At 59.1% G+C, this 68,717-nt stretch overlaps 2 protein-coding genes and 1 long non-coding RNA gene across 3 annotated transcripts; 1 reads left to right on the forward strand and 2 right to left on the reverse strand.

Moving 5' to 3' along the window:
• Nucleotides 1-15,182: 15,182 nt before the first annotated feature.
• On the reverse strand, nt 15,183-18,960 carry PPM1N (protein phosphatase, Mg2+/Mn2+ dependent 1N (putative)). Its single transcript, XM_084612222.1, has 5 exons — nt 17,934-18,960; nt 16,987-17,104; nt 16,581-16,692; nt 16,299-16,359; nt 15,183-15,285 (listed from the first exon to the last, which is right to left on the reverse strand). Exons 1-5 carry the CDS (start codon nt 18,837-18,839, stop codon nt 15,256-15,258), a joined length of 1,227 nt encoding a protein of 408 aa, XP_084468348.1. The 5' UTR covers nt 18,840-18,960; the 3' UTR covers nt 15,183-15,255.
• A 1,442-nt stretch (nt 18,961-20,402) lies between these two features.
• LOC311511593 lies at nt 20,403-21,908 on the reverse strand. The gene is made up of 2 exons (XR_014709306.1): nt 21,274-21,908; nt 20,403-20,946 (listed from the first exon to the last, which is right to left on the reverse strand). It is a non-coding gene; the product is annotated as an uncharacterized lncRNA (long non-coding RNA).
• Nucleotides 21,909-22,415: 507 nt separating this feature from the next.
• On the forward strand, nt 22,416-45,191 carry RTN2 (reticulon 2). The gene is made up of 10 exons (XM_084612305.1): nt 22,416-22,626; nt 26,920-26,964; nt 28,376-28,864; nt 32,255-32,509; nt 38,080-38,287; nt 39,321-39,459; nt 42,643-42,712; nt 42,879-42,925; nt 43,538-43,596; nt 44,415-45,191. The coding sequence occupies exons 1-10, from the start codon at nt 22,596-22,598 to the stop codon at nt 44,455-44,457; spliced, it is 1,386 nt and encodes a 461-aa protein (XP_084468431.1). The 5' UTR covers nt 22,416-22,595; the 3' UTR covers nt 44,458-45,191.
• The last annotated feature ends 23,526 nt before the right edge of the window (nt 45,192-68,717 follow it).

The following is a 68,717-nucleotide window of genomic DNA, read 5'->3' on the forward strand; positions in this document are numbered from 1 at the left end:
GGAACATTGATTAGGGGGCAAGGGGTTGATTGTGGGCCGCCGTTCAAGGGGATGTTAATTGGGGGACAGGGGTTGATGGGGGCTGGGGTTTAGGGGAACGTTGATTGGGGATGTGACGATGTGACTCAGCAGGGAGGGGGAAGTGTTGACCTGGGAATGTGCCCTGGGGATGGGAGACCTGAGAGCCTGTCACCTGAGCCGGGAGGGGGAGGTGACACCTCTGCCAGGAATGTGGACGGAGGCTGCAGCAGGGAACCTGCTGGGTGGGTTTAGTTTCAGTTTGGGGCTGGGTGGAGGAACACAGGGAACCCCAGGGCTGGGGTCTAAGCTCCCTGCTCCCCCAGAAGGACTTGACTGAGGGGTCCTGGGTGTACCCACAAGCTCTGTTTTGGACTGTGTTCCTGTTGTCCAATAAACCTTCTGTTTTACTGGCTGGCTGAGAGTCTCAGTGAATCCCAGGAAGAGGGGTGCAGGGCCTGGACTCCCCCACACTCCAAGACAGGGGAGCAGGGAGCTGATGGCTGGTTGGAGTTCCTGGGGACATTGTTTGCGGGGTAGGGAGTTGATGGGGGCTGGGATTCATGTGGATGTTAATTAGGGGGTAGAGGGTTAATGGGGGTGGGGTTCAGGGGAATGTGGATTGGGGGCCATTGGGCAGTTTGGGGGGGCAGAGTTCATGTGGATGATAATTGGGGGGTAGGGTGTTGATGGGGTCTGGGTTTCAGGGGACTGTTAATTGGGGGTCAGGGAGTTGATGAGTGGGTGGGGTTCAGGGGAACATTGACTGGGGGAGCAGAGAACAATGTGTTCCAGAGGAGAGCCCAGAGAAGGGGTTGGGGACCTCAGAAACCACTAAGGTGGGTGAGGATTCCTGTGACTCTGTAACAGAGGGAAGCAGGGTGTTTCCCAGCATGGAAGGGGGCAAGACTAGCTCCTTTCTGGCAGAAGGCAACATGCCCTCGGGCCAGGGGCAGGAGAGGTGTTGTCAGTGGTTAAGGAAACTGTCCTAATTGTTAGCTGGGAGATTATTGCAGCTGAACAAGAGATAGAGCCCTTCCTCGGGAGCACAGAGAAATGTGTCTCAGGAGGGGGCCCAGGGGCATAAACTGGGGAAGGAATAGTGGGTGTACAGGAATGTCTCCTCACTGGTCACTTGGGGCGGGATGCCCAGGACTCTAGGAGGATGGCTGGGTCAGCCTCTATGCACCCAGGCACTCAGCCTGTGACCCAGGTTTTGAGAGGGAATTGTGTAACCGGCCTCCTGGAGGGGAGCAGCTGACTTCTCGGGGATAGAGAAAGGGGTGGCGGAGGGTACCCCAATCCAGGTCCTAGTTTTTCAGGATGCTATTTCTGATAAGATTTTGGAAGGTAACTGTGTCTCTTTACATCAAGATGCAGCTCCAACGCTTGTGACGGAAGAGGAGTTGAGACCAGGACGTTGCCAGGTGGTGGTTTGTGAGAACACAAATGACTCAACTGACAGAGAGGGGGGTGTTTCCCCCCAGGCTGGTGAGAGGCAGGGAGCAGTTATGGGAAAGCTGCCGGGAAAAGGTGAATCTGATCGAAGGGTAAACACCTAGCCCAGAGAGCACCGATCACAGCCCTCTAGGGGGCAGGGGAGGACTCAGTGCTGGGAGGGAGAACTACAGGATAACCCCAAAAGGGGAGCTGGATTTTCTACATATGTACAGTCCTGGGGTTGGGAGACTGCTCCCCAAAGGGCCAACCAATGTGCAGGATCCCCCTGGACCCTTATCTTGCCAGCCCCTGAGATATCAAAATGCCAGAAACATGATTAAATTAACAGCCCATACAAAGGGAAACACTGGAGGGAAAGAGAAGTGAGTATTCCCCCCTATTCGGCACTGGTGTGGCCACACCTGGAGTATTGCATCCAGTTTTGGTCCCCCCACTACAGAAGAGATGTGGACAAATTGGAGAGAGTCCAGCGGAGGGCAACAAAAATTATCAGGGGGCTGGGGCACATGACTTATGAGGAGAGGCAGAGGGAACTGGGGTTATTTAGTCTGCAGAAGAGAAGAGTGAGGGGGGATTTGATAGCAGCCTTCAACTACCTGAAGGGGGGTTCTAAAGAGGATGGAGCTCGGCTGTTCTCAGTGGTGGCAGATGACAGAACAAGGAGCAATGGTCTCAAGTTGCAGTGGGGGGGTTCTAGGTTGGATATTAGGAAACACTATTTCACTAGGAGGGTGGTGAAGCACTGGAATGGGTTACCTAAGGAGGTGGGGGAATCTCCATCCTTAGAGGGTTTTAAGGCCCGGCTTGACAAAGCCCTGGCTGGGACGATTTAGTTGGGGGATTGGTCCTGCTTTGACCAGGGGGTTGAATTAGATGACCTCCTGAGGTCTCTTCCAACCCTAATCTTCTATGATTCTATGATTCTAAGCCAGTGACTGATTACATGGGAGAGAGTCAAAGGACACCATGAGTAATGAACAAAGTAACCTCAAACTACACTAACTGAACAGAGAGTGTGGTATCATAAAGATACTTGTAAACGCACAACTGGGATAAAAATTTTGGTGTTAATGTTAAGTTGGGGTAAGTATTTTGACACAGATGTTAAACCTTATGATAATACTACTTCTCAATTAGTACCTGTAAACAGGTCTAAAGCTTATCACGGTAGAGAAACCATAAAAACCTGTTTTACTGTGTGTGAATGGGGAATCTGAGGCATGCTGCCTCATGGCCTTAATGGCTGGATGCCAAGAGAACTGTAACAACAAACTGCCTTCAAGATCGTCAGTGACTAACCCTCTTGCAGTAAACTAAGAGGGGAGGTGTGATGCTCTGTGCCTCGGGGTAACACCCTACACCCCATGTCCATCTTCATAAAGTGATTGTGTGGTATCCAATGCAAAGTTAGTCATGTTGGGTGTCTTCGGAAGGTTCATGATGCCCGGAGCATGGATGTTATAGTGATGTTATAGTAATTGTTACAGTTATGTTATAGTGAAGTTATAGGTTATAATTTCACATATATAGTTATAAGACTGAAAATGTATCCTCATGGCCTAAAGCGAGCCCAGACAAAACTCTCCAAGAACAGAGAGGCAGTTCACACCTCATCAGGGCATGGATGGGACAAACCCAGCCCAGCCTCACAGGAACAATGGACACTGGCTTAGGCAGCAACAAAAGAATCTGTTAGACCCTTGAGCAAGTCACCCCCTTCCTTTGGGCAGTTTGAGACTGCAATGAGGTAATGGTCACCTGACTCTGGAAGGGGTGGGGGGCAAAGCCAAGAGGAAAGAAAGGGCATGATAAAAGGGAGAGACGTTTGCCATGCTCTCTCTTCCACCTACATCTACAGACACCACCACCACCAAGTGACTGAAGCGCTGATCAAAGGGGAGAGCCTGACTGAAGAGCAACCAGCCAGCCTGTGGTGAGAAGCATCTAAGTTTTTAAGGACATTGAAAGTGTTGAGATCAGCTTAGAATGCGTTTTGTTTTTATTTCATTTGGCCAAATCTGACTTGTTATGCTTTCATAGATTCATAGATATTAAGGTCAGAAGGGATCATTATGATCATCTAATCTGACCTCCTGCACAATGCAGGCCACAGAATCTCACCCACCCACTCCTGCAATAAACCTCTCACCTGTGTCCGAGTTATTGAAGTCCTCAAATCATGGTTTAAAGATGTCAAGGTGCAGAGAATCCTCCAGCAAGTGACCCATGTCCCATGCTACAGAGGAAGGCGAAAAAACCCGAGGGCCTCTTCCAATCTGCCCTGGAGGAAAATTCCTTCCCGACACCAAAAATGGTGATCAGATGAACCCTGAGCATGTGGGCAAGATTCACCAGCCAGATACCCAGGAAAGAATTCTCTGTAGTAACTCAGATCCCACCCTATCTAGTGTCCCATCACAGGCCATTGGGCCTATTTACCATGAATAGTTAAAGATCAATTAATTGCCAAAAACGCTTTGACTCATAATCACTTAAAATCTACCTTTATAGTTAATAAATTGGTCTGTTTATTCTACCTGAAGCAATGTGTTTGGTTTGCAGTGTGTCAGAGGCCCCCCTTCGGAGAACAGGCCTGGTACACATCCATTTCTTGGTTAAATTGATGAACTTATATAAACTTCCAGCGGGTATAACTGGACCCTGCAAGATGGCGGTTCCCAGGGTTGTGTCTGGGACCAGAGATATTGGCTAGTGTCATTCGGATGCAAGCAGCTGGGAACAGCTTACATGCCAGGGGCTGTGCGTGAACAGCCCAGGAGTGGGGGTTCTCACAGCAGAGCAGGGTCAGGCTGGCTCCCAGAGTCAAGGACTGGAGTGACCTAGCAGATCACCAGGTCCAGATAACCCCAGAGGGGAACGTCAGAGCGGTGCAGTGAGCAGGGTGTATGTGTGGCTTGTTACTCCAAGTGAAGTTCCCCTTTAAGCACTGATATTTGTGACTCTAAGTGAGTCTTAAGTACAGTGGCTAAGAGCAGTCAGGAGGAGGTCACAGATTTGTTATTTGCTGTTTGTTTATTTCGGGAAGGGGAAGTAGGAAGAGAAAAGCAGGAAAATGACAACCAGAGAGGAAGCTACAAACCTAGAGCTGGCCAGACTGGAGGTGGAAGAGAAGGCAAAGGACCGGGAGTATCAAATGTGGCAGGCAGAAACGAGGCTCAAAGAAGAGGAAGCTGCATGCAGAAGGGCCATGGAAGAAAATGAGAGAAAGCAGGAAGAGAGAGAGAGTGAAAACACCAACTGGACCTGCTAGAGAAGCAGAACCAGAACCCCTCAACCCTCTCCAAAAATTCGCAAATGGGAACACTTATGCCCCACATAGAGTGAGGATGATGATATTGCTGAATGGGGGGCAGAGATTTGATGGGAGGGCCAGGGTCAAAGGGAACGTTGATGGGGGGAAAGTGGGTTGATGGGGGCCAGGCTTCTGGGGAATGTTGATTGGGGGCAGGGGGTTGATGGGGGACTGCGATTCTGGGGAGTGTTGATGGGGGGGCCAGGAATTGATGGGACAGGGTTCATGGGGACGTTGATTGGGGGGGCAGGAAGTTGATGGGGGGCCGGGGTTTATGGGAAAATTGATTGGGGAGCAGAGGTTTGATGGGATCAGGGTTCAGGGTAACAGTGATTGGGGGTTAGGAGTTGATGGTGCCCAGGGTTCAGGGGGACGTTGATTGGGAGGCAGGGAGTTGATGACAGGCCGGGGCTCAGGGGAATGTTGACTGGGGGGCAGGGAGTTGATGGGAGGCCAGGGCTCAGGGGGACATTCATTGTGAGGCAGGGAGTTGGTGGGGGGCCGGGGTTCAGGGGAATGTTAATTGGGGGACCGGGGGTTGATGGGGGTCAGGGTTCATGGGGACATTGATTGAGGCACCTGAGCCCCTTCTGTGATACCCCCTCCCCCTGCCCCCCAGACTCTGCTGGCTCCGGGCCTGGCCTCCCTCAGCCCCCCTAACCTGGCGGGTCCCTCCTGTTGATTTCTAACACAGCGAGCAGTAGAGAGCAGCCGCGGGCCGACCCCTGCCTACTGCCCCAGGCCCCCCTCCCCGCCAGCTGCACCTGACTCCCCCGCTCACCCTGGCTCTCTGGGGCATGAGGAACTGCCTCCCCGCTTCATCTACCGTTTGGGGGCCCCCACCCTGATTCTCACCCCTCCTAGAAGGCAGCTCCTAGGGTCCCCCAGGCCCCACCACCACCTGGCCCCACAACTGTGATTGGGGCTTCCCACCTCCCCCCCAGTCCAAGAGGGTCCTGCCACTGTGGGCTGGGGCATTAGGGGGGATGTCTGCGCCCTTGCTGCTTCCCAATTCCTTAGTGGGATCAGTGCTGGGACATTGGTCACCCTGACCACCCACCCTCTGCTCTGGGGCCATGTGGGTCCCTGTCTCCCCCCCCGCCCCGGCAGGCCCACACTCACCCCCCCAGCTCCCCGCAACCCTCACCACCCAAGTCAGGGGAGATGGGGGTGTGGAAGGCTGGGGGGAGGGATAGCTCAGTGGTTTGAGGGTTGGCCTGCTAAACCCAGGGTTGTGAGTTCAGTCCTTGAGGGGGCCTTTAGGGATCTGGGGCAAAATTTGGGGATTGGTCCTGCTTTGAGCAGGGGGTTGGACTAGATGCCTCCTGAGGTCCCTTCCAACCCTGATATTCTGTGATTCTGTGACTCCTGACAGCAGGGGGGGCAGGGCAGATGGGTGAAGAGGATGGTGCCCAGCAGGAGGTGGATGAAGGCCCCTACTGGTTCCCCACCCCCGAGACAGAGTTCTGTCCTGCGAAGACCAGCCTGACCCTCCCCCTGATCCCTGCTCAGCTGGTGGGGCCCTGTGGCACCTGGCCCAGGGGCACCTGCTCCAGCCACACTCCGGCCTGGCTCAGAGGGGGCTGAATCCTCCAGCCCCCAGCCCCCAGCACAGGGCTCGGCCCACGGACGTGGCCAGAAGAGTGCCCCTCCCCAGACACAGCTCTGCCGATGCCTTTCACTCCCCACCCACAGCCCCCTGCCAGCCCAGCCCTGGGCTCCCCCCAGCTCTGCCAGTGCCCCTCACTCTTGACCCACAGCCCCCTGCCAGCCCAGCCCTGGAGTCCCCCACTCAGATCTGCCACTGCCCCTCACTCCCGACCCGCAGCCCCCTGCCAGCCCAGCCCTGGGCTCCCCCCAGCTCTGCCAGTGCCCCTCACTCTTGACCCACAGCCCCCTGCCAGCCCAGCCCTGGAGTCCCCCACTCAGATCTGCCACTGCCCCTCACTCCCGACCCGCAGCCCCCTGCCAGCCCAGCCCTGGGCTCCCCCCAGCTCTGCCAGTGCCCCTCACTCTTGACCCACAGCCCCCTGCCAGCCCAGCCCTGGAGTCCCCCACTCAGATCTGCCACTGCCCCTCACTCCCCACCCACAGTCCCCTGCCAGCCCAGCCCTGGGCTCCCCCCAGCTCTGCCAGTGCCCCTCACTCTTGACCCACAGCCCCCTGCCAGCCCAGCCCTGGAGTCCCCCACTCAGATCTGCCACTGCCCCTCACTCCCGACCCGCAGCCCCCTGCCAGCCCAGCCCTGGGCTCCCCTCCTCCAGCTCTGTCGGTGCCCCTGTGACAAAGTGGATTTTTCCTCCTTATTATGTTGTATGGGAGCCTATGTGAGTCTTACTGTTTTGCATGAATACTGTGGGTGCCTCAGTTTCCCTGTGTGCCGCACCAATGCCTCGGTGGTGGGCATAAGTGTGGGTGACTTTTGCTAAGACCCTCGGCGCCAGGCGAAGAGGCTCCAGCTGTTGCTGGCTGTTATGGCCCCACAGCGGCCTCTGGTGGGCAAAGGCGGTTTCCCCGTGCGCTGCATAAGGTGGTGGCGGAGGGTTTGTTGTTGCAGGGGACCAGGTGTGACCTCGCCTGCAGCCGGGACCCCGGACAAACGGCCTGGAGACTGGGGACCCCAGCGACGGGTGACTGGGAGGCCCAGCCCAGACCCGCTTGGGAGCCAGCCAGTTCTGGCCAGTGGGAGGACAAAGGGCTGAGGAGAGAGGGCCCCAGCGCCCTGTTTACCTGGGACGGAGGACAAAGGACAGGGGAGGAGCTGTTGGGGGAGATTATATAGGATGGTCGGCTGGAAGGAGGGGGCTGCTGGACTGGGAGAGAGCAGCCAGAGCCCCCTTGGAGGCTGGACGAACCTAGATGTATGGTGCTGAGGGAGGCCCTGAGAGTTTCCTGTGCTGGGTTCAGATGCTCAATAGACCCTCCTGTTTTACACTGGCTGAGAGTCGCTCCGGTCTAGAGAACAGGGGGGCATTATTCCCTCTGGGAGTGGAGGCCCCGGGGGTCCAAAGCAAATGGACTCCCTATGGGGGTCCACGGCGAGAGACAGGCGCACTGAAGGCTCAGAGAGGTGCGGTTCCAGGAGGCGGAGGGGCTTAATCCCCGAGGGAGAGTGGACCCCCGAGAAGGGCTGTCGCACTGAAGGGGGTTCCCCCCAGGGACCACATGGAGCTGAAAGAGCACGAGGGCCTGTGAGTCCGTGACAGCCAGTTCGTCAAAGGAAATTCCCCGAGCACGTCAACCGAAAGCACACTGGTCTAGGTAAAATATAAAACAGATTTATTAACTCCAGAAAGACAGATTTTAAATGATTATAGGTAACAAGTGAGAGATCCAAGTTGGTTACATAAGAAAAAACTAATTTGCAGTGTAAATTCTACAGACTAAGCAAGATTTGAATTAAGCAGTGTCTTGCCCTCATAGACGTTAAAGGCAGCTCACAGGTCTCAATACACAGGCTGGGTTCCCTGCCAGCCTGGGACCAATCTCCCCAGTTCAAAGTCTCTGTCTTCCAGGTGTTGAGATGGGGGAGGAGAGAGGCCAAGAGGTGATGTCATCGATCCTAACACCAGCGAAGTGTCTCGACCAGTTGATGACCCACGGGCTCCCAGCACCTTCACAAAACTGTCTCTCCAACGAACACCCCGAAGCTGGTCCAATTCCTAGAGCTGGTCATGCCTTGAATATTGCTGCAGATATAGGTTCCCTGTCCCGGTGCTGCGAGTCACAGCCTCTGGGGAAGGCCCTTTGGTGCCGAGCCGGAGTACACACCCCAGGTGTGCACCCCAAAACTTTAGAATGCGCAGAACATATCGACCCTCCTGTGTTCCTGTCGCTTTGTCTCTGGCCTCCCGGGCTCAAGTGGACCCCAATTTGCCCCACTAACCCTCCCCTTGGCCCTGGTGCGGCCCAGCAATTTGCAAAACTGTCTGCATCAGCGGGTGAATGTTAGAGCAACATGAAGCATGGGTTCGTACCCTAAGGCTGGTGCGGTGAGGGCCAGCCCACAAGTTCTCTGCTCAGGTACCTCAGGGAGCTCAAGGTCAGTTGGTTCACCGGGACACCCCCCCCCCCACACACACACACTTCCAGAGTCGCTACTCCTGAGGGGGTGATCCCCATCCCGGCCGCGTGACCGACAGCCCCGGCTCCTAGACGTGACCTGCCATTTGGCGGTGAAAACGCAGCTTGGCCCCATGTGATGCCATCATTTACTTCCCCGGCTACTGTGGCATCTGCAGCTTCCCCCAGCTACGGGTTGATATTTTCCTCCTGATCATTGATAAAGACACTAACATGCGTCCGGCTGACACCCAGTCCCCTAGTAGACGTGCCCCACAGGGGACAATTCCCCCTTTCCCGTGTCTTTTTGAGCGCTAGCCAACATATAATCTGGACTCTGTGGCTCCCGGAGCGTGGAAATTTTCCATCATATGGAGTCAAGTGCCTGACACAGGCTGACCCTCTTCTGCCAACACAGTCACTTTTAGCTTTTAGCACATTTATAAGCTCATCAAAAAGCCATAGAAGCGTTTGCCAAGCCCTATGTCCCGTGTGCTCCCTGTTCATTACACTGACGCCCTTCAGTGCAGTACTGATCGTCTCCTGGATCAGCCTTCCCAGGATTTTGCCCAGGATCAATGTCCCACTGTGACATAATGGGACTGTTCTTAATGCTTCCTCTGAATACTGTAGGGGTGCCTCAGTTTCCCCTACGCAGTTCTTAAGTCTCTAGGGGGTGGGGTAAGGGTGTATGATCATTGCAGAGCCCTAGAGGGCAGGTGTGTGCAGGGGTCTGGACACAGAGAATGGCCGACACCCTGTTTCCTGGCAACTGATGACCTGGCCCTTCCCCCCTGCAAGGTGAGAGCTAAAGGGATGGAGAACAAAGGAATCGGGTGACATCCTGGCCCGGGAAAGGGACAAAGCCCAGAGGAGGAGGGGCTGGAGAGAGTTTGGAGCCTGCTGGGGACATGGAGTGAAGTGCAGACGTGGTTGTCTGGCTCACTGCCCCCCAAAATGGACCTAGCGGAGGGGTCCTGTTCTCTGCACCTACAAGCTCTGTGTTAGACCATGTTCCTGTCGTCTAATAAACCTTCTGTTTTACTGACTGGCTGAGAGTCACGTCTGACTGCGAAGTTGGGATGCAGGACCCTCTGGCTTCCCCAGGACCCCTCCTGGGCTGACTCGCTGTGGGAAGCACACGGAGGGGCAGACCCAGGAAGGTGGAAGCCGTGTGAGCTGTGTGTCCTGCAGACAGGCTGCGCACAGAAAGGAGACTTCCCCAGAGTCCTGACTGGCTTCGTAGGGAGCAGTTCCAGAGCATCGCCCGGGGACTCCGTGACACCCACTAACCGGCCTATTAGGCAAATCATCCCATTTATAACCATGGCATTTCCCCAGATCCCTGGACCTTCCCCAAAAGGTCAAAGATCTGTTAGAAAACCCCACTAATGGTTCTGAGAGCTCCTCAGCCAATGCTTTGAATACTCTTGGGTGCAAGTTATCTGGTCCTGCCAACTGAAACAGATGTTTGACTTCAGTTCTCGCTGGAATAGGATGGTCTCATCATTGTAAGATAGGGAAGCCCCATACTGATTCTTCCCAAACCACAAAATATGTACGAAACACAACTGTTTTTCTGTGTCAGGGCTGAGAATGTCAGTCCCCAGGACCCCTTCGGTTCCAGGTCTAAGCTCCCAGATGGAGCAGGAATCCACCCACTCCCTGCCCCCAGACAGGCAAAGTCCCAGAGCCCCCACCCCGACCCCCATGGCATGAGCCCATCTCTCTCCAGTCTTGTATCCATCCCAGAGACCCCTGGTGCCCCACGCCCCCTGTCTATTGCACTGTGGGGAGCTTTGGGCTGGGTGACAGCCACCCATGGCTGGGAACTCTGGGTTGGCACATCAGGAGCCATGGATTCAGCGCCCGAGTCCAAACAGGTCCTGTACCTCATGCCCCAGCACCAGCTGCATGGCCCAGCTGCCCAGACCTTCCCCTCTCACAGGGCAGGGAAAGGACCCACCACCCTGGGCTGCTGCCAGCTGGCCTGGACCCTCCTAGGAGACAGCGCCGGCCCCTGGCAAAGGGAAGGGTACGTGGGATGGCCGAGCCAGGTGAGCTCAGCCCTGCGGCCCCAGGGCCCCACCCCACGGCCTCCCCAGGCCACGAGGTGGGTGGGTGGGTGACCCCAGCGTACGCTTCGGAGCACAGGACTATATGTTACAACCCCCCCATCACACAGCCCTCCTTCACGCACACATGCCCAGCCCCCCCCATGCACACGCTGCCCCCCATGGGCCCATACACACACACATCCAATCCCCCACCATGCACGCGCTGCCCCCCACGACCCCCATACACACACGTCCAATCCCCCCATGCACGCGCTGCCCCCCATGACCCCCATACACACACGTCCAATCCCCCCATGCACGTGCTGCCCCCCATGACCCTCACACACACACACACCAAGCTCCCCCATGCACGCGCTGCCCCCCACGGCCCCCATATACACACACACGTCCAGCCCCCCCCATGCACGCGCTGCCCCCCATGACCCTCACACACACACACACCAAGCTCCCCCATGCACGTGCTGCCCCCCACGGCCCCATACACACACACGTCCAGTCCCCCCATGCACACACTGCCCCCCCACAGCTCTCCACTCACACCCAGCCCCCCCCACATGCCCCCCACAGCCCCATACACACACACAGCCCCCCATGCACTCCCTACCCCCATTACCCCCCCACACACACGCCCGTCTCCTGACATACACACACTCCCTCACATGCCCCCAATACACACACATCCAACCTCCTCGTGTACCCTGTGTCCCCTCCCACAGGCCTCCCCACACAGACACCCAACCGCCCCCCCCCCGCATGCTCAGACATGCTCCCCCACAGGCACCCTCCCCCGGTGTCACAGACGTCCGTCAGTGGGTCGTACCACACCTCGTGCTCGGCTGTCCTGATTGTTACTCAAAGGGCAGCATGTAACATAGCACTGGGAAACTCACCACATACCAATGCTTCGGGGGGGGGGAGGTATAGGATTTAGACGTGTGTGTGTGTGTGTGTGTGTGTGTGTGTGTGTGCAGGGTGTGTCTGTAGGTGTGTATGGTGTATGCATGTATATGGTGTAGGGGTGTGTGTACATGTGTGTATTTGGGGTGTGTACAAGTGTACGTATAGCATGCTTGTGTACAGGCTGCCTGTGTATTGTGTGTGCGTGTGTGTGCATACAGGGTGTGTACGTGTGTGTGTGGGGGGGTGTGAGTGTGTATGGGGTATGTATGTGTTTGTGTGTATGTGTATGTATAGCGTGTGTATACAGTGTGTGTACAGGGTTCATGTGTATTGTCTGTGTGTGAACGGGGTGTGTGTGTGTGGGGGTGTACGTGTGTGTGTGTGTACAGAGGGTGTATGTATACAGTGTGTAGGAGTGTGTGTGTGTGGGGTGTGTGTGTGTACAGTGGGTGTATGTATAGCGTGTGTGTGTGTGTACAGTGTGTGTACAGGGTTCATGTGTATTGTCTGTGTGTGAACGGGGTGTGTGTGTGGGTGTGTGTGTGTGTACAGAGGGTGTATGTATCCAGTGTGTCGGAGTGTGTGTGTGTGTGTACGTGTGTGTGTGTACAGTGGGTGTATGTATACAGTGTGTAGGAGTGTGTGTGTGGGGGTGTGTGTGTGTGTACAGTGGGTGTATGTATACAGTGTGTAGGGGTGTGTGTGTGTGTGTGTACAGTGGGTGTATGTATACAGTGTGTAGGGGGTGTGTGTGTGTGGGGGGGTGTGTACAGTGGGTGTATGTATACAGTGTGTAGGGGTGTGTGGGGGGTGTGTGTGTACATGTGTGTGTGTACAGTGGGTGTATGTATACAGTGTGTAGGGGTGTGTGTGTGTGGGGTGTACGTGTGTGTGTGTACAGAGGGTGTATGTATACAGTGTGTAGGAGTGTGTGGGGGTGTGTACGTGTGTGTGTGTACAGAGGGTGTATGTATACAGTGTGTAGGGGGGTGTGTGTGTGTACAGGGGGGTGCATGTACAGCCTGTGTAGAAAGAGTTCTGTATATGGGCTACAATCATATGCTTCAAATGTGTTTGGCAACCAGTGCGCAAGCCCAGGCTGCCCGAGCCCCAGGAACCTCAATTTGCTTCTCTGACCAACCCGCTTGTCAAGCAGAGCTGCCAAAGGCCTATTCTACCGCTGAGGGAAATCTGAGCCACTGCGTGTGCGCAGAATTCATGTCCCCCGCAGATTTCTTTGCTTCCCCACGGAATAATGACTTACCCCCCTGCACTCAGAAACCCCCCTGACGAGCCCCACTCCCTCTACGGCTGGATGACGAGCCACCTGCACCCAGATTCCCAACTTCACTGAGCCCCGACCAGCTACACCTGGATCCCCACCCCACTGAGCCCCACTCCCCCAGCATCTGGACCCCCCACTAAGTCCCCCACACCCAGACCCACTTACCAAGCTCTATCCCCCCACTCTAAGCCCCTCCACACTTCGATCCTGCCGGGCTGAGCCTGCCTGCTCACACCTGGTGCACCTGGCACAGAGGGGCAGGGCCCTGGGGTGTTTCTGGGGCAGGCCCGGTCCTTGCGCTGTGTCAGGATTGGGTACAGCAGAGTGATCTCCCACCTCTGTGCAGGCAATGGCCTGTGCTCCCCAATGCCATGCTGGAGCTGCCATATTTGACAAATAAAATTTGCAGAATCTTGCAGCATTTTAAAATATCGTGCGCAGAATTTTTATTTTTATGGTGCAGAAGGCCCTCAGGAGGACCATTTACACAGCAGGTAACCAGAGCTCTCGAGCCGGGGAGGAGCCAGCTGGACATCGACCCAGCCAGAGAGAACAGCTTGGTCTGCATTTTCCTTTCCAAAGAATCCACTGCAAAGGGTCACTGGGCTATAAAGCCAGGGACTGACCCTCGAGCGACCAGCCGTTGCAGCAGCTGGCTGCGTGCAGAGTTACTGGGCTATAAACCTGGGGGCGGTGTTACCGGGCCGTCAAGCTGGGGGCGATCCTGGCTGGGGCGGGGGCGGCGTTACCGGGCTGTCAAGCTGGGGGCGATCCTGGCTGGGGGCGGCGTTACCGGGCTGTCGAGCTGGGGGCGATCCTGGCTGGGGGCGGCGTTACCGGGCTGTCGAGCTGGGGGCGATCCTGGCTGGGGGGCGGCGTTACCGGGCTGTCGAGCTGGGGGCGATCCTGGCTGGGGGGCGGTGTTACTGGGCTGTCAATCGCAGCGAGTGCGGTCGGTTCCAAAAGCCGGGGCAGCTGGTGAGGAATATCCCTGTGCCAGGGCTGTATTCCCGCTGCACGGGGAGCTATGGACACTCACCGACACTCTGCTTGGACGGCTGTGGCCGAGCCCAGGGAGGACCAGGCAGGAGGGACGGGCGTGGCTGGCGACCTGTCCCCAGTGAAACTGAGCAGCATGGGATCAAAGGAAGCCCCTGTCTCCATATGATTCAGCATGGGATGGGAAGGCCACAGCCAGGAAGAGGAGGCCTCCTGGGCTCTCCAAACAGAGACAATCCACTCTGGGGTACCAGGTGGGGGGCACAAAGCCGCTGGAGCCGTCCATCATGGAGGGGGGATTCGAGGGACCAGAGTCCCTGAAACCACAGAACTTTGGGGCCCCTCAGCCAAAGGGGGCTGGCGTCTCGAGGAGCTGAGTACGGGGGAGAAACGGGTTCATGCTTCGCTCCTCGGGCTGGGGATCCCGGGGGGCCGGGACTTTCTGTTGGGCTTTCCCTGCACACCAGGGCTGGGCTGGGCTTGAGCTCAGAGCGTGTGTCAAGCCCTCATTACAGCGATGAGCTCTAGGTGCAGCGACCTGATTCACTCCCGGGAGCGTCCGGGTGAGGGCTGGGCATGGCCAGGAGCTGGTCTGGGGGGATTCGGGACAGGGGGACACTGGGGTCACTGCAAACAGCGACGGGACGGCGGAAGCCAGCAGGTGACGTGTCTGTTGCTCCACTTGTGAGCGGCACCAGACGGGGAGTGAGTGGCACTTTGGGGGCACCAGACGGGGAGAGGTCTCTAGCTGCCCTGGAGGGAGGCTGCGGCAGGATCCGAGCGCCTGTCAACGAGCATCAGTCTTTGCTGGGGGGGAGGAGTCCTTTGCTCTCAGTCCTGCCCCTGCCTTTGAGCCCCGGGCTGCCCCCTAACCTCCAACGCCCCCTCCCTGTGCCACGCACTCCCGTGCGGTGATGGGGGGACCCACGCAGGCCCCGGCAGCATCCGTCCCCTTGTGCTGCGGCCTTTCCTCTGGCACCAGAGCAGAGCCAGGCAGGGAGCCCTGGGCCTGGCAGAGCCGTCGGGGCTGGGGAAGGTCAGGGGGCCTGTCAGAGCCATCGGGCGGGGGGGCACGTGGAGCTGTCAGGGAAAGGGGTGGTCCAGTATCCTCTTCCCATCCTCTGCCCCAGGAGGTCTGCTCAGCAGGGGACACCACTCTCACAGCGTCCCTGCAATGGAGCAGACAGCAACAGGGATGTCACATGGGCCCAGGCCCAGGTGGGGGCTACAGGTCGGGGTTTACAGGGAACGCTGGGAGTGCGGTGGAGGGGGAGAGAACAGGATGGGGGACAAGGTAGCTGGGGTGGGGAGCGGAGGGGCTGGGTTGGAGGCTGTGGGGTGGAGAGAGAAGGGTATCATGGGGTGAGCAGAAGGGGGCTTGGCTGGGGGCTGGGAGCCCTGGGGCAGAGAGGGCAGGGAGCTGGGCTGGGGGCCCTAGGGAGGAGGGAGCAGGAACTGGGAGATGTAGGGCGGAGGGAGCAGGGGCTGGGGGTGACAGGGCGAAGGAGGCAGGGGCTGAGGGCCATGGGGTGGAGGAGATAGGGGCTGGGGGAGGTAGGGGCTGGGGGCTTCAGGGTGGAGGATGTAGGGGCTGGGGGAGGTAGGGGCTGGGGGCCATGGGGTGGAGGAGGCAGGGCTGGGGGCCGCAGGGCTGAAGAGGCAGGGCTGGGGGCTATGAGGCGGAGGAGGTAAGGGCTGGGGAGGTAGGGGCTGGGGGCTGCAGGGTGGAGGAGGCAGGGCTGGGGACCGTGGGGCAGAGGGAGCGGGGGCTGGAAGCTGCGGGGCGCAGGAAGTAGGGGCTGGGGGCTGCAGGGCGGAGGAGGTAGGGGCTGGGGGAGGCAAGGGCTGGGGCAGGAGGCGGAAGGAGCGGGAGTTGGCGGCTGCGATGTGGAGGAGGTAGGGGCTGGGGGAAGTAGGGTGGAGGAGGCACGGCTGGGGGCCATGGGGCAGAGGGAGCGGGGGCTGGGGGCCGTGCAGTGGAGGAGATAGTGGCTGGGGGAGGTAGAGGCTGGGGGCTGCAAGGCAGAGGAGATAGGGGCTGGGGGAGGTAGGAGCTGGGGGCGATGAGGCAGAGGAGGCAGGGCTGGGGGCTGTGGGGCAGAGGGAGCAGGGGCTGGGCTGGGGGCCGTGGGGTGGAGGGAGTGGGGGCTGAGGTGGGGGCCGCAGATTGCTCAGTCCTTACTGGCAGCTGGGCCTCATAGCTCCGACGCAGGCGCTCGTAGGCCTCCATGATCACGGCTCTTCTGCAAGGGGATAGCAGGGGTCAGCCCTGAGGCAGTGCCTGGCCCCTCACTACCCCACCCCCTCGGGGTCCCCTAAGGGCCCGGGGCTTCTCACCCCCTCCCCTCCCATGGAGCCACATGGGACTGTGAGCCAGACCCCAGCCTGGGGCAGAGGCACTGTGTGCCAGGGGCTCCATGTAGTGGGGGTGCTCGCTGTGGGGGGGGGGGGGATCTGTACTCACTTGCTGGCAAGACCCCCGCCGGGGGGCAGGCTGGGGTTCACCTCGGACGCCAGGCACCGGAAGATGGCCACGAGGCTGGCAGCCCCCTGCTCCTGCAGCTCCCCATACAGCTCTGTGGGGAGAGGGGCTGGCTCATGACTGGCTCTGCCCAGGCACTCAAAGCCCCGCTCTGCCCCTACACTGCACCTGGTTACCGCCTCCCCACTGCCCCTGCCCCCCCGTCCCGTTCTCACCCCATTTGCCCCTGCCCTCCCCCTACTCCCCTCCCTGTTGTCTCTGCTCCCGCCCATGACCTGACGGGCAGTAGCTGGCACAGGCAGGCGTGGGTGCCTCCCGCTCTGGGTCCCTTGGTCTAGCTGCCCTGTAGCCAAGGGCCTGGTGCTGCCCAGGGCTCGACCTCACCCACCTGCCACCCGGCTCTCCAGGTGGGCGTCCAGCTCCCGCTCCTTCTGCAGGGCGGCCTGGGAAGTGCCGGGGGCCCCCCGGAAGCACACCACCATGCAGGTCATGTTGTCGCGGCTTCCCTGGGCAGGGGAGAACCAATCAGGTCAGGGGGCAGCGAGCGTGGGGACAGGCGGCTGTAGGGGGCCCTGATGGGTCATTAGAATGGTGGGAGCCCAAGGGGGCATTATGCCCGGATACAGCCCAGCATGGAGCCCAAGGGCCCATACAACAGCCAGACAAGGAGAGCAGCTGGATCTGTACCACCCCAGCCCAGAGCAGGAAATCCATCGAACCAGACAGTGTTGGGCAGGGGGGTCCCTCATCTCCCCCCAACCCCTCTGCCCCAAACATCTGGCCAGGCAGAGATAACAGAACCACTGTCTGCTGGAGGGGAAAGGCCCTGTGTCCCATTCCCTGCCCCCTGAGCCAGCCAGTCCCTGCCTTGGGGTCATATGGGAGCCGGCACCCCCTACAGGAGACAGGCCCCATGTCTCAGTCCCTCCCCTCCACCTCCTTGCACCAGCCAGTCCCTGCCCTGGGGCCGGATGGGAGTCAGCGCCTTCTAGAGGGAACAGGCCCCATGTGCCATTCCCCCCGCGCCCCCATGCTGTGGCTGGCTGGCTGGGAGCAAGCACCTCCTAGAGTGGAAAATAACCACGTCCTATTCCCCACCCCACCTCCCCACACTAGCCAGTGCCCTGCCCTGGGGTCAGTGCCCCATAGACAGTAAAGGTCCTGTGCCTCATTCCCCGCCCCCCTGAGCCAGCCAGTCCCTGCCCTAGGGCCGGATGGGAACCGGTGCCCCCTAGGAGAAAGGTCCTATGTCCCGTTCCCTGCCCCACCCCACCCTGCAGCTGGAAACCAGCGACCGCTAGAGGCCAATGGCCCTGCCCCCCATCCCTGCCTCACCTTGTAGAGCCCGGCCTCCAGGACCTCCTCGCACACGGCCTGCGGGTCCCTGCCGAGCTGCAGGCGGGAGCGGACGAAGGCGCAGAGCCCCTCGGTGTCAAAGGCGTCCCAGACGCCGTCGCAGGCCAGCACCAGGAACTCGTCCTCGCCCGGGCAGCGCGCCAGCTCGTACACCTCGGGCTCGGGGGACACCAGCTGCTCCGTCTGGCCCCGCCAGGCCACGGCCTTGTAGTCAAAGTCGCCCAGGGCGCGGGAGACGGCCAGGGAGCCGTTGACGCGCTGCAGCAGGACGGTGCCGCCGGCGTTCTCGATGCGCTCCCGCTCCCGCGGCCGGCTGGGCTTGTGGTCCTCCGTGTAGAAGGTGAGGCGGCCGGCCCGGCACAGCAGGGCCCGCGAGTCGCCCAGGTTGATGAAGTAGAGGTGGCGCGGTGAGACCAGCACGGCCACGGCGGTGGAGCCGGCGTGCTCCCAACCCTCGGCACACGCCAGAGCCTGCATGCGGCTGTCAATGTGCAGGAAGCCCTCCCGCACCGCCCTCTTCACCGCCTCTGGCGACTCCACGCCCCCCGTGAAGGCCTCGCCCACCACCAGCTCCCCCAGCAGGTGGTGGGCGCAGAACTGCGCCACCGTGCTTCCCGCATGCCCGTCGTATACGGCAAAGAAGGCCCAGGTGGCCAGGCTGCCCGGCAGCTGGGGTTGAGCCGTGTGCGCGTCCTCCATGTGGGCCCGCCAGCCCTGCATGGCGCCCAGCCCGTAGCGCAGCCCGCCCCCCTCGCCCTGCTCCAGCAGCTTCTCCGTCCGCGGAGCCTCCAGGAAGGAGCCGGGCCCCTCGCCACGCTCCGCCTTGAAGAGACGCGAGACCATCCGCTCTGCCTGTGACACCAGCAGTCGCACAAAGGTCGCCATCCTGTGCCCCGGGTACTCACCCTATTGCCAAGCCTGGTGCCCCCGACCAAGTGCCCTGGGGAATCGCCCGGTCACCGCTTGGCACCAGCCCTCTGATCTCCGGTAGGTTTCAGTGGCTCAGCTGCAGGGGCTGCACCCTGCCCCTGCCGACTCCCCGGGGCCTTCCTGGCGCCCCCATGATGCTGTGCGGCTGGCTCGCCCCCTGGCAGCCCCAGGGACACATGCACTGCGGGGGCTGTGGCGGCTCTGTCCTCCCTGGCACCATAATTCCTCATCCTGCAGCTAAATATGGAATGTTAAATCTCCTAATCCCTGCCCGGTCATGGCCCAGCACGCAGCATGGGCCATGCAAAGCTGGGGTGTGGGTAGCGGGACCCAGGGCCAGCCCCGCCCTAGCCACTGTGGGTATTCTGCAGAGTGCAGCCAGACTGGCAAGCGGGACCAGGCCCACGGTGCCATCACGAAAGTGTCCATTTGGGGCCCATTGGCTGAGTTGTCTGGGGGTTGTTCCTTTCTGGGCAGGGGGAGCAGCATAGCCCAGCTGGGGGTGGGGGGAGCTGCAGGGCGCCGCTGGGGTTGTGCGCTGGGGGCAGCAGCAGGGCCCAGCTGGGGTTGGGGGGTTGGGGGGAACAGCAGAGCCCAGCTGGGGTTGTGTGTGGGGGAGTAGCAGGGCCCAGCTGGGGTTGTGGGGGGAGGGAGCAGCAGGGCCCAGCTGGGCTTTTGCGGGGGAGCAGCAGGGCCCAGCTGGGGAGGGGGGAGCAGAAGGGCCCAGCTGGCATATGCTGCTTTTCTCCCAGGTTGAATTCAGGGCTTCTCCCCACACAGCTTCACACAGAAACTTGACTTGTTTTCACTTCCTGTCCCAAATTGCTGGGCAGCGTTGCCGGTCGACTGTATTTCTATATCCTACCTCCCCCCAGAGGTGGCTGCATCTCAGCACCAGCCGACGGATCTCTGTATAAACAGTCCCACGCCCTACCCCAGAGGTGGCTGCATGGCATGCTGGGGGTATCCGTGGGGAGAGGCGCTAGAGAAGCATTGGGTCATTACTAATATAGTGACTCTGTTATGCCCAGAAGGGAGCGGTGCTGTCCCCTGGTGGTCCCAAGGTGGGGGGCGGGGGCAGCACAGGGTCCGTGCCCCCCGCTCAGCTCAGTGAGGGGCAGCGCTGAGTCCTGGGCTGGGCTGCACCTGTGACGGACGCTCAGCTCTGGCCTCACCCTCAACCCACCGTGGGGAAGTGATGCCTGGGGTCCCACTGTCTCCATGGAGATGCCCCATCCCCACAGGCCCTACTGTCACGGACTCACAGGTCGTGCCCACTCTTGGCCCTGTGCGGTCCATAGGGGGTGCCCCTTTCAGTGCAACAGCCCTTCTCGGGGGTCCACTCTCCCTCAGGGGTTAAGCCCCTCCGCCTCCTGGAGCCGCACCTCTCTGAGCCTTAGCACACCTGTCTCTCGCCGTGGGCCCCCTCAGGGAGTCCACTCGCTCTGGACCCCTGGGGCCTCCACCCCCCGAAGGGGATGATGCCCCTCTGTTCTCTAGACTGGAGAGACTCTCAGCCAGCGTAACACAGGAGGGTTTATTGAACATCTGAACCCAGCACAGGAAACTCTCAGGGCCTCAGGCCTGGCCTCCCTCAGCACAGCACATCCAAGTCTCCCCTGCATCCAGGTGAGCTCTGCCTGCTCCCTGCCTCCAGCCCTGAGCCCCCCTGCTTCCCAGCTGGGCATCTGCTATCACCAGCCCCAACCCTGGCCTCTGTCCTTTGTCTTCTCTCCAGGTGAACAGGGTCGCCTGAGCCTCCTCTCCTCTCTCCACAGCCTATTGTTCTCCCACGGGCCAGAACCGGCTGGTCAGGACACCGGGGTCCTCTCTCCACAGCCCATTGTCCTCTCACTGGCCAGAACCGGCTGCAACTGCTGAGCTGGGCCTCCGGGTCACCAGGTCACCGGTCGCTGGGGTATCCATTCTCCAGGCTAGTGGTTGGGGTCCCAAGTTCCCTCGCCGGTCCTTGAGCTGGGCCTCCGGGTCACCAGGTCACCGGTCTCTGGGGTATCCATTCTCCAGGCTAGTGGTTGGGGTCCCAAGTTCCCTCGCCGGTCCTCTGTAACAACAAACTCCCTCTCCCATCACCTTGTTAAACCTGTAGCACCTAGGGAAACTGAGTCCCACCCCCTCTGCATGCAAACTATAGGAAAACCAAGAAAATTCCACCTAGGCAACAAGGAAAAACAAGAAACTCCCCCACTTCATCACAGTTGCTGGATGACTGTATTTATGCATCCTACCTCCCCCAGAGGTGGCTGCATCTCAGCACCAGCCGACGGATCCCTGTATAAACAGCCCCACGCCCCACCCCAGAGGTGGCTGCATAGCATGCTGGGGGTATCCATAGGGAGAGGCACTAGAGAAGTGTTGGGTCATTACTAACGTGCTGACTCTGTTACGCCCAGAAGGGGGCGGTGCTGTCCCCTGTGGTCCCCAGGCTGTATACCCCCAGGCAGGAGGTGGGGAAGCGCAGGGTAGGGTGATCAGATGTCTTGATTTTATAGAGACGGTCCTGATTTTTGGGTCTTTTTCTTATATAGGCTCCTATTACCCCCCACCCCTGTCCCGAATTTTCACATTTGCTGTCTGGTCACCCCAGAGCAGGGTCCGTGCCACCCCACGCAGCCTGGCGAGGAGTCCCAGGCTGGGCTGCACCTCTGGTGGGGGCTCAGCTCTGGCCCCGCCCTCAACCCACCGGGGGGAAGTGATGCCCGGGGTCCCACCATCTCCATGGAGATGCCCCGTCCCCACAGGCCCTACCAGCTGCACCCCGGGTGGTGAGCCAGGCACTCCGGCCCCCATGCCCAGGAGCTGCAGATCTGGGTGCTTGGGGTGGCATGAGAGTGAGTGAGAAGGGGCTCAGAGTGCCAGGGGGGCATGGCATGGGCTGGGGGGTAGCGGTTTGGGATGACCAGGTGGAGGAGGGGCTCCTACCCTCGCCCAGCATGGCCCCTGCGACTACCCCCCCACCACTCCCATCCCATCACGCCGTTAACGCCTCTTTCCCCAGAGTGCTCTCAGACACGTCCTACCCCCATCCCTCCCTCTGCACCCACCCCAGGACCTACCCCCACCCCTCCCTCTCCACCCACCCCAGGACCTACCCCCACCCCTCCCTCTGCCCCCACCCCAAGGCCATACCCCCATCCCTCCCTCTGCACCCACCCCAGGACCTACCCCCACCTCTCCCTCTCCACCCACCCCAGGACCTACCCCCACCCCTCCCTCTCCATCCCTCCAGGATCTGCCCCCACTCCTCCCTCTGCCCCCACCCCAGGACCTACGCCCACCTCTCCCTCTCCACCCCTCCAGGACCTACCCCCACCCCTCCCTCTCCACCCCTCCAGGACCTACCCCCACCCCTCCCTCTCCATCCCCACCAGGATCTGCCCCCCACGTTCTCTCCCTTCCCCTGCGCCTTTGTCTCAGTCCCCCTTTGTCTGCGTCTCTCCCCCCCGCACACACACACTCCCCGCCCCTCGCCTTTGTGAGCCGCCGCCCTCCCTCCTCCGCAGCCCCCCCCACTCCCCCCCCCGCAATCGCTCGCAGGCCGGCGCGGAGGGGGCAGCGAGCTGCAGAGCCGCGGCTTCCCCATCAGGCCGGCCGGCGGCAGCAGCATGGGGCCGGGGAGATGAGAGCCGGGGGGAGCCGGGGGGCAGCGCCGCCGCAGCGCACCGCGAGCCCCATGAAGGGAACTGCGGGGCGATGGGGCAGGTCCTGGGGTTCGCCCACTGCAGTACGTAGAGGGCGGGGCGGGGCGCGGGGCTCGGGCCCGGGCGGGGGGGGGAGGAACCAGAGTCAGGCCGGGGGATCGGGCCCGCGGGGGGGAGGATCGGGACAGGGAGGTGGGATGGGGCCTGAGCGGGGGGCGACCAAGGGCAGGCTGGGCAGGCTGGGGGAGCGGGCCCCGAGCCGGGAGGGTGGATCGGGACTGGGTGGGGGCATCGGCCCGGCCCGGCGGGCGGGACCAGGGTCAGGCTGGAGGATCGGGCCCGGGCGGGGCGGGGGGGGGCGTGGGGAGGATCGGGCCCGTGCGTGGAGGGATCTTGTCCGGTGCCCCCGTGCGCCCCCCGCCCGGCCTAGCGGCTCCAGCTGCGGTGCTCGCGGGGTCCCCGGACGGAGCCGGGCCGCTGGGGACCCGACGCGGGGGAATCTCTCTCCGGCTCCGCGGGCAGCTGCTCTGCGCCCCGGGGCCTGGCCGTGGCCCGGGCGCGGCGGCAGGCGGCTTCCCGGGGGCTGCAGGGCCCCTGGGCGGGGCGCGTCGCGGGCTCCGGGCCGGTTCAGCACCTGGGCTGGGCGGAGAGCGGCAGCCGAGGGCCTGGGGCGGAGTCTGGCCCCTGCCGCAGCTGGTGCCCCCAGGGGCGCTGCTCCATCCGCATCCCCAGGCTGGGGCCGCTCCCCGCCGTTGCTCTGGGGGGTCGGGGGGACAGTGCTGAAATCCGACGGCGGGGCCGGTGGGTGACCCAGCCACCCCCCACTCCGGCCCAGGACGCAGGGCCGGGGGTGGTCGGGGCTCCACGGGAGCTGGGGGGACTCCCAGGCCTGAGGCTGCTAAGGATCAAGCGGCAGGGTACAAGAGGTGCTGGCAGGAATGATTATTGTTTATTAGGTGTATTAGGGTACCATCCACGAGCCCCAGCCATGGGGCAGGCCCCCATTGTGTCAGGTGCTGTACATTTGTATTGCTATTGGGTGTGTTACTGTAGCAGCTGGGAACTCCAGCCATGGGGCAGGCCCCCATTGTGTCAGGTGCTGTACATTTGAATTGCTATTAGGTGTATTACGGTAGTGCCTAGGGACCCCCCCCCCAGCCATGGGGAAGGCCCCATTGTGCCAGGTGCTGTACATTTTACAGCTATTAGGTGTGTTATGGTAGGGCCTAAGACCTTACAGCCATGGGGCAGGCCCCATTGTGCCAGGCCCTGCACACACACAGAGCTGAATGTCCCTGTCGGGAATTTACTACTGGGAATTTACTACTTTCTGCAACATTGAACATTTCTCAGGAAAATTTCAGTTTTGCTCTAAAATTTCCCTTTTCTGTCAGAAAATCGTTCCCAGCCCCCAGGCTTCTCTGGCCCTGGGTGGCCGAGACATCATGTGCTCTGTTCTGGGCAGCTCCCTAGATGCGCCTCGGGGAGCCGACCTCATTCCGGCTTCAGGAACATGCAGGAGGGGTTTGGTCCCAGTCAGAGATTAAAAACAAAGTTCCAAAAACTCTTTAAGTATTTGGTAAAACAGGAATTTCATTTCCCTGCCATTATTCACCGGGACTGGATGGGCGGAGTGGTCAGGGCTAACTCCATCCTGCAGTTTGCAGTAGGGGGCGCTGTGCTATTGGCACCGGCAGGGCTGACCCATTCCCGCAATCACACTAGGGGGCGCTGTGCTGTGGGGCACATTTGCAGGCAGGGCTGACCCCAGGCACCAGCGTTACTGGCTGTTCCCCAAGTGAGAGGCTGGCCAGTGCCCTGGGGTCGGGGCTCAGCCCTTTGCGGAAGAGCCTGGGGAACTGGAAGGTGAAGGAGTCAGGGCCTTAACATCAGTGATTCAAAGGACAACAATCTCCCACCAGCAGCACAGCGCCCCCTGCTGAGCCTTGCCCCTGACCACAGGGCTGAGCCGTGCCTCGATTGCACAGCGCCCCCTGCTGAGCCCTGACCTCACTGCACCCCCTGCTGAGCCCTGACCTCACGGCACCCCCTGCTGAGCCTTGCCCCTGACCACAGGGCTGAGCCCTGCCTCGATCGCACAGCGCCCCCTGCTGAGCCCTGACCTCACTGCACCCCCTGCTGAGCCCAGACCTCACGGCACCCCCTGCTGAGCCTTGCCCCTGACCACAGGGCTGAGCCCTGCCTCAATCACACAGCGCCCCCTGCTGAGCCCCACCCTGACCGCATGGCGCCCCCTACTGAGCCCTGCCCCTGACCACAGGGCTGAGCCCTGCCTCAATCACACAGCGCCCCCTGCTGAGCCCCACCCTGACCGCATGGCGCCCCCTACTGAGCCCTGCCCCTGACCACAGGGCTGAGCCCTGCCTCAATCACACAGCGCCCCCTGCTGAGCCCCACCCTGACCGCATGGCGCCCCCTACTGAGCCCTGCCCTGACTGCACAGCGCCCCCTCCCGAACCCTGCAGCACAGTGCCCCTCCCTTCACCCCTAGCCCTTTCCTCTCAGCAGCTGGGCTTTGCCTTAAGCCCCCCTGTCCTGACCAGACCTGCCAGGAAACCGGACAGTTTGGGGCAGGAGGAGGCTCCTTCACCTGCCAGGGCCCTGGCACCGGCCCAGCTCCTGCATTAACCCCCTGGCCTCAACATGGCGGGGCTCTGAGCAGCCGTGGGGAGGGGATGAGGTCAGTTCCCGGAACAGACTGTGGTGGGAGGTGGCAGCACCTGCCCGACCGTCTGTGGGGAGAGACCTGCCTCAGCCAGTGGGGCTCGCACGTGGTGCCCCCTGTTGGGCAGCCTGAAATAGGCCCCCTGGGTCTGGCTAGGGCAGGGGTGGGCAAACTATGGCCCGGGGGCCGGATCCGGCCCACCAGGGCTTTGGATCTGACCCGCGGGATTGCCAGCCCCGTGGCGCAGCGGGGCTAAGGCAGGTTTCCTGCCTGCCCTGGCCCCATACTGCTGCTGGAAGTGGCTGGCACCATGTCCCTGCGGCCCCTGGGGGAGAAGGGGGCAGATGGCTCCGTGTGCGGCCCTTGCCTCCAGGCACTGCCCCCCGCAGCTCCCATTGGCCAGGAACAGGGAACCGTGGCCAATGGGAACCGTGGCCAGTGGGTACCCACAGGGGAGGGCAGTGCGCAGAGCCCTCTGCCCCCCGCTCACCCAGGGGCCGCAGGGACGTGGTGCTGGCCGCTTCCTGGAGCGGCGCAGGGCCAGGGCAGGAAGGGAGCCCGCCTTAGCCCCGCTGCATGCTGCTGCCATCCTGGAGCCACTCCAGGTAAGTGGCGCCAGGCCAGAGGCTGCACCCTGAACCCCTCCTGCACCCCGCACCCGAACTCCCTGCCCTAAGCTCCCTGCTGGCACGCCAACCCCCTGCCGCACCCTGAACCCCTCCTGCACCCTGTACCCCAACCCCCTGCCCTGAGCCCCCTTGTAGCCCTCACACCCCTCCTCCGCCCCAATCCCCTGCCCTGAGCCCCCTGCCGTACCCCTCCTGAACCCTGCACCCCAACTCCCTGCCCTGAGACCCTTCCTGCATACCGCACCTCCTCCCACACCCCACACTCCCTCCCGCACCCCAACTCCCTGCCCCAGCCCTACATTCTTGGCCCTGCATGCAATATCCCCATCCAGATGTGGCCCTCCAACCAAGAAGTTTGCCCCAAGGGGCTGCCCCAAGAGTCAGTGTCCCAATAGGGGGGGTTGCAGGGTAAAGCCATCCCAAGGACCCCAGCTCAGATCAGCCTGTCTCTGAGTCTCCCCAGCAAACTGCCCCTGCATATATTGGGGGGCAGTTAGAGCAAGGGGGGTGGTGATGGTTGGGAGGGGCTGGGGGAAGGAAGGGGAACAGAGTGGGAGACAGCATGTGGGGGAAGGATGCAGCTTGGGTGCTGGAGAGATCCCCTGGGTCTTTGCATACAGGTACTTATATCCTGCAGCTGAACGGGGCATTCTCCCCTGGGGTTAGTGAGGACGCTGGTCAGCAGGGCCGGGAATAGGAGAGAGTTTGTTGCAATGGATGTTCTAGTTGGCACCTGCCCGCAGCCTGGGCATCGGGTGAGGCAGTGGGTTAGATTGCGCTGCTTGGAATCACTACTCAGGGTTTGGTCTGGTAGTAAAAGATGCAAAATGGTTGAGCCCCCAGGAATGCTCAGTGCCTGGCAGGGAGTGGGTTGAGGTGCTCAGTAGAGGGTGCTCTCCCCTGGCAGTCAGTGCTGGCCCCGATGCGCCAGTGTGGCGCTAGGGGGCGCTGGGCTGCAGGGAGTGGGGTGGAGGGGTTGGGGGCTCAGGGGTGTGTGGACTCATTGCTGGTCTGGGGCTTTGGAGTAGACTGACCCTCGTGCCTCCCTCTGTCTCTTGCAGAAGAATCTCCTTCTACTGTCTCCACCACACCTGACTCCACAGACGGTGAGTCTCTGCCCCCCATGCCCTGTCCCCAGAGCTCCCAGCACGGGGGGCGGAGCCCCTCACAGTCCCATCCCTGATGGGGTTTGGATCCCCCACAGCCTGGAGGATGGGGGGCAGATCCCCTCCCAGCCTGGTCCCCCATGAGGGTTGGGGGGTTGGATCCCCCATGGCCCAGTCCCCATTGGGAGGTTGACAGTGTGTGGGGGGCAGATCCCCTCACAGCCCCGGTCCCTGGTGGGGTTTGGAGGGTTGGATCCCCCACGGCCTGGTCTCCATCGGGGGGATGATGGGGTGTCACAGACTCACAGGTCCTGCCCACTCCTGGTCCAGTATGGTCCCCTTCAGTGTGACAGCCCTTCTCGGGGATCCACTCTGTCTGGGGGGTTAAGCCCCTCCGCCTCCTGGAACCGCACCTCTCTGATCCTTAGCACACCTGTCTCTCGCCGTGCGCCCCCTCAGGGAGTCCACTCGCTCTGGACCCCTGGGACCCCCACGCCCAGAGGGAATAATGCCACCCTGATCTCTAGACCAGAGCGACTCTCAGCCAGCGTAAAACAGGAGGGTTTATTGAGCGTCTGAACCCAGCACAGGAAACTCTCAGGGCCTCAGGCCTGGCCTCCCTCAGCCCAGCACATCCAAGTCTCCCCTGCATCCAGGTGGGCTCTACCTGCTCTCTCCCTCCAGCCCTGAGACCCCCACCCCCCACCTCCCCTTTCCAGCTGGGCATCTGATATCACCTGCCCACAAGCCCCACCTCTGTCCATTCTCTTCTATCCAGGTAAACAGGGTTGCTTGGGCCTCCTCTCCTCTCAGCCAGTCCTTTGCTGGAACCAGCTGGTCAGGACACCAGGGTCCTCTCTCCGCAGCCCATTGTTCTCCCACTGCCCAGACCCGCCTGTGACTCCCGAGCTGGGCATCCTGGTCACCAGTCGCTGGGGTCTCCATTCTCCAGGCCATTGGCCGGGGTCCCAAGTTCCCTCGTGGGTTCTCTGTACCAACAAACTCCTTCTCCCATCACCTCGTTAAACCAGTAACACCCAGGGAAACTGAGTCCCACCCCCTTCTGCATGCAAACCATTGGAAAAAAACAAGAAAAAAACAAGAAAAGCCCCCACTTCATCACAGGGGGGCAGAGCCCCTCACAGCCTGGTCCCTGGTGGGGTTTGGGGGGTTGGATCCCCCACAGTCCAGTCCCCCATCGGAGGCTGAGGGGGGGCAGAGCCCCTCATAGCCCGGTCCCTGGTGAGGTTTGGGGGGTTGGATCCCCCACAGTCCGGTCTTCATCAGGGAGTTGTGGGGGGAGGGGGGCGGGGCAGATCCCCCACAGTCCAGTCCCTGGCAGGGGTCTGAGGTTCCTTTTCCCTCCTTGCCCGGCCTCTCTGCCCCAGTAACCCCCGCGCCTCCCCGGCAGGCGGCAATGACGAGTCGGATTTCCCGGAGCTGCAGACGGCGCGGGAGTTCTCCGAGGACGAGGAGGAGGAGACATCCCTGGACTGGGGGACCCCGAGGGAGCTGACCTTCTCCTACATCACCTTCGCGGGTGGCCCCGACGCCATCCCCCCCAGCGAGCCTGGCCCCCGGGGGCGGCGGGACTCCCTGGCCCGCCGGATGAGGGGCCCCCTGCCCCGCCCCGAGACCTGCGAGACCTTGGTGCCCGCGCTGGGCGACAGCCTGGAGAACATCCCCAGCCTGTGCCAGTCGCCCGAGGGCGAGCAGGGGCTGCTGGCCGGGCAGTGCCAGGGGCTGGAACCCTTCTCGGCCTGGGATGCCCCGCTGAGCTACGCGGATGAGCCCAGCTCCCTGGGGTGGGAAGAGCCACAAGTCATGCCAGGCAGGGGTGGGCCCTGCCCCCGCCCTTTTGGGGCAGCAGAGCAGCCGGGAGCCCTCGCCGCACACTCAGGTAGGAACCATGGGAGAGGGGCTCTGTTGTGGGGGGGGGAGGGAGGAGGGGCTCTGTTGGGGGGGAAGGGAAGGGAGGTGGCGGATGGGGGGATGGAGGAGGGGCTCTGTTGGGGGGAAGGGAGGTGGCAGATGGGGAGATGGAAGAGGGGTTCTGTAGGGGGGGAAGGGAAGGGAGGTGGCTGGGGGGATGGAGGAGGGGCTCTGTTGGGGGGGGAAGGGAAGGGAGGTGGCGGATGGGGGGTTGGAAGAGGGGCTCTGGCGGGGGGAAGGGAAGGGAGGTGGCAGATGGGGGGATGGGGCTCTGGCGGGGGGAAGGGAAGGGAGGTGGTGGCTGGGGGATGGAGGAGGGGCTCTGGTGGGGGGAAGGGAAGGGAGGTGGCGGATGGGGGGTTGGAAGAGGGGCTCTGGCGGGGGGAAAGGAAGGGAGGTGGCAGATGGGGGGATGGAGGAGGGGCTCTGGCGGGGGGAAGGGAAGGGAGGTGGCAGATGGGGGGTTGGAAGAGGGGCTCTGGCGGGGGGAAGGGAAGGGAGGTGGTGGCTGGGGGGACGGAAGAGGGGCTCTGGCGGGGGGAAGGGAGGTGGCGGATGGGGGGATGGAAGAGGGGCTCTGGCGGGGGGAAGGGAGGTGGCGGATGGGGGGTTGGAAGAGGGGCTCTGGCGGGGGGAAGGGAAGGGAGGTGGCGGATGGGGGGATGGAGGAGGGGCTCTGGCGGGGGGAAGGGAGGTGGCGGATGGGGGGATGGAGGAGGGGCTCTGGCGGGGGGAAGGGAAGGGAGGTGGCAGATGGGGGGATGGAGGAGGGGCTCTGGCGGGGGGAAGGGAAGGGAGGTGGCAGATGGGGGGATGGAAGAGGGGTTCTGTAGGGGGAAGGGAAGGGAGGTGGTGGATGGGGGGATGGAGGAGGGGCTCTGGCGGGGGGAAGGGAAGGGAGGTGGCAGATGGGGGGATGGAGGAGGGGCTCTGACGGGGGGAAGGGAAGGGAGGTGGCGGCTGGGGGGATGGAGGAGGGGCTCTGGCGGGGGGAAGGGAAGGGAGGTGGCAGATGGGGGGATGGAGGAGGGGTTCTGTAGGGGGAAGGGAAGGGAGGTGGCGGCTGGGGGGATGGAGGAGGGGCTCTGGCGGGGGGGAAGGGAAGGGAGGTGGCAGATGGGGGGATGGAGGAGGGGCTCTGGCGGGGGGAAGGGAAGGGAGGTGGCAGATGGGGGGATGGAGGAGGGGCTCTGGCGGGGGAAGGGAAGGGAGGTGGCAGATGGGGGGATGGAGGAGGGGCTCTGGCGGGGGAAGGGAAGTGAGGTGGCAGATGGGGGGATGGAAGAGGGGCTCTGGCGGGGGGGAAGGGAAGGGAGGTGGCAGATGGGGGGATGGAAGAGGGGCTCTGGCGGGGGGAAGGGAAGGGAGGTGGCAGATGGGGGGATGGAGGAGGGGCTCTGGCGGGGGGAAGGGAAGGGAGGTGGCTAGGGGGATGGAGGAGGGGCTCTGGCGGGGGGAAGGGAAGGGAGGTGGCAGATGGGGGGATGGAAGAGGGGTTCTGTAGGGGGAAGGGAAGGGAGGTGGCGGCTGGGGGGATGGAGGAGGGGCTCTGGCGGGGGGAAGGGAAGGGAGGTGGCAGATGGGGGGATGGAGGAGGGGTTCTGTAGGGGGAAGGGAAGGGAGGTGGCGGCTGGGGGGATGGAGGAGGGGCTCTGGCGGGGGGGAAGGGAAGGGAGGTGGCAGATGGGGGGATGGAGGAGGGGCTCTGGCGGGGGGAAGGGAAGGGAGGTGGCTAGGGGGATGGAGGAGGGGCTCTGGCGGGGGGAAGGGAAGGGAGGTGGCAGATGGGGGGATGGAGGAGGGGCTCTGGCGGGGGAAGGGAAGGGAGGTGGCAGATGGGGGGATGGAGGAGGGGCTCTGGCGGGGGGAAGGGAAGTGAGGTGGCAGATGGGGGGATGGAAGAGGGGCTCTGGCGGGGGGGAAGGGAAGGGAGGTGGCAGATGGGGGGATGGAAGAGGGGCTCTGGCGGGGGGAAGGGAAGGGAGGTGGCAGATGGGGGGATGGAGGAGGGGCTCTGGCGGGGGGAAGGGAAGGGAGGTGGCTAGGGGGATGGAGGAGGGGCTCTGGCGGGGGGAAGGGAAGGGAGGTGGCAGATGGGGGGATGGAAGAGGGGCTCTGGCGGGGGGGAAGGGAAGGGAGGTGGCAGATGGGGGGATGGAGGAGGGGCTCTGGCGGGGGGAAGGGAAGTGAGGTGGCAGATGGGGGGATGGAGGAGGGGTTCTGTAGGGGGAAGGGAAGGGAGGTGGCGGCTGGGGGGATGGAGGAGGGGCTCTGGCGGGGGGAAGGGAAGGGAGGTGGCAGATGGGGGGATGGAGGAGGGGTTCTGTAGGGGGAAGGGAAGGGAGGTGGCGGCTGGGGGGATGGAGGAGGGGCTCTGGCGGGGGGGAAGGGAAGGGAGGTGGCTAGGGGGATGGAGGAGGGGCTCTGGCGGAGGGGAAGGGAAGGGAGGTGGCTAGGGGGATGGAGGAGGGGCTCTGGCGGAGGGGAAGGGAAGGGAGGTGGCAGATGGGGGGATGGAGGAGGGGCTCTGGCGGGGGGGAAGGGAAGGGAGGTGGCAGATGGGGGGATGGAGGAGGGGCTCTGGCGGGGGGAAGGGAAGGGAGGTGGCTAGGGGGATGGAGGAGGGGCTCTGGCGGGGGGAAGGGAAGGGAGGTGGCTAGGGGGATGGAGGAGGGGCTCTGGCGGGGGGAAGGGAAGGGAGGTGGCGGATGGGGGGATGGAGGAGGGGTTCTGTAGGGGGAAGGGAAGGGAGGTGGCGGCTGGGGGGATGGAGGAGGGGCTCTGGCGGGGGGGAAGGGAAGGGAGGTGGCTAGGGGGATGGAGGAGGGGCTCTGGCGGAGGGGAAGGGAAGGGAGGTGGCTAGGGGGATGGAGGAGGGGCTCTGGCGGAGGGGAAGGGAAGGGAGGTGGCAGATGGGGGGATGGAGGAGGGGCTCTGGCGGGGGGGAAGGGAAGGGAGGTGGCAGATGGGGGGATGGAGGAGGGGCTCTGGCGGGGGGAAGGGAAGGGAGGTGGCAGATGGGGGGATGGAGGAGGGGCTCTGGCGGGGGGAAGGGAAGGGAGGTGGCAGATGGGGGGATGGAGGAGGGGCTCTGGCGGGGGGGAAGGGAAGGGAGGTGGCAGATGGGGGGATGGAGGAGGGGCTCTGGCGGGGGGAAGGGAAGGGAGGTGGCAGATGGGGGGATGGAGGAGGGGCTCTGGCGGGGGGAAGGGAAGGGAGGTGGCTAGGGGGATGGAGCAGGGGCTCTCTTGGGGGGCTGGAGCAGGCTGTGTTGCTGGAGGGGACCACCGCCGGGCTCGTGGGGTGTCAGGCAGGCGATGACCCTGGCAATGACCCCTCACCCCCCTGCCTGTGGCAGAGGCTGCTCCGGAGACAGCACCAGGGGACCGCCCGGGGCCCAAAGCCCTGATGCCGTGTCCTGCAGGGGGCACCCCCGGGCTCGCTTACGCCGAGGGCAGCCAGCCCCCCCCACAGACCTCAGCCGCCCCCAGCCCAGGGGAGGAGGAGCTGGAGCCAGAGGAGGAGGGGGAGCCGGCAGATTTGGAACCAATCACAGAACAGCAGCTGGATGGGCTGGACCAATCCGGGAGCACTCTGGGCGTATACATGATAGGTGAGCAGCCAATGAAGACGCAGAAGCTGGGAGCTGGGGGGGGGGGGCAAGGGACAGGTGAATAACAGGGCTGTGGCCGAATCTCGCAGCACTGGAGTCCCAGGCAGGGCACTGCTCTGGGGAAGCTCACCGCACTGGTGTTCTGGATGGGGCATTGCCGTGGGGAACTCGCAGCGCTGGAGTCCCCAGCTGGGTGCTGGCAGGGCTGCCTCAGTCCCCGCCCCCAAGAGCTCCTCCCAGCTTGTGGGCTGGTGCCAGAGCAGGATCCCAGGGCAGGCGAGTCAGCGGGTAAACATAGCCCCGGTGCTGACAGCAGCACGTCCCGGAGCAGTAGAGGAGAGACTGGGGCTGGCACATGCCTCCCAGAGAATGCCACAGCTGGAAGGGGGACGCTCCAGCCTCCTGCAGGGCCAGGCTGGGCTGGGGCTCAGGGGCTGGTTTTACAGGGAGCCTTGCCCAGTGCTGTAATGCAGCCAGCTCTGGGGTGGGGCACAGGGGCTGGTTATACAGGGATCCCTTGCCCAGTGCTGTAATGCAGCCAGCTCTGGGGTGGGGCACAGGGGCTGGTTATACAGGGATCCCTTGCCCAGTGCTGTAATGCAGCCAGCTCTGGGGTGGGGCACAGGGGCTGGTTATACAGGGATCCCTCGCCCAGTGCTGTAATGCAGCCAGCTCTGGGGTGGGGCGCAGGGGCTGGTTATACAGGGATCCCTTGCCCAGTGCTGTAATGCAGCCAGCTCTGGGGTGGGGCGCAGGGGCTGGTTATACAGGGATCCCTTGCCCAGTGCTGTAATGCAGCCACCTCTGGGGTGGGGTGCAGGGGCTGCTACACAGCTGTGCAGCACTGAAGAACAGGGTGTATCCGACTGACCCTGCAGGGGAAGGGGTTCCAGTTAGCAGAATCCTTCTCAGCTGGAGTCAGCTCGGCATTCTGTGGTTCACACTGATCTGTCCACAGAAGAGCACGGAATAGAACCTAGGAGTCCTGATTTCCCCCGTTTCACCCTTGGACCCCACTCCCTTCCCAGAGCTGGGGACAGAACCGAGGAGTCCTGGCTCCCAGCCCCCCCGCTCTGATCACTGCACCCCACTCCCCTATAGATCCAGGGGCAGAACCCAGGAGTTCTGGCTCCTAGTCCTGTGCTTTAGGCACTGGACCGTCCTGCCCCCCCACCGCTGCCCATCGGCACTGTCCCTCCCATCCTTGGTGTGGCCGAGCCCCCGTGCAGGACAGGAAGGGGGATGGGGTGATGGGAGATGGCAGCTGGCATTCGTTGGCTATAAATAGCCCCCGGGCTCCCCCCTTGTGCAGCCCTGCAGCCCCCAGCCCCCACCCGGAGACGGTGTGCCGAGGCGACGGGACCCTCGCACCGTGCTGCAGGGAAAGGACTCGCGATGGGTAGCGCAGGTTAGACATGCCCCATCGGTGGGGGGGGTATCACAGGGCTGAGGACGGCTGGGGGCATTGGGGGGCTGGGCTCAGACAGGGACTGGGGCTGGGTCATTCTTGGGGGCCAGGGAGTGGCTGGGGGGACGTTGCGGGCAGGGCTGGGCTGGGCTGGGAGAGCAGGGCAGATGGAAGCTCTGTGGGGGTTGGGATCAAAGCTGGGGGTCATAGTGATTGCTGGGGGGGCCCCAATCCTCAAGGTTGTGACCACCCCACCCCAGTCAATGCCTGTGAGCAACATGCCCCCAGCCTGGCATTTGGGCCTGTCAGTTACTAGGTGGAGGAGGGGGAGCGGCACCATCCCGACAGCTGCAGGCCGGCAGCTAAACTTAGCCACGAGTCGTCCACAAAGGGGTGACCTCCCCCAACCCCCTGGGAAGCAAGGCCCCCCCACTACCATGTAAAAGGGCAGGGCTGGGGTGGCACTTAGCAGGATGGGCGATGGGGGTGGGAACAGGGTGTCCCCAGCTCCTGGGCATCTCGTGTTACAGAGAGAGGCATCTGCCTGGGGAGGAACAAGGGCACTGGGAACATACATGGAGTGGGCACTGATGTGGCACGGGCACAGGAGGGGAGTGGGCACTGGCAGGGTGTGGAAGGGGAGTGGGCACTGGTGGGGCAGTATATGGCACGCCCTGAGGGGTGGAAGCTGGCACATGCAGCCTTTCAGGGAGTCAGGCGTTACCCCTGTACACGCAGGGCCAGTGGCCGGGGTACTCTCATGCCTTGGTGTGACGAAGCGGGACTGTTCTTAATGTTTCCTCTGAATATTGTGGGGGTGCCTCAGTTTCCCCTAGGCAGTTCTTAAGTCTCTAGGTGGTGGGATGAGGGTGTATGATCCTTGCAGAGCCCTAGAGGGCAGGTGTGTGCAGGGGTCTGGACACAGAGAATGGCCGACACCCTGTTTCCTGGCAACTGATGGTCTGGTCCTTCCCCCCTGGAAGGTGAGAGCTAAAGGGTTGGAGAACAAAGGAATCCGGTGACCTCCTGGCCCGGGAAAGGGACAAAGCCCAGAGGAGGAGGGGCTGGAGGGAGTTTCAGTTTGGGGCTGGCTGGAGACATGGAGTGAAGTGCAGACGGGGTTGTCTGGCTCACTGCCCCCCAAAATGGACCCGGCTGAGGGTCCTGTTCTCTGCACCTACAAGCTCTGTTTTAGACCATGTTCCTGTCGTCTAATAAACCTTCTGTTTTACTGGCTGGCTGGCTGAGAGTCACGTCTGACTGCAGAGTTGGGGGGCAGGACCCTCTGGCTTCCCCAGGACCCCGCCTGGGCGGACTCGCTGGGGGAAGCGCATGGAGGGGCAGAGGATGCTGAATGCTCCGAGGTCAGACCCAGGAAGGTAGATGTTGTGTGAGCTGTTTGCCCTGCAGACAGGCTGCTCACAGAAAGGAGACTTCCCCAGAGTCCTGCCTGGCTTCATAGGGAGCAGTTCCTGAGCATCGCCCAGGGACTCAGTGACACTTGGACATTGTGTGGGGCAAGGCTGAGCATGAGGAGGGTCTGGGCACTGGCTGTCTAGGAGCGCTGAGATGGCCCTTCTGGGGCATTGGCACTGTGGAGTGCCGAGCTGTGGGCACTGCAGGGGGCACTGAGGTGTGGGTCCTGCAGGGGGAGCTGAGATGGGGGCACTGCAGGGGCACTGGCTCTGTTGGAGTGGGGGTGGGGGAGTCTCCTGTATCTGGCCCCAGGGGGTCCTGGTTTCAGAGCTGGTGTGAGATGCCTGGCCCAGTGTTAGGGGTTTTCCTTTCACCCTCTCCTCTGGTTGTCACGCAGACAGCAAGCAGCAAAAGACCAGAAGTCCGAGGCGCAGACAATGCGATGTTTATTGGGGTTAGTTTCCAAGCAAGCATATTCCGAAGCCCTTCACACCACTCGGGCTTATCTCTATATATGCCGATAGAGTCTGTTCCCCAGTGTCCCCTTCCTGGCTCCCACGCCGCAGAGCCTTCCCTGTGTCCCTGTTCCCATTCCCCCTCTCCTTAGCAAACACGATTCCAATTTCCCATCCACTCCCTGTTTGACCCATTTATATAGTAATAGTCTCAGCTATTCCTTAACCAATCATTTTACTGAAATTTAACTAGCCAATCCTAAAATATTGTAACATAATTCTCTAACCAGTTATATCCCACTACCCTCATTAACTTACACCTAGCAAAATTAATTATACAACAGACAGAAACAATTAGAGAACCAGACAGATTAACAATAGAAAAGTGGGGGCCATAAAGATAAAACAATACAGAAATGAGGGTTTCACAACCACTGATAAGTGATTGCTTGCCAGACAGGATGCTGTCAAACTAAGTTTTCTTTAACCATCTTAAGATCTTTTTCTTTATCTGGTGGTGATGGGCACTATCAGGACAGGATCTGGTTTGGGATGTGACTGTTCGTGTCCCAGCTTCTGGCTGCCCCTGGTGCTTAGCCAAAGGCCTTAGCCTAAGAACAAGGCCTCAGACTATCCTAGTGAGACAAGACCCGTACACAAGCGGACTGTGATTTTGATTCTTTGTTTTAAACCTCGATAACTAACTAAGTGATAAAAACACACCTAAGTTCTATATTCGAAGGGAGTCTCCTGTCTCTGGCCCCGGGGGGCGGGGGGTGTCCTGGTTTCAGAGCTGCTGTGGGATGCCTGGCCCAGTTTCAGACCCCCTGTGCGACGGGAGCCCAGAGCAGATGGTGCCTTGACTCTCCATGCCCCCTTATTCCTTTTCCCCAAGTATCCTGTAGCCTGGCCCGTGGGGAGGACTGGAACAACCCAATCAGGGCTGGGCACTGGACCTGGGCTAAGCAGCAGCTACCAGGGTCTGTCACCCCCTCCCCCCAGTCTGTGCCCGCAGCCCTCCCTCGCTCAGAGTGCCTGCCCCAGGGCTGTGCCCACCAGAGCAGAGCCCAGACCCCTATGGGGGCCTCGGCCCATCCCCAGATCCCTGACCCTTTGGCTGTTCCCAGTGGAGCGCCCGAGGCCCCAGGCCTGCTGCAGAGCCCGGCCCCAAGGATGCCCCCCAGGCCCCGCCAGAGACCCAGACCCAGCCTCCTGGACTCGGCCCTGCTGCTGTGGGTCCTCCCCCCAGCACCCCTGCAGGGACCGGGTGTGGCTGAGGGCCCCTCCTGGCGCGGCGCTGCTGGGGGGAACCTCAGCAACCGTCCAGGCCTGGGTCTGGCTGGCTGGGCCCTGCTGGCGGCTCGTGCCCTGGCCTGGCGCTGCAATATCCAGGGGGCGGGGGACTGATGGGGGCACAGGCTGGAGGGTTTGTGCCCAGGAGCTGGGCACTCACTGCATGGGGCTCTTCGTTGTTCTGACCCAGCATGAGATGCAGTGTTGGGCCAGGGCCTGAGCCAGGGACCCAAGCTTGGGGAGGGGGCTCAAGAGGGGGGACTGAGCCGGGTGTCCCCAGGTCAGGGAGGAGGGGTTCCCTGAAGGGCCAGACGGGGGGAGGGGGTCCCAAGGGACTGAGCGGGACGTCCCCAAGTGGGCAGGGGGTCCCTGAGGGGCCACGCAGGGGGAGGGGGTCCTGAGAGACTGAGCGGGATGTCCCCAAGGGGGCAGGGGGTTCCTGAGGGCCCAGGCGGGAGTGGGGGGTGAGGGTCCTGAGGGACTGAGCGGGACGTTCCCAAGGGGGCAGGGTGTCCCTGAGGGGCCAGGCGGGGGGTGGGGGTCCTGAGAGACTGAGCGGGACGTCCCCAAGTGGGCAGGGGGTCCCTGAGGGGCCACGCAGGGGGAGGGGGTCCTGAGAAACTGAGCGGGACGTCCCCAAGGGGGCAGGGGGTTCCTGAGGGCCCAGGCGGGGGGGGGGTGGTGAGGGTCCTGAGGGACTGAGCGGGACGTTCCCAAGGGGGCAGGGTGTCCCTGAGGGGCCAGGCGGGGGGTGGGGGTCCTGAGAGACTGAGCGGGACGTTCCCAAGGGGGCAGGGTGTCCCTGAGGGGCCAGGCGGGGGGTGGGGGTCCTGAGGGACTGAGTGGGACGTCCCCAGGTGGGCAGGGGGTCCCTGAGGGGCCAGGCAGAGGGAGGGGTCCTGAGGGACGGGGACAGGGTCCCCAGGGGAAGCCCCAGGCCATGGACACATCTGGCTCCAGGGCCCCCCGTCACGCCCCGCTAACGCTCTCCCCCTCAGTGGCGGACCTGGTGCACTGGCGGGACACCCGCACCTCGGCGCTCGTCTTCACCGGCATCATGGTGACTCTGCTGAGCCTGCTCCACTTCAGCATTGTCAGCGTGGGCTCCTACGGCGCCCTGGCCGTGCTGGGCATCACCCTCACGCTGCGGCTGAGCCGCAAGGGGCTGCAGGTCCTGCACCGCTCCGACGGCGCCAACCCCTTCCAGTGAGTGTGAGCCCCCCGGGGCCCCGCCAGGGAGTGTGACCCCCCCGGACCTTCTGTGCAACCGCCCCCCAGGGCCCCACCAGGGAGTGCGACCCTCCCCTGGGGCTCTGCCAGGGACTGTGACCCCCAACCCTCTGCCAGGGAGTGTGACCTTCCCCCGGGGCCCCGCCAGGGACTGTGACCCCCCCGGACCTTCTGTGCGACCCCCCCCCCCAGGGCCCTGCCAGGGACTGTGACCCCCCGACCCTCTCCCAGGGAATGTGACCTTCCCCTGGGGCCCCGCCAGGGAATGCAACCCTCCGGGGCCCTGCCAGGGAGTGCGACCCCCCCAGAGCCCTGCCAGGGACTGTGACCCCCCGACTCTCTGCCAGGGAGTGTGACCCCCCCTCAGGCCCTGCCAGGGAGTGTGACCTTCCCCCGGGTCCCTGCCAGGGAGTGTGACCCCCCCGACCCTCTGCCAGGGAGCGCGACCCCCAAAGACTCCAACCACACACCCTTCGCCCTTTCAGTGAGTACCCCCATCCCGACATCCTCCTTCCAGAGAGTCCCCCTGGTCCCCCAGCACACCATTGGCTAGCCCCCCGATCCTCTCCCCTTCAACTGAATGATCCCCCACAACCCTGCACCCTCCCAGCCAGAGATTAACCCTCAGAGCCTCCCCTCTCTGGTGGGTCTAACCCTCGCCCCCAGACTCCCACTTTAGTGGGTACCGCCAACACCCCGTCCGCATGAGTACCCCCTCCCCTTCCAGTGAATTCCTCCCTCAGCAGCCACCTGACTATGCCAGCCCCGGCCTCTCCCAGCAGGGGGCACTGTGGGGAGCGTGGTGGGGCGCTGGCTGTGTGGGGAGCCCCCAGGTATGCCAGCCCCGGCCTCTCCCAGCAGGGGGCACTGTGGGGAGTGTGGCGGGGCACTGGCTGTATGGGGAGCTTCCAGCTACACCATCCCTGGCCTCTCCCAGGGGATGCTATGGGGTGGGTGCTTGGCTGGGATCCCTCCCACTCGCTAACCCCCCACTCCCCCATGTGCGCAGGGCTCAGCTGGACGCTGACCTGCCGCTGTCCCAGGAGCAGCTGGAGCGCCTCACCGCACGGCTCAGCCGGGACATCCTGGCGGCCGCACACACCCTGCGACGCCTCTTCCTGGTGGAGGATCTGGTGGACTCGATCAAGGTGGGTGTTGCCCCCCCCGGCAGGGTCACCCCAGCTCCCTGTCCCTGCTGGTGTAGGGGGTTTGGGCCCCCTGTGAGCATCCTGGAGTAGGGATGGGAGAAGTGTTGACCTCTGTTTACCCCCCCTTCCCATGGGGCTTGGGGCACAGTGGGGGAAGGTTTTTTGCCTTCTCCCCTTGGATTTATCTAGCCCCCCATTATATGCTCTCCTTGGCCATTAGGGAGTCATGGGTGGGGAGCTGGTACCTACCCCTGGGTCTGGCAGGAGGGAGCAGGAACTGGGGGGGGGGTAGTCAGCAATGTGGGACTCCTTTCCATGGGGGTGGGGGTCAGTGATTAGCAAGGGGTGGTGGGGAGCAGGTGAAGGGCTTCCCGTGCCTGCTGGAGGGGGATACCCACTCTGCAGAGTTTTTGGGGGTTCCGGGAGAGCCAGAGCCTGAGGCTGGGGACATGGCCCAGCAATGCCCAGGCCGTTTGGCCAGTCGGGAGGCGGCCAGGTGATGGCCACGCCAGGTGGGCGAGGGAGGTGGCCCGGTGATGGTCAGGCCACTTGGCTGGGGCTGGTGCAGGGCGGGCGCCAGGCCAGGGCACTGGGAAGACGCAGGCACAGCCGTCACACACTCACAGCCGGCCTTGAAGCACCAGAACTGACCCCCATGGCTTCGCACGCAGGGATCAGACCTCCAGCTGCCCTCCCCATGCCCCTGTCTGAGCTGGAAGGCGCTGGGGCTGCTCCTGCTCCGGCACTCAGGCCCAGCGCAGAGTCAGCTGAGGCCGGTCTTTCCCCACTCCTCCCCGGGCTCTGACCCTGCCTGCGTGACAGATTTCAGTTATCAATTTGCCTGAGGCATCAGGTGATTAGGCTGAGGCTGCAGGGTTGTTAGGGGAGGAGATGATGGAGTACACCAAGGGTTTAAGTTTTAAAGTTTATTGATAAAATAATAAAATAACAGCGGAGAGCACTGGGGGGTTCCCCACGTCACTCAGAGGAAGGAAGGAAGCGTTAGTGCCCCAAGCCCTAACCCACTTTCATACCTACACCCGTACTACCCAAGGCTGGCCACGCCGGGGTGTAATGTAAGAAGAAGGGGAGGGGTGGACGGGTTGTTTAGGATCTGCTGTTGATCTCCGATTTGCCTCAGCTCTTGGGAGGGTTTTTAAGACCCTGGGTTTTTTTGGGGGTGTTTTTTTTTGGGGGGGACCTTTGGTTTTTAAGCTCGGTGTGCCAGTTTAAACCGGCCTTTTGAGGCTTTCTTGGTTTCCCCAAAACACATTGGCTTCAGGGTCGTGAGACTGTTATGTTCCCAGTTGCTGAGCTTTGCATTTTTACTAGCTTTGCACCCCATTTTTAGGTCTGTTTGGTTCAGTTGTTTTTCTTTTACAGGCTTTTGGCTGTTTAGCAGCAGGGAGCTTGTTTGTGTGTGCATTGGCCTTGAGCGGCAGTTTTGCCCCTTATTTTCAAGCCTAGCTGAATCGTTGAGTTAACCTGTTCCTGTCTTTCTCCCTCCCTCTTCGGCCTTTTGCAACCTGCAAAGGAATTTTCCACTCCACACTTACACCTTTAACTCTTCCCAAAATGCTTTGTGATGCCTGCAACAGCATTAGCAACATACAGTGCTGATCTGTCTCCCCAGGGGATCCCCTGAGGGAGGGGACCATTGGGTTGTGACACCTGGTACCCTGCAGCAAGCTGTGCGGTGTTCTGGATTCCAGCGCTGGCCTGTCTGCGCACAGCCCTCCCCTGCCCCTGCTGTCGGGCAGCGACCCCCACGCGCCTGCAGCACCTGGGCCCCTGGGACTCTGAGAGTTGGATTTAGGGTTGTCAATTTTCTAATCTCACAAAATCGAACACCCTGGCCCTGCCCCCTGCCTGGAGGCCCCGCCTTTTCTCCAAGGCCACACCCCCTGCCCACTCCATCCCCCCTCCCTCCATTGCTTGCTCTCACTTTCACTGGGCTGGGACAGGGGGTTGAGGCTGGGGTGTGGGCTCCGGCTGGGGTGCAGGCTTTGGGGTGGGGCCGGGAATGAGGGGTTTGGGGCATTTAGGAGGGGGCTCTGGGCTGGGTCCAGGAGTTGGGGTTGGGAAGATGTGAGGGGTCTGACTAGGGGTGTGGGCTCTGAGGTGGGGCTGGGGATGAGGGATTTGGGGTGAGGGGGGCCAAGGGATTTGGAGTGCAGGAGGGGGCTGTGGGTTGAGGCAGGAGGTTGGGGTGTGGGAAGGGGTGAGAGCTCTGGGTTGGGGGTGCGGGCTGGGGGGTTGGGCTGAGGATGAGGGGTTTGGGGTGCAAGAGGGGGTATGGGCTCAGGGTGTGGGGTCTCGGCTGGGGCTGGGGATGAGGGGTTTGGGGTGCAGGAGGGGGCTTCGGGTTTGGGTGGGAGCTCAGGGCTGGGGCAGGGGGTTGGGGCATGGGCTTACCTCGGGCGGCTCCCGGTCAGCGGCGCAGTGGGGCTAAGGCAGGCTCCCTGCCTGTCCTCTCTTTGCGCTGCGCCCCAGAACCGGCCAGCATGTCCGGCTTCTAGGCAGGGGGGCCAGGAGATTCTGCGCGCTGCTCTCGCCCGCAGGTACCGCCTCAAACCCCAGCACCCATTGGCCACGGTTCTTGGCCAGTGGGAGTGCAGAACCGGTGATCGGGGCAGGGGCAGCCAGCGGAGTAGGGCTAGCCTGCCTTAGCCTTGCAGTACCACCACCCGGACTTTTAACGGCTGGTCGGCGGTGCTGACCGGAGCCACCAGGGTCCCTTTTCGACCTGGTGTTCCGGGCGAAAACCTGCTACTAGCATCCCTGGCAGGGAGCGGGCACGCGGGGCCAGGTGGGGCTGCCGGCTTGGACGGATGCGCCCAGGACAGAGTGGGTCGCAGCTGGACGCTGGTCTCTGTGGGTCTCAGGCGTCAGGCCAAGAGCCATGGCCATGAACCCACAAGACTAGCAGGGAACTGCTCCCTCTCCCCAGCCCTGCTGTGCACCTGCCAGCTTCCCTGGGCAGGAAGCCCTGGCTGCTCAGCGACCCCTGCTGGAGGCTGGGAGCAGGGACCTGCATGAGTCTCTGCTGAGCAGAACCAGCCCGGCTCCTTCCCCCCACGTGGGGCTGCTGCTCCCTGGCAGGCTGGGGCAGGCTGCAGCCCCTGGATGGGCGGGGGGGAGGGAGGCCTGCCCCACTCTCACTGTGCTCTCTCTTGCTTGCAGTTCGCCTTCCTGTTCTACATCCTCACCTACGTGGGAGCCGTGTTCAACGGGCTGACGCTGCTCATCCTGGGTAAGGGCGGACGGGGGTGAAGGGGGGTCGGGGAGGGGGTGTGTGCGGGGCAGGACCACCGTGTAGGCAGCAGGTGGGTAGTGCTGGCTGTGGGGGCCTCCCCCAGCAGGGGATGCTGGGAGCAGCAGGGGGTGTGTGTTTCTGACCTGCCCCTTTCTGCCCCCAGGTGTGATAAGTGCATTTACTTTCCCCCTGCTCTACCGACAGCACCAGGTGAGTGGTCGGGGGGTGGCTCAGGGCCACGTGCGCCATCGGGAGGGGCTAGCCTGACCAGCGCACCCCAGCTCACGGGCTGCTGCTGGCAGTTCTGCAGCCCCAGGAGCCGTCTGGCTCTGCACCCGCCCCAGGGCAGGAGAGACACAACACCCCCTAGGGGGGAAAGGCCCCATGTCCCACTCCCCACCTTCTGAGCTAGGGAGTCCCCCGCCCTAGGGCCGGCTGGGATCCAGCGCCCCCTAGATGGGAAAGGCCCCATGTCCCATTCCCTGCCCCCCTGAGCTAGCTATTCCCCCACCCTGGGGCTGGATGGGAGATGGCGCCCCCTAGAGGGGACAGGCCCCGTGTCCCATTCATAGAATCGTAGAATAGCAGGGTTGGAAGAGACCTCAGGAGGTTCGAGTCCAACCCCCTGCTCAGAGCAGGACCAACCCCAACATTCCCTGGAGCTCTCACCTTTGTTCAGGGATCCCCGGAGGCGTCGGGGGCACCCCAGGCAGTGAGTCCTGGCTCTCCAGGGGCCCCATAGTTCTGCGATGGTCTCTGGTGGGGGCTGTTGCCCAGACCCCCCCCACAGCCCCCGTTTACCTCTCACTTCATCTGTTCCAGGCACAGATCGACCAGTACGTTGGGCTGGTGAGGAACCAGCTGAGTAACCTCAGAGCCAAGTAAGGGCCCCCTGCACCCCTTGTGTCTAGGGTGACCAGACAGCAAGTGTGAAAAATCAGGATGGGGGTGGGGGGGTAATAGGAGCCTATATAAGAAAAACACCCCAAAATCGGGACTGTCCCTATAAAATCGGGACAGCTGGTCACCCTACCCGTGTCTGCCATGGAGGGAGGGGACGAGCTCCTGGCTCTGCCAGGAACCACACAGGGGCCACAGCTCATTGTCTCCCAGGCAGCTGTAGTGACCCCACAACACAGCCCAGAGATGACACCCCCTGCAGTGCGGCACCCCCCCGCCGAGCCCCCAGTCCCGGCAGTGTGGCACCCCCCCGCCAAGCCCCCAGCCCTGCTCCCCGCAGCACAGCGCCCCCTGCTGAGCTCCCTGCAGCACAGTGTCACCTGCCGAGCCCCCAGCCCCTTGCCCTTGCACGACAGCACTCCTTGATGAGCTCCCTGCCCCACTGCTGGGGTATTGGGGTCAGCACTGAAGGCAGGGGGAGAGGGCCTGCAGCACGGTGTCCCCACGGTATTTCCCTGCGGGGCTGCTGGGTTGAACGCCCTGCAGTGACTCCTTTGCCCGTCCAGCCCTGCCCAGCCCAGGTGTCCTGCGGGATGTGAGCATGCTCCCCTCTAGGGGCTGGCCCGGGGGGCTGAGTGCCAGGGGGTCAGACCTGGGGAGACAGGGCTGGAGCATGGGTAACCCAGTGACTCTGTGCCCGTCTTGCCATGCGTGGGTGCCGAGGAGGCGGGGGAGGGGCTCCAGCCCAGGCCAGGGGGTATTAAACCGCCGTGGTGATGTTTCTCTTTCTCCCCTTTAGGATTCAGGCCAAGCTTCCAAGTGCCAAAGCGAAGCCAGAATGAGCGACTGCCCCAGTCCGACTCACAGCAATGATGCCCCTGCCCCCCCCCCGCTGCTCCCCCCGGACCCTTTCCTCGCCGGTGACACCTCCCGCCTCAGGGAAAGGGACTGAGGCCCCTCTCCTGGTCAGGAACCTGCCTACACTTCAGCCCCTGCGCTGCCCCCCTGGCCCTGTGTGTTGTGGGGCTGGGGCAGGAGGCAGCTCCCTGGACATTCAGGGCTCCGGAGGTGGCGGGGGTGACTGAGAGGGGCCCCTGTGATTCGGCCACCACCCTGGGCTGTAGCACCGGGTGCAGCCTGCCCTAACAAGAGGCCCCTGCATGCCACCCACTGCCTTGGGCCGAGTGGCACGGCGTGCTGGGCCCTGCCTGCTTCCTGCCTCCAAGCCGCAGCCCCAGCATGAGCCCGGCAGGGCCTGGCCCTGCGGGGTGGGGGTGGGGAAGGGGCAGGCCCCTGGCTCCTCAGGGCTGGAGGGGTCTGGTTTCCCCGGGGGGGCAGGGGGGCTTGGACCTAAGTGAATTCAGGGTCTGTGATTGGTTGGGAGCCCAGGGGCTGGCAGCCTGTTGTGTCCGAGCCCCAACCCCCCCCCCCCCGCCTCTCCACACTGTTTTTAGTCCGGTGGACCCTTCTTGGACTTGGCCTGGGGCCACCCCCTGGTGCCGTGGGGCAGGCGCAGCCCTGGCGCCCGCAAAGCTCCACTCAGATTTACACTTTAATAAAAACGCTGGTGGAAAAATCCGCTGGGCAGGGTCCTTCACTGCGGCCACAACTGGGCACAGGGGGTGGGAATGGCTCCCAGCCACCAGCAGGGGGAGCTCCCGAGGCTGGGAGAGTAGGTGGCGTGGGTCACAGCAGGGGCCCTCCCACCCCGTAATCGCTGCCCACCCAGCCCCTGAGCAGTCGGGGAAGGGAGGGGGATGCTCAGCTTGGGCACTGGTCCAGAAGCAAGACACAGGTGGGGGAGGGGGGCTGCATGGAGCCCATCCCACACTGTCTGGGCAGCGGCTGCCCCTGGGATGCCCCCCTAGACGTGATCCCTTAACCCAGCACAGAGCTGAGCAGAGCAAGGGGAGGGGGGAACTGGCAGGAGGGGAGGGGGGGGCCAGCAGGGCAGAGCAAGGGGAGGGGGGAACCGGCGGGAGGGGAGGTGGGGGCCAGCAGGGCTGGGTCATGGCCCAGGGTCTACACCATGGTCTGTATCTCAGGTGCCCCCTGCACTTGGCACCATCAACCCCAAGGCAGCTGGCACCCTGAGCTGGGAACGTGGCACCCCAGAGCTCCCCCTGCTCCCAGCAGGACCCCAGGCCAAAGGCCATCTCCAGGTGTTGCTCAGTCCCTCCTCGGACTCTGGACCGCTATCCCCATGGCCGGCAGGGGAGCCCGGGCCCACCCGCTACCCCGGGTTCCAGCCCAGGGCCCCTACAGCAAGCAGGCCAGGTCTGCTTAGGCCCCATCCCTGTTGCTGTTTCCCTGGACTGCCTCCTACCAGCCTCTCCGTCTTCTCCTGCCTGGTCCTGGGTCCCAGGGGCTCCCTCACCTCGCCCAGCTTCTTGCCCACTCCTTGCTCCAGGGCAGCCTTGCAGGGCTTGGTCCCCCCCTGCCCTCCCACCTCCTGAGGACCTCCCTTGTCCCAGGCAGTGACTGCAGCCCCCTCCTGCTCGTGCCTTCCTGGCCATCTAATGCCGGCCCAGCCCGGCTCCATGTCCATGAACTTGGGCCTTCCCCCACCCAGGAGAGGCCAGGCCCTAGTTAACCCTCTCAGGGCTGGTGTGGGGTGCACACCCACCACACACCCTGCCTGCCTCGTGGGGGAAGATGTCTTAGGCTGCGCCCACAGGGCAACTCACGTCTGCTCCAGGTTGCCTGCCACTGGCTGCACTTGCTCCTTTTCTTCCCTCATGTCCGGTCCTGCTTCCGCAGGGACTCTTGGGCCTCTGCTCACAAGGCCTGTGCTACGGTGACTAGTGTCACCTGAATCCTCCACGCTCGCTCCACTGCCCCCCAAGCCCCTCCCCGCCGGGGCTGCAGGCCCACCGGAGCCGGTCCCGTGTCTGGGCCAGACCCAATTGCAGCCTCTTCTGTCTCACCCACCCTTGGTTTTTAGCCCTCTGTGTCCTCCGAGCGACTGCGGGGTGAATGGCGAGGTCCACGGGCGTCGCCGCCACTTCCACGTTGCCTGCCTCCTGCCTGGCCCTGCGAGAGGCCACCCCTCCTGGCCCCTTGGGTCCATGCCACAATGGGGTGCTAAACTGCACTGTATGGTTCTGCCACCAGGCGGCGCAGCCCTCCCAGACCTTATTTCAGCGAACCTGGCCATACCTGGCAGAGCATTAAAGGGTCTTACAGCTGGGGTCTGTCTTTGAGGGACGCCCTGTATCCCCTCCGTATCCCCACAGGGGCCTGGCCTGGGCAGTCTCTGGGAGGGACACCCTGTAACCCGTCCATATCCACAAAGGAGCCTGCCCTGGCGGGGTCTGTCTGGGAGAGATGTCCTGTAACCTGTCTGTATCTGCACAGGAGCCTGCCCCGGGGGGTCTCTGGGAATCACACCCTGTAGCACGTCCGTATCGCCACAGGGGCCTGCCCCACTAGTTGCAGCCCTGCAGTCTTTCCGTTGCCCACTCTCTGTTTCCTGCGAAGTCAGCATCTTTTGACCCGGCTTCTTGGCATCCAAAACACACCCTCAGCCTTGCCCTGCCGGCAGGCCGTTCTTCGACGTTTTCACCCAGTTGCCCACCCCCACCCCACCGGGGCTGGCATGCTCCTCGTGGTTCATATAAGGGCCTGCCACAGGCCAAACATACCCTAGGCTGTGCTTTTGGGCTCCTGGACCCTGCTGCTGTTCCCTTCCTGGATGCCCATGGCCTGTGGGGGTTTCCCTTCACAGGATCCCCATCAGCCACTGACGTTGCACCTCCAAGAGCAGCAGGTGTCTCCGCAGGTCCGCCTGCCCCTGCCTGTGTCTGTGCTGGTTTTCCAGGGGCTGTGCCTGGACTTGCTCCGGCTGCTCCCCACAGCTGACCAGGGGACTCAGGTAACTAAGCCTGCCCCTCTGTTCGCAGCTTGGGAGCGCAGCCCTTCCTCCCGTGAAGGCTTCCACGTACGGTGGCTCCATATTCTAACTGATGACCCCTAGTCTTCCCTCGTTTCATGGTGAACCTTTGCCCGCATTCCCCACCTATTGTCATGGGGTTGATATCCACCGCTAAAGAGCCTCTTTGGGTCCAGATCAGGGAATGGGGCTCTTGCTGCGGCGGTTGCCCCCTCGCTGTTTGCTCTGCAATAGCCTTATTCCCAGGCACTTGGCCCTCCGGCCAGCGCAACATGTAGTCCACCCCTTCTGGGGTTATAGAGTCCAGCAGGACCCTGTCCACAGGCCATCTCCATATGGTGCTCAGCCCCTCCTTGGGCTTTAGGCCACTATCCCCATGGCCGGCTGGGGAGCCTGGGCCTGCGTGCTACCCCAGGTTCCAGCCCAGGGACCCTACAACAAGCAGCCCAGGTCTACTCAGTCCTCGGGTTACCAGGTGTCTGGTTTTTGACTGGAAAGTCTGGTCAAAAGGAGATGCATGAAGTGTCCAGGCAGTTATGCTGACCGGACACCAAATGTCCGGTTCCCGCAGTAAATGCCATTGACCTCCGCCACTGGGAGGGTGGGAAGAGCAGCTGCTGCTGGAGGAGGAGGGATGCTGACAGTGCCTGGCTTTTGAGGAGCAGGGTCGGTAGTTGGGTTTGCCTCCCGTGAGGGCCCGTCCTGCCTTCTCAGCCTCCCGGGACCTTGGCTCTCTCCCCGCCATGCCCCAATTGGGCAGGCAGGTAGGCTCTGCATCAGCTCCTCCCAACCCAGCTCTGCGGGCGGCAGGTGAGTCCTGGTGTTACCCACACAAAATTCTCTGTTACTCGCACATTCTAGGGGCACCCACCTTTACCCAGTTCCTAGGGCTCAGAGTGTAGCCCTCTTAATTTAGGCACCACCCTTTCCCAGTTCCTAGGGCTCAGGCGTAACCTTACTTTTTGCGGGTTTATGGGATCTTTTACCAGTGAAAGAGCCTTACACACTAATATCCTTATCCTCTATTTATTAACAATCACCAAAAACAGACTGCACAGGCTACAGATACAGTGCTCACCACTCCCAATAAGACACATGAACTTTTCTTGATGGCCAGTCAGGATCAGGTTATCTGGGGAACTCCCACTTTTGCATGGTGTGGCTGGCAGGGTGTTGAGGTCTGGGAACTCTGTTCTTGGGGCTGTGTCCTGGAGTTGGTTCCCAAAGAACTTCCGTTTGGACCCCAGTTTATATAGTGAAATTTGAGTCCTGCTTAGCTATACCTTAACCAATCATTTTACTAAAAAATTTTCTAATCAATTCTAACATAATGTGAAACAATTCTTCAACCAATCATACCCTGCCACCTTCATTGATTTACACTTAGCAAAATTAGTTATGCAACAGACAGAAACAATAAAAAAACCAAACAGAGACCATACTGATAAACAATAGAGAAGTGAAGACCATAAACACAAAACAATAAAGAAATGAGGATTTCACAACCACGACTTGTTGAAACATGATTTCTTGCCAGACAGAATGCCAAAAAACAACGTTTTCTTTAACCACCTTAAGATTTTTCTTTATCTGGTGATGATAGGTACTATTAGGACAGGATCACCTTCTTAACAGCCCAATATTACTGTGTCAGGCTTCTCCCTGGGGTGCCACCTGGAACTGGAGTACCACTGAGCCCCCTGACCCATCACCCTTCTCACACTGTACTGCTGTGACAAGCTGCAAAGCCCTCCAGCCTGCACTTTCACCAGCATTCACACACAGAGCTGCATTTACATGCAGACTCTGACAAGCCCCTACATAAAAAGGCTACAGCCAAGGCAACCCCCAGGTCCCCAGGCATACACCACCTCTGGAGTATAAACCCAAAATTATACTATCTTGCACTGCAGAGGGAACTGTACAGCATAAGCTCATAAAGTTCACCCCCTCCCGCAATGTGGAGAGGAATATGCAACAGCCTTTGACCCTTGGGTTATGATTCCCACACACTTCACTCCAAGTCATTGGTTTAGATAAAGCAAAAACAAGTTTATTAACCACAAAAGATAAATTTTAAGTGATTATAAGTAACACTGCGAGTTTGTCACAGAGGTCACAGATTTCATGACTTTCTGTGACCTCCGTGACTTTTGCAGCAGCCGGTGCACCTGGCTCAGGAGCAGCTCAGGCAGCCACTGCACCCGTCGCACTGGCTGCTGCTGGGACAGCCTCAGGCCACCCCCACCCCAACCCAGCAGCAGAGTTTGGGTGTGGGAGGGGGCACGGGGTTGGAGCACAGGATGGGGTGAAGCAGGCTCTGGGCAGTGCTTAACTTGGGGCACTCCCTGGAAGCAGCAACATCCCCCTTGCTCAGCACCTCGGTGGAGGCAGTTCCCAGCCAATGGGAGCTGCAAAGCCAGCGCTCTGGGCTGGCCACGCCTACACCTGAGCCTCCTCTGCTGCTGTTGGGGAGCGGGAGGCATGGAGCCAGGTAGGGAGCCTACTATCCCCACCAAACCCCACCCCGCAGCACCAGCGGGGGTCCCAGGCCACATGCCACTGCCCACCTCCTCCCCAGCACCAGCGGGAGTCCTGAGCCAACCCGCCCACGTGCCACTGCCGCCTACCCGCCCCAGTCTCCAGGCTGCCCTCTCCCAACACCCATGGTGCCCCCGGGCAGCCCCCCGAAAGTTTTAGCCAGGGGTATATAGGAAAAGTCATGGATGGATCACGGGCCACGAATTTTTGTTTACTGCCTGTGACCTGTCTGTGACTTTTACCAAAAATACCTGTGACTAAAATGAAGCCTTAATGATAAATGATAGCAAACAAATCAAAGCAGATTACCTAGTAAATAAACAAAAAATGCAAACTAAGCTTAATATACTTGCGATGGGCTGGACTAGGCCCTGAGGCCCCCTGCTGGAGGCCTTGTGGCCCTGCCACACCCCGCCCCAGAAAAGGGCAGTATAGAGGTCCTCCAAGCTGCCTAGAGTGGCTGTGTGGGAAGCAGCCAATCAGGGTCCAGCAGGTCAGTATAAGAAGAGCTTCAGGGCCCCTGCAAGTTCAGTTCCTTGCTAGAGCTGGAGGAGGGTGGCTGCTGGTCCAGGCTGGCTGCTGGGACTCTGCCAGGACAAGGCCCTGAAGCAAGGGGGAAGCGGTCCAGGGATTTATAGCAGTAACATAGTTTATTTAAGGGGACATTATGGATGGCTGCTATCTATAAGGTCCATGGGCTGGGACCTGGAGTAGAGGGTGGGCCTGGGTCCACCACTGACCACTAGGAAAGTGGCCTGGACTTTGAGGCACCCAAGAAGGGGAACTGACCTGTAGTGGCCCAGCTGAAGAGCTGGGGCCTGAAAGGCCCTGAGAGGGTGAAGACACTGCCTCCCACTGTTCTAGTCCAGAGCAGGGAGAAACTGAAAGACTCCTGTTGGACTTGTTGCCGGCACCCAGTGCCGAGAGGCTGAACAACAGCTTGAGTGGTTCGTTACCTGGTGTGCTACACCCAATAATCACAACGGGGTTGTCAAGGTTCCTCCCCCACTCTGAACTCTAGGGTACAGATGTGGGGACCTGCATGAAAAACCTCCTAAGCTTATCTTTACCAGCTTAGGTCAAAACTTCTCCAAGGTACAAAATATTACCCCCGTCATCCTTGGAATGGCCGCTACCACCACCAAACTAATACTGGTTACTGGGGAAGAGCTGTTTGGACGCGTCCTTCCCCCCAAAATACTTCCCAAAACCTTGCACCCCACTTCCTGGACAAGGTTTGGTAAAAAGCCTCACCAATTTGCCTAGGTGACTACAGACCCAGACCCTTGGATCTTAAGAACAATGAACAATCCTCCCAACACTTGCACCCCCCCTTTCCTGGGAAATGTTGGATAAAAAGCCTCACCAATTTGCATAGGTGACCACAAACCCAAACCCTTGGATCTGAGAACAATGAAAAAGCATTCAGTGTTTTACAAGAAGACTTTTAATAAAAAAATAGAAGTAAATAGAAATAAAGAAATCCCCCCTGTAAAATCAGGATGGTATATATCTTACAGGGTAATTAGATTCAAAAACATAGAGAACCCCTCTAGGCAAAACCTTAAGTTACAAAAAAGATACACAGACAGAAATAGTTATTCTATTCAGCACAATTCTTTTCTCAGCCCTTTAAAGAAATCATAATCTAACACATACCTAGCTAGATTACTTACTAAAAGTTCTAAGACTCCATTCCTGTTCTGTCCCTGGCAAACACAGCATACAGACAGACACAGACCCTTTGTTTCTCTCCCTCCTCCCAGCTTTTGAAAGTATCTTGTCTCCTCATTGGTCATTTTGGTCAGGTGCCAGCGAGGTTACCTTTAGCTTCTTAACCCTTTACAGGTGAGAGGAGCTTTCCCCTGGCCAGGAGGGATTTCAAAGGGGTTTACCCTTCCCTTTATATTTATGACAGGGGTGGAGAAGCAGAAAAGTTTATTTGCAGCTGCAAAAAGGTACAGGGAGAATAAAATCTCAAATCCTGCACAACAGAGCAGGAAGTTACACAGGCTTTTATACATCCTTTTTTCCAGCATACTTATCCAATAGCAAGCTGCTCCAAGTATCCATATAGCCAGCCAATCCAGTTCCCAGCTAGTTCCCTGATTTTTTGTATCATTTGTTAAACTATACATAAAGCTGCTTTATTCAGCATTGTTTTTTCATATCTCCCCTGTTTGGCCTTGCTTAGTTTCAGGCAGTCTGACTCTGCAACATACTGTTGCAGATTCTTAGCATAACTGCTATGTGTGCCTCCAGGCGGGGGGGCCAAGGACACTTGGGCCTAGCACGCAGAGCTGCTGTGAGTGCCTCCAGGCAGGAGGGGGTGGGGCAAGGACACAGGGGCCTAGTGCGAGGGGGCTTCATCGACACTTGTGGTCTTCCATCCCCTCGAGTTACCTAGTGGCCATGCCCCAGTGTTCCCAACAGACTTGTACCCTGAAAAGGGGTTTGCGTTGCTTTTATCCCAAACAGACTGTGTATAACTTGGCCGGAAGGCTGAGTCACTGAAGATCCCCCCACAAACAGGAAGTGTGGACTTGGCTGGGGGTGCTCGCAAGAGGTGAGTGTGACCCTGTTATAATACTAAATAGGATACAAATTAGCAGATTCTCACCCTAACTGATGGTACAGACACACTTGTAGCTTGTGCCTCAAGGATCTACAATTGCTTTGCAGCTTGGAATCTCCAGGTGTTTCATACACAGGCTGGAAATCCCTTAGCCTGGGTCCAGCACTTCCTCCAGTTCAGTTTTTGTTCCTCACATGTTCCCCAGAGTCCTCTTGTGTGGGGAGTAAAGAACTCCAGATGTCACTCCCTGTCTTATATGGCTTTTGCATATGGCAGGAACCCTTTGTTCCAAAGCTTGGTTCCCAGACCAATCAGTGGAATAATCCTGACATCCCAAGATGGAGTCCAGCATCATGTGGCCTGATCACATGTCCTTGTAGTGTCATAGCAGCCATCACTCGCAGGCTGTTTGGAGTGTTCTCAGGAAGGCTCATCACCAGGTGAGGGATGAGATTCTCCTCAGGTCTGTTCTTCCTAATGGCCCATCGCCCTGAATAGGCCCTTCCCCACCCATTATCTAGACTGAAAGCATCTTGTTACCTTGGGTAGTGTCCACTAGACTACATTTGAAATACAGATACATAGTCAATATTCATCACTTCAGATACAAAAATGATACATGCATACAAATAGGATAATCAAATTCAGCAAATCATAACCTCTCCAAGGACACCTTACATGACTTGACTTGTACAAATGCATCATAATTATGTCATAATCCTGTCATACTATCACCATGGAGAATGAGGTGCAGTGTCACAATTACGTTGTTTTAATGTAATTTGCTGATTTCCTAATAGGGCTGCAGATAAAGGTCTCGGACCATACAATATGGCTACAGGAAAAGGCCTTATCCTTATGGTGGGAGAGGGAGGACCAAGTGACGGGGGAGCGAGCGACAGGAGGGGGAGGCCTGTACCAGCCAGTTTTGAAAAATTGGAAAGTTGGCAACCTTGCTCAGTCCCTGTCCCTGGTGCTGTTTCCCTGGGTTCCTTCCTTCCTACCCAGCCTCTCCATCTTCTCTTACCTGGCTCTAGGTGTACCTCAGGAGATGCTCTGCTCCCCGGGGCTCTCTTGCCAGCTCCTTGTTCCAGGGCAGGCTCTTAGGGCTTAGACCCGGTCTACACTACAGAGTTAGGGTGACGTGCTTACATCAACCCAACTCCATAAGCGTCTACACTCCAATGCTGCTCCTGTCCATGTAAGCATAGGCGCCGACTTCTCCTGGCGCCCATGGGTGCTTGGACACCCACCCCCCCCGACTCTGCCCCTGCCCTGCCCCCATCCCACCCCTTCCCCAACGTCTCCACCCCCTCCCTGCCCCTATTCCGACTCCTTCCCTATATCCCTGGCCCCGCCTCCTCCCCCAAGCGCACCACGTTCCCACTCCCTCCTGGAGCTTGCTACAGCTGTTTGGCAGCAGCAAGGGCTGGGAGGGAGGAGCGGAGACAAGGCATGCTCAGGGGAGGAGGTGGAGGCTGAGGAGGGGGGTGGGGAGCTGGGCTGCTGGTGGGTGCAGAGCACCCACTAATTCCCCCCGACCCCCCAGGTGCTCCAGCTCCAGAGCACCCATGGAGTCGGCGCCTATGCATGTAAGTAACTCACTGCACTGCTCAAGAACTCCACCTCGGCGAGGTCAGGTTTTTGAAACCTTGGATCATTTTTGTTGCGCTTCTCTGGACTCTCTCCCATTTTCTTCCAACATCACAGCATCCAGCCGAGGTCCTACAGGGCTGAGTAGAGCAGGCAACTACCTCCCGTGTCTTGATACACCCTAGAGTGATATTCGCCTCTTTCCCAACAGCATCACACTGTTGACTCCTAGTCAGTTCAGCTCCATTATAACCCCCAGATCCTTTCCTGTGGTACCCCTGCCTAGCCAGTTAGTCCCCGTTTTGTAGTCGTGTGTTTGAGCGTCCCTTCCAATGTGCAGTACTTTGCACTTGTCTTTACTGAATTACATCTGACTTTATTTCAGACCATTTCTCCAATGTCTCAAGGTCACTTTGAATTTGAATACTGGCCACTGAAGTGCTTGCAACCCTCCGGGCTTGGGGTCGCCAGCAGCGTTTATAAGCGTACTCTCCATTCCCTCCTCCAAGTTGCTAATGAAAATATTGAATAGTACGGGATGCAGGACGCCTAGAGACACCTTCCCAGTCTGACACCACACAATTGACGACGACTCTTTGAGTAAGGTCTTACAAACGGTTGTGTACCCACCTTATAGCAATTTCACCTAGGCCACATGGCCCTACTTTGCCCTTGTCAAGGTTCCTTCCCCGCTCTGAATTCTAGGGTACAGATGTGGGGACCCGCATGAAAGACTCCCTAAGCATATTCTTACCAGCCTAGATTAAAAACTTCCCCAAGGTACAAACTTTGCCTTGTCTTTGAACAGTATGCTGCTGCCACCAAGCATCTTAAACAAAGAACAGGGAAAGAGCCCACTTGGAGACCTCTTCCACCCAAGCCCTACACCCCCTTTCCTGGGGAAGGCTTGATGATGATCTTCACCAATTGGTACAGGTGAACACAGACCCAAACCCTTGGATCTTAAGAACAATGAAAAAATCAATCGGGTTCTTAAAAGAAGAATTTGAATTAAAGAAAAGGCAAAAGAATCACCTCTGTAAAATAAGGATGGTAAATACCTTATAGGTTAATCCGATTCAAAACATAGCGAATCCCTCTAGGCAAAACCTTAAATTACAAAAAGACACAAACAGGAATCTACATTCCCTCCAGCACAGCTTATTTTACCAGCCATTAAACAAAAGAAAATCTCTCACATTTTCTAGCTAGATTACTTACTAATTTAACAGGAGTTGGAAGGCTGCATTCCTAATCTGTCCCTGGCAAAAGCATCACTCAGACAGAACCCTTTGTTTCCCTCTTCCCCCCCCCACCTCCAGATTTGAAAGTATCTTGTCCCCCCATTGATCATTTTGAGTCAGGTGCCAGCAAGGTTACCTGAGCTTCTTAACCCTTTACAGGTGAAAGGGTTTTGCCTGTGGCCAGGAGGGATTTTATAGCCCTGTATACAGAAAGGTGGTTACCCTTCCCTTTATATTTATGACAGCCCTAGAGAATGTCATGGGATTGTATCAAAACTGCACTAAAAGCAAGTCTCTGCTTCCCCCAGCCACTGGGCTGGTTACCCTGTCAAAGAAGGAAATTAGGTTGGTTTGGCATGATTCATAGGTGCCAACGTTTGGTTTTTTTTCCCCCAGGGCTGCCCCACCCCGAGGCCCTGCCCCCCACTCTGCACCCACCTCCCACCATTCTGCTGCTCTCCACCCTCCCTGAGCAGCCAAACAGCTGTTTGGTGGCACCCCTGATTAGCTGATATGGGGTGCTGCTAAACAGCTGTGGGTGCTGAGTCCCCATTATTTTTTCCATGGGTGGTCCAGCCACCGAGCACCCCTGGAATCTGCGCCTATGGCATGGTTTGCTTTTGACCAATCCATGTTGGCTGTAACTATCACTGAATTATCCTCCCAGTGTGAACAGGGTTTAATACCTGGAACAAGTTATCAGAGTTAGGTTGCCTGGTCTAGAATTCCTGGGGTCTTTGTTCCCCTTTGGAAGATAAGTATGATGTGTGTTTCCCTTCTCCAGTTGTCTGGGACCTGACCCACCCTCTAGGAGCTCTCCAAGAGAATTGCTAATGGTTCTGAGCCGGCTACGGCCAGTTCCTTAAATAGCCCAGGGTGAATTTTATCCAATTAAGGGATCTGGGGTGCACTGGGTTCAAGGGGCTCAGGGATCTGGGGTGCAGTGGGTCACTTCCCAGCAGGGTCAGGACCCTAGTAAACAGAGGGGGCTGGAGGCACAGAGATGGGGTTGCTCAAGAGGCTGTGTCAGAGCAGGCAACTGAGCCCAGGTCTCCCGAGGCTGGTGACCAAATGTAGAGGGGGCGTCTATGTCCATGAGGGGCTGATTCTGAAGTCCAGGACTGGGCTTAGCCTGGACATTGGGTTGAGCTGGGGGTTGGGAGATGCTCCCTCTCCGCAGCCAATGGAGCGTCTCAGCCACCCCTGTCAGGCGTGCATCCAGGTGTCCTTTTCGACTGTGCCCTGGCTGCCCCCTCATCCACCTGCCTGGCTCCATCAGGGCCCTGGGTGGAGTTTGGGGTGCCAGGATTGGGCAGTGCCCCATTCACCCCCACTGGAAGGTGCAGCCAAGCCCTTTGCCGAGGGCCAAACCCTCTAGACAGGTGCTGAGGTGTGGGCAGGCCTGGCTCTCCCAGTCTATGCACTGGGAGGGGGGAACCTCATCAGCTCCTTAAATTGGCAGCAGTACAGACCCCCCCAATCTCCCAGTGTAACACCTACCCGAGACCAAGCAGAGCCCCCTGAGGGCAGTGCTTCTGCCCCACTTTTCAGAGGGTGGCAGAGGCTCCCCCACCCTGGGTGCCCAGCTATCCTGTTTGTTGCCCTGTATGATGCCCAGCTCGTGGGATCCGGGTGTCAGGGCTTGGGTGCTCAGTGACAGGGCTGAGCCCCCTTCCATGGGGGTGGGGTGGTGGGTGGTTCTGGGTGAGTGGGAGCTCTCTGCACTCCTAAGATCCACCATTAGGTGGCGACCCCACACCAGCCAATTCCCAACACCTCTGTCACCGTGAGCAAAGTGTTGCCTCCCGTGGGAGGGTCCTGGGGGTGGGGGCTGTCAGCACCTCCTCTAGTGGCCCCTTTCCTCCAAGTGTCTCTTAGAGCTAATCAAAGGGCTGTGGGGTCTAGTGGTTAGAGCAGGGGGGGTCTGGGAATCAGGGTTCCAGGGCTCTTGCCCCAGCTGTGACACTGACGAGGCCTTTCCTGCGCCTCAGTTTCCTCCCCTACACTGTGGGAGCCATGGTAAAGTGCAGGCTGGGGGCTGTTGGGTCCTGCGCCCAAGTGAAATGGGTTGGGGGGGTTTGGTTTTCCACAAGTGTGTGGGCACGTGCACCACTGCTGCCCCCTGCTGGAGGGGGCTGGGCACTGCTGTTGCTGGGTGCAATAAGCTCCTGAGCAAAACACCCTTTTGAAACACTTAAAAACCCTGTTTAGTTTTTTTGTCCAAAGCTAGTTGCCAGGTGTGACCGGAATTTCTAAATCAGTTAGAGGCCATGAAACCTGCATTTTTCAGCAAATTTGCTAGTTGCCCAAAAAAGTCATCGTTCTCCCCCCGCCCCAGCTCTGACAGAGGGCTCTAGCCCTCTAGCCTGCCTCGGGCATAATGCAGGGCATCACATCTCACCCGGCCCCTCTGTACTGGGCCCAATCACTCGGGCTTGGCTGAAGCATCTTCTCCAAAGGAGCCAGACTGGCCTGGGACCACCTGGAGATGAAGCCTCCACCCTGGGCTAATCCCCCTCCCTAGTGAACAGCTGCAGCCCCCAGCCCTGGGCTCTTGTCCTGCCTCCCCTGGGTCCAAGAGCCCTTCAGGCCCTGGGGTGAGCAACTGGTTGCAAAACCACGCTCCGGGGGCCACTGTCAGCCAGGGATGCAGCGCGAGTGGGCCCCGCAGGGCTGTGGCGGGGTGCGGGGCTCCCCGAGAGGGTGAGGGCAGAGTGGGGAGTGTGTATAACATGCCCCAGGCAGCACCGTGCTGGGAGGGGCCTGAAGCACCATGGAGAACCTCAGGAGACTTCAAAATGATCCTGAGACATTGGAGAAGTGGTCACAGGGGAGGGGCAGAGGGCTGGGGGGAGGGGAGAGAGGGCTGGGGAGGGGGAGACGTGGGGCAGAGGGCAAGGGAGGGGGAGATGGGGGGGCAGATAGCTGGAGGCAGGGGAGGGGGACACATGGGGAGGGGCAGAGGGCTGTGGAGGGAGAGATGTGGGGGGCAGAGGGCTGGGGAGGGGGAGATGAGGGGACAGAGGCTGGGCAGGGGAGACATGGGGAGGCGGAAAAGGGCTGGAAAGGGAGCCTGCCTGGGGAGGGGAGGGGACGGAGGGGACAGAGCAGAGGGGCAGTGGGCTGGGGAGGGGGAGACAGGGGGGGCAGAGGGCTGGAGGCAGGGCAGGGGAGGGGGGCAGAGGGCTGGGGAGGGGGAGACGGGGGGGCAGAGGGCTGGAGGCAGGGCAGGGGGGCAGAGGGCTGGAGGCAGGGGTCTGGCAGGTGCAGGCTTCCGCGGCGGGGGGGCGCCGGCCGGGCCCGGAATAGCTGCGCTGACGAGGCTCCGGCCCTGCGCGCAGCGGCCCCCGCGCTATTCCTGGCGCAGCCCGGCTAAAAATAGCAGCGAGCCAGAGGCCGGGCGATGACGGCAGCGGCGCAGGGGCTGAATCAGCGGCTGGAGGGGCCGGGGCTGGATCCTCCTCCCAGTGCCTGGGCCCAGGCAGCCTCCAGGCTCCCAGCTGTAGGGCAGGGACGCTGCAGAGCCTGTGACTGACCGTCTAAGGGACAAGGTGGGGGAGGGAAGAGCCAGGAGGGAGACCAGCTTTCCCCTATTTCCTTCCAGGCCCACCCTATTTCGGTGTTTTCGGTCACCGGCGGGCCAAGAAAGTGGGTGCATTTGCTGCCGTTCTGACTCCGCTCACATCTGGGATACCAAAACGTCTCCGGAGCCATCCCCCGAGTTCCGGCCAGCTCTGCTCCTGCGTAATGACTTGCACACACCGCCGGCCAGCACCCCTCTGTGCCTGGGGCTGCTTTCTTGGCTACTGGATGGGAAGGGGTGGCTCGTGGCAATGCCAGCCAGGACCGGGCACGGCACCAGGGGCACCCAGAGGGCCTCTCTGTCCAGATTTCTGTAGCACCCAGGAGGCTGGTATGGGGAGTTGGAGCGATGCCCCAGAGGGTGCTGGGAAATCCCAGTCCCCTCCTCCATGCTGCCTGGTTTCCAGGGCTGGCTCAGCAGGAGTGGGCGATGCTCTAGGGAAGCTGGGCCCATAGCTCCCAAAACACATGAGCACTAACCCCCCAGCTGTACAGGGCAGCAGTGTGGGGTAATGGCTAGAGCACCAGACTCAAATCCAGAGATTGATTTCCAGCTTGGGGGTGGGAGTCACTTCCCCTCTCCGAGCTTCGGCTTCCCAGTCTGCAGAATGGGAACAATGCTCCTAGGACGAAGGGGGCATTTTCGGTAACGTTTTTATGGATCTCATGCGTGCCTCAGTTTCCCGCAATGCTTTGCACTACTCCCCAGTGCGGGGAGAAGGGTTAAGTCTGTTTTGGGCTGGCGCAGGCGTGGGGGTCGCCTGGCGATCTGGGGCGCAATGGCTGGGTCATTAAGGAGCTGGCTGCAACATGCTGAAAGCGGCCCCGTATCAGCACCCCAGAACATTCACACCCAGCCATGGGGAGGAAGGGGGTCCCCCCACATGTCCCCAAGCAGACGGGCTGGAGCCAAGACTCAGGGGCTGTGGGGCTTGCCCTGGAGGAAGAGCGGGACCCCTTGGGGCTCTGCCACGCTGGCTGGATCCTCCAAGGGCCTGTCGACCAGCCCAACCCCCCTGGCAGATCCTGACCTCATGGGTAAAGAGATGAGTAGCCGAGAGCCAACCTGGGTGTCGTGCTGGGGGAGCTGCCTCAGGCGGCAGGCAGGTGCAGCCAGAGAGAGGGGGCTGCCAGGCCCCACGGCATGGTGGGAAAGCAGGTGTGGAGGGTTCAGTTTATTGGGCTCCAGGGAACATTTTGGGGCAGGGGCAGTCCATGGGGAGGGGGAGGGGGATGGGCCCCCAGGAAGCAAAGTGGAGCCAAGCTGCTGGCATGTGTTGGGCACATTCGATCGAAGAGCTGGGGGTGGGTGGCCGGAGGGGCAGCACCTGAGTGGGGTGGTGGCTAACGAGGGCAGTAACAGAGCCGGCCATCTCCAAGTGCCCAGTCACGGGGAGGGAGCAAAGCCCGGCTGGCCTAGAGCAGGGAGGGGCGGAGGCCACACAAGAGAGCCACTGAGAAAGCTGTTTGGGGCAGGGATGGTTCTCTTCTCTTCAGGGCCTAGCGCACAGCAGGGGCCTGGGCCGTGACTCTCTGCTGCTGTCTAGTCACAGGGGGTCACACGCTTCATTGCTATGGCCGAGCTGTACACCCAACTGGACCCCTCACCCCCCACTAGGACTATCCCTCCAGCTGGGCCCCTCACTTCAGGGCTAGCAAGGGCTTCAGCTCAGCCTACATAAGCAAGGAAACAAGTGCCCCTCTAGTACCAGGACAGGTGTTGGATTAAGGAGTCAAATAAAATTGGATCAATACTAAACCTCGCCAAGAATCAAAGCGATAAATGTCTGGGTCTTCATAGGAGAAGCTCGCAGCCAAACTGCAGTGGACGAGATGCCTGGCGATGCACGGAGCTTGGTGCTACAGGCATTATGGAAACATGGTGGCAAGACAAAACCCAGTGGGTGCTGGGATACCTGGGGACAAGCGATCCAGAAGAGACGGAGTTGGATGAAGAGCTGGGGGAGCCAAGCTCTGTCTAACGGAGCCATAGAATCGAGAGAGAGAAATTCTGAGCACAGAGGATCATGCACTGATCAAACAGCCCAGCAGGATCAAGTGGAGAGGATGATTCCTTGGCTGCTGTTTGGAACAGCTTGTTGGCTGAGCTTGCGAAGACCTTACGCTCACCACCATGGCATCTCTCTGTCCACTTGTCTGTAACATGAGAACTCTTCAAATCCACAGCCCAGCAATTCCAAAATCCCAGGGAATGTTCTAGGGCAGAACTGCCCCAGTCAAGAAGAAACCAGGTGTGAAGGGCTCTGTGTGTTTTTCCAGTTTCCCCCCAGATCAACAACTTTCTGCCCACTGATGCCTTGAACAGGTGGCTCCAGCCTCCTTTTGAAACGTCCAGGAGCTTCCACAACCTCCCTAGGCATCTCTTCCATTGTCCTACTGTTCTTACAGCTAGGAAATTTTTAATCTAGATCTGCTGTGCTGTAGTTTGAACCCACTGCCTCTTGTCCTGCCCTCTGTGGCAAGAGAGAACAACTTATCTCCATCTTTTTTATGGCAGCCTTTCAAGTATTTGAAAACCACTATCATGGCCCCCCTTAATCTCCTCTTTTCCAGACTAAACATACCCAGCTCCTTCAGCCTTTGCTCACATGGCTTGCGTTCCATCCCTCTGATCATCTTTGTCACTTGCCTTCTATATCCTTTCTATTCATTGGTGACCAAAACTGGACACAGTATGCCAGCTGAGGCCTAACCAGTGGTGAGTGGAGCAGCACGATCACCTTGCAGGCTCTGCCTCTGTTAATGCAACCCAAAATTGCATTTGCTTTTTTTGCAACAGCATCGCTTTGCTGACTCACATTGAGGTCGTGATCCACCACAACTCCCAGATCCTTCTCAGCAGTGCTGCTGCCAAGCCGGTTATCCCCCATTCTGTATTTGTGCATTTGGGGTTTTTCCCCAAGGGTGGCACCTTACAATTGTCTTTGTTGAATTTCATTGTGTTGTCTATAGCCCAGTTCTCCAATTTATCAAGATTCTTTTGAATTCTAGCTCTATCCTCCAAAGTGTTTCTAACACCCCCCCCCCCGCTTTGTGTCATCTGCAGACTTCATCAGGGTGCTTTCTAGTCCTACATCCAGGTCTTTAATAAAGATGTTAAATAACATCAGACCCAGAACAGATCCCTGTGGAACCCCACTGGAGACCTCCCTCCAATCCGACATCATTCCATTTATAGTTACTCCTTATTTGTGGTTGTTTAACCAATTATGTATCCACTCAATGGTAGTTCTCCTGAGCCCACATTTCTCCAGCTTACTTATCAGAATATCATGAGGGACAGTGTCAAAAGCTAAAGTCCAGGTATATTATATCCACTGGATCCCCCTCATCCACCAAACCAGTTACCCTGTCAAAGAATGGTTTCAGAGTAGCAACTGAAAGCTCATGCTCAAATACATTTTGTTAGTCTCTAAGGTGCCACAAGTCCTCCTTTTCTTTTTCCTGTCAAAGAAGGAAATCAAGCTGGTTTGGCATGATTTGTTCTTGGTAAATCCAGGCTGGTTGCTAGTGTTCAACCTCTTCATCCTCCAGCATTTGATACTGTCCCATAAGGCATCCACACCAAAAGTGAGCCAGGAAGGCAAGGAGTTAAATCATTCTGGCTAAATGGTTCAAGAAGCTGTTGGAGCCAAATAAACATCCTTTGGCATCTGAAAAACCAACCCAAGTGAACCCCACAAATGGGAGCATCCATTACAGGAGGCGATGAGTCAGAAGGGCCAAAGCGGAGTTCAAAGAGCAAATAGCTAAAGGTGCAAAAAGAAACAAGAGATTCTCCAAGTCTACGGCAAGCTGGAAGCCTGCTAAAGAATCAGGCGTCAGCCAGATCATGGGGGTCAAAGGCAGCAATTAAGGAAGAAAACAAGTCTGCTGAGAAGTGAAATTATTTCTTTGCATCCATCTTCACCACGGAAGATGCTGGTGTGGGGAGTGATTCCTGCCCAGGCCTGCTTTCTCCTGGTAACAAAGAGAACGAGGTGGCAGGCCCAGATGGTCCAGCCAAGGGTTTAGAAGGAGCTCGAGTAAGAAGCAGCTGAGCTTCTAACGAAAATAAGCAATTTCTCACTAAACACAGGTTTCAGAGTAGCAGCCATGTTAGTCTGTACTCGCAAAATGAAAAGGAGTACTTGTGGCACCTTAGAGACTAACAAATTTACTTGAGCATAAGCTTTCGTGAGCTACAACACAGCCACCATTCCAGAGGGTAGCAAATCTTGTGCCTAAACTTATAAAAAGCATCTAAGGGGAATGTGGGGCAGTATGGCCCCACGAGCATCACCTCTGGGCCCGGCAAATAGGTTGGATTGGTAATTAAAAGCCGAATAACACTCTGGAAGATCATGGTCTCACAGGGTCTAACCAGCATGGGTTGAGCAAAGGAAAATCGTGTCTCACTACTTTCTTGAGATTCTTTGAACAGTTCAGTTAAGCTGTGGATAAAGGAGCCTAGGTGACCTAGAATCATAGGACTGGAAGGGACCTTGTTGATAGGTCATCTAGTCCAGTCCCCTGCACTGAGGCAGGACTAAGTATTATCTAGACCATCCTTGACAGGTGTTTCTCTGACCTGTTTTTAAAATCCTCCAGTGATGGAGATTCCACAGCCTTCCTGGGCGATTTATTCCAGTGCTTCACCACCCTGACTGGAAGTTTTTCCTAATGTCCAACCTAAACCGCCCTGGCTGCAATTTAAGGCCATTGCTTCTTGTCCTAGCCTCAGAGGTTAAGAAGAACAATTTATAACCCCTAGCAACCTTTTAGGTACTTGAAGACTGTTATCATGTCCCTGTCAGTCTTCTCTTCTCCAGACAAACCCCATTTCTTCACTCTTTCCTCATAGGTCATGTTTTCTAGGCCTTTAATCATTTTTGTTGCTCTTCTCTGGACTTTCTCATCTTTCCTGAAGTGTGGGTGCCCAGAACTGGATACAATCCTCCAGCTGTGACCTTACCGGTGCTGGGTAGAATGGAAGGATTGCGTCTCGTGTCTTGCTTACAACACTCCTGCTAACACAGCCCAGAATGATGTTTGCTTTTTTGGCAACAGTGTTACACTGTTGGCTCATTTTTAGTTTGTGATCCAGTCTAACCCCCCAGATCCCTTTCCGCAGTACTTCTTCCTAGACAGTCATTTCCCATTTTCTATGTGTGCAATTGATTTTTCCTTCCCAAGTGTGGTACTTTGCATATGTCCTTATTGAATTTGTCCGTATCCGGGGCGGGGTGAGTGGGGCAGCCACCCAGGACACAAAGCCCAGGGATGGAAAAAGGGGGAAGAAAATCACACACACACAAAACCCTGGTAAGGGGTGCAAATAGGCTTGCTCACCCGGCTGCTAAAATGCCTAGTTACGGCTCTGTCATCCTATTTCAGATCATTTCTCCAGTTTGTCAAGATCATTCTAATCCTGTCCTCCAAAGCACTTGTAACCCCTCCCAGCTTGGTATCATCCACCACTTTATACGTGTATGCTCTACACGACAATTTCCTGGTGCAAGTGCTGGAGGAACCAACTAGGGGCAGAGCTCTTCTTGACCTGCTGCTCACAAACCGGGAAGAATTAGTAGGGGAAGCAAAAGTGGATGGGAACCTGGGAGGCAGTGACCTTGAAATGGTTGAGTTCAGGATCCTAACACAAGGAAGAAAGGAAAGCAGCAGAATACAGACCCTGGACTTCAGAAAAGCAGACTTTGACTCCCTCAGGGAACTGATGGGCAAGATCCCCTGGGAGAATAACATGAGGGGGAAAGGAGTCCAGGAGAGCTGGCTGTATTTTAAAGAATCCTTATTGAGGTTACAGGGACAAAGCAGCCCGATATGTAAAAAGAATAGTAAATATGGCAGGCGACCAGCTTGGCTTAACAGTGAAATCCTTGCTGCTCTTAAATACCAAAAAGAAGCTTACAAGAAGTGGAAGATTGGACAAATGACCAGGGATGAGTATAAAAATATTGCTCGGGCATGCAGGAGTGAAATCAGGAAGGCCAAATCACACCTGGAGTTGCAGCTAGCAAGAGATGTTAAGGGTAACAAGAAGGGTTTCTTCAGGTATGTTAGCAACAAGAAGAAAGTCAAGGAAAGTGTGGGCCCCTTACTGAATGAGGGAGGCAACCTCATGACAGAGGATGTGGAAAAAGCTAATGTTCTCAATGCTTTTTTTGCCTCTGTCTTCACGAACAAGGTCAGCTCCCAGACTATTGCACTGGGCAGCACAGCATGGGGAGTAGGTGGCCAGCCCTCTGTGGAGAAGGAAGTGGTTTGGGACTATTTAGAAAAGCTGGACGAGCACAAGTCCATGGGGCCGGATGTGTTGCATCCGAGAGTGCTAAAGGAGTTGGCGGATGTGATTGCAGAGCCATTGGCCATTATCTTTGAAAACTCATGGCAATCGGGGGAGGTCCCAGATGACTGGGAAAAGGCTAACGTAGTGCCCATCTTTAAAAAAGGGAAGAAGGAGGATCTGGGGAACTACAAGCCAGTCAGCTTCACCTCAGTCCCTGGAAAAATCATGGAGCAGGTCCTCAAGGAATCAATTCTGAAGCACTTAGAGGAGAGGAAAGTGATCAGGAACAGTCAGCATGGATTCACCAAGGGCAAGTCATGCCTGACTAATCTAATTGCCTTCTATGATGAGATAACTGGCTCTGTGGATGAAGGGAAAGCGGTGGACGTGTTGTTCCTTGACTTTAGCAAAGCTTTTGACACGGTCTCCCACAGTATTCTTGCCAGCAAGTTAAAGAAGTATGGGCTCGATGAATGGACTATAAGGTGGATAGAAAGCTGGCTAGATTGTCGGGCTCAACGGGTAGTGATCAATGGCTCTAGTTGGCAGTCGGTATCAAGTGGAGTGCCTGGGGTCGGTCCTGGGGCCGGTTTTGTTCAATATCTTCATAAATGATCTGGAGGATGGTGTGGATTGCACCCTCAGCAAGTTTGCAGATGGCACTAAACTGGGAGGCGAGGTAGATACGCTGGAGGGTAGGGATAGGGTTCAGAGTGACCTAGACAAATTGGAAGATTGGGCCAAAAGAAATCTGATGAGGTTCAACAAGGGCAAGTGCAGAGTTCTGCACTTAGGACGGAAGAATCCAGTGCACCGCTACAGACTAGGGACTGAATGGCTCGGCAGCAGTTCTGCAGAAAAGGACCTAGGGGTTACAGTGGACGAGAAGTTAGATATGAGTCAACAGTGTGCCCTTGTTGCCAAGAAGGCCAATGGCATTTTGGGATGTATAAGTAGAGGCATTGCCAGCAGATTGAGGGACGTGATCGTTCCTCTCTATTCGACACTGGTGAGGCCTCATCTGGAGTACTGTGTCCAGTTTTGGGCCCCACACTACAAGAAGGATGTGGAAAAATTGGAAAGAATCCAGCGGAGGGCAACAGAAATGGTTAGGGGACTGGAACACATGACTTATGAGGCAAGGCTGAGGGAACTGGGGATGTTTAGTCTTCAGAAGAGAAGAATGAGGGGGAATTTGATAGCTGCTTTCAGTTACCTGAAAGGGGGTTCCAAAGAGGATGGCTCTAAACTGTTCTCAGTGGTAGTAGATGACAGAACAAGGAGTAATGGTCTCAAGTTGCAGTGGGGGAGATTTAGGTTGGATATTAGGAAAAACTTTTTCACTACGAGGGTGGTGAAACACTGGAATGCGTTATCTAGGGAGGTGGTGGAATCTCCTTCCCTAGAAGTTTTTAAGGTCAGGCTTGACAAAGCCCTGGCTGGGATGATTTAGTCGGGGATCGGTCCTGCTTTGAGCAGGGGGTTGGACTAGATGACCTCCTGAGGTCCCTTCCAACCCTGATATTCTATGATTCTATGCCATTATCCAAATAATCTATGAAGATATTGACTAGAACCAGCCCCAGGACAGATCCTTGCAGGACCCCACTCAATATGCCCTTGCAGCTTGACTGTGAACTATTGAGAACTACTCTCTGAGTACAGTTTTCCAGCCAGCTGGGCACCTAACTCATAGCAGGTTCACTACGGCTATATTTCTCTAGGTTGGTTATGAGACGGTCATGCGAGACAGTATCAAAAGCTTTACTAAAGTTGAGATATAGAATCATAGAATATTAGGGTTGGAAGAGACCTCAGGAGCTAATCTAGTCCAACCCGCTGCTCAAAGCAGGACCAACACCAAGTAAATCATCCCAGCCAGGACTTTGTCAAGCTGGGCCTTAAAAACCTCTAAGGATGGAGATTCCACCACCTCCCTAGGTAACCCTATATACCACATCTACCGCTCCTCCTCTATCCACAAGGCTTGTTACCCTGTCCAAAAAGAATATGAGGTTGGTTTGACATGATTTGTTCTTGACAAATCCATGTTAACTGTTACATATCCCTTTATTTTCTCCTAGGTGTTTACAAATGGATTGTTTGATTATTTCCTCCATTATCAGGTACTGGAGTTAAGCTGACTGGTCTCTCGGTCACTGGGTTGTCGTTATTCCCCTTTTTGTAGACAGGTGCTATATTTGCCGAGACTTTCAAAAGGCCTTTGACAAGGTCCTGCATAAGAGGATACTAAGAAGTGAAGACCCAGATCTGCAAAAGTATTCTGGCTCCCAAGTTCCACTAAAATCAAGCCTACGTTGTCATGGGCGAGAGGCAAAGTAAAAACTGGCCCACGGAGAGGAAGCTAAGAGGTGGTCAACCGGTGAATGTTCATCATGGCAAGAGGCTGTGCACTAGGTTCCTAGGTGTTTAATGAATTTAAGGAGGATCTGGAGAGGGGAGGTGAACCAAGTTATTCAGTGGAGCCTGTGGGGAGTTTGCAGTTGGAATAATTTCCCCATGGAAAAGGCCATTTGGGCAAAAATCTAAATTTCCTCTGGGAAAACATCCATGTTGCTGTAAAACGTCAGTTTTCTGTTGGGAAAATCAAGACGAGAAAGACTAGAAAGCAAGACTGATTAATGCTGTCCAGGAGGGCTCCTGCCTCCCCCTTGGCTCTGGGGCTGGAGAAGCCGAGCACCCAGGTTCTCTGCCTCTCTGGTGCTGGGTAGGAAGGCTCTTGTCAGTAAAAAGAAAAGTAGTACTTGTGGCACCTTAGAGACTAACCAATTTATTTGAGCATGAGCTTTCGTGAGCTACAGCTCACTTCATCGGATGCATACTGTGGAAACTGCAGAAGACATTATATACACAGAGACCATGAAACAATACCTCCTCCCATCCCACTCTCCTGCTGGTAATAGCTTATCTAAAGTGATCACGCTCCTTACAATGTGTATGATAATCAAGTTGGGCCACCTTGATTATCATACACATTGTAGGGAGAGTGGTCACTTTGGATAAGCTATTACCAGCAGGAGAGTGAGTTTCTGTGTGTGGGTTTTTTTGGGGGGGGGGCGGGGGGGGTGAGAAAACCTGGATTTGTGCTGGAAATGGCCAAACTTGATTATCATACACATTGTAAGGAGCGTGATCACTTTAGATAAGCTATTACAAGCAGGAGAGTGGGATGGGAGGAGGTATTGTTTCATGGTCTCTGTGTATATAATGTCTTCTGCAGTTTCCACAGTATGCATCCGATGAAGTGAGCTGTAGCTCACGAAAGCTTATGCTCAAATAAATTGGTTCGTCTCTAAGGTGCCACAAGTACTCCTTTTCTTTTTGCGAATACAGACTAACACAGCTGT

Source organism: Lepidochelys olivacea (assembly GCF_965140295.1).
Source record: "Lepidochelys olivacea isolate rLepOli2 genome assembly, chromosome: 23".
Taxonomy (NCBI): Eukaryota; Metazoa; Chordata; order Testudines; family Cheloniidae; genus Lepidochelys; species Lepidochelys olivacea.

Coding starts and splice junctions, on each gene's coding strand:
- PPM1N (XM_084612222.1), bottom strand. CDS start 18,839: ATGGCGACCTTTGTGCGACTGCTGGTGTCACAGGCAGAGCGGATGGTC. Junction 17,105..17,933: donor TGGAGGCCGGGCTCTACAAG/GTGAGGCAGGGA, acceptor TCCCCTGCCCAG/GGAAGCCGCGACAACATGAC. Junction 15,286..16,298: donor GCTATGAGGCCCAGCTGCCA/GTAAGGACTGAG, acceptor GCTCCATTGCAG/GGACGCTGTGAGAGTGGTGT.
- RTN2 (XM_084612305.1), top strand. CDS start 22,596: ATGGGGCAGGTCCTGGGGTTCGCCCACTGCA. Junction 28,865..32,254: donor AGCCCTCGCCGCACACTCAG/GTAGGAACCATG, acceptor TGCCTGTGGCAG/AGGCTGCTCCGGAGACAGCA. Junction 32,510..38,079: donor TCTGGGCGTATACATGATAG/GTGAGCAGCCAA, acceptor TCTCCCCCTCAG/TGGCGGACCTGGTGCACTGG.